This window comes from Antedon bifida, chromosome 8, assembly GCF_963402885.1.
Source record: "Antedon bifida chromosome 8, ecAntBifi1.1, whole genome shotgun sequence".
Lineage (NCBI taxonomy): Eukaryota > Metazoa > Echinodermata > Crinoidea > Comatulida > Antedonidae > Antedon > Antedon bifida.
Window position 1 is genome coordinate 7,149,684 of NC_136233.1, and position 60,948 is coordinate 7,210,631.

Genomic DNA, 60,948 nt, shown 5'->3' on the forward strand with positions numbered 1-60,948 from the left:
GCTATAATATTGCCATTTATGCACATATATTGTGTTAACATCATCTTATAAAGCCATAGTAACTAGTTATTTCAAAAAATAAAAGTTTCGAAATTTGGCCTTTTTTCGAAAATTTCCCTGCGTGGGACCATAGGAATTTTTTTGAAGAATGGCAAAATTTTCCACTTTTTAAAATTCAATAATTATGCTATAATATTGCCATTTATGCAAATATATTGTGCTAACATCATCTTATAGAGCCATAGTTACTAGTTATGTTAAAAAATAAAGGGGTCGAAATTTTGCCATTTTTCGAAAATTTTCCTACAGGGGACCATAGGAATTTTTTTGAAAAATGGCAAAAATTTACACTTTTTAAAATTCGAAAATTATGCTATAATATTGCCATTTATGCAAATATATTGTGCTAACATCATCTTATAGAAACATAGAAACTAGTTATGTGAACAAAATAAAAGGGTCGAAAAATGGCAACATTTTCCACTTTTTTTTAAATTAAATAATTATGCTATAATATTGCCATTTATACAGATATTTTTGCTAACATCATCTTTTAGAGCCATAGTAACGAATTATGTCAAAAAATAAAAGGGTTGAAATTTGGCCATTTTTCGAATATTTTCCTGCAGGGGACCATAGGAATTATTTTGAAAAAAGGCAAAAATTTCCAATTTCTAAAATTCGAAAATGATGCTATAATATTGCCATTTATGCAAAGATATTGTGCTAACATCATCTTATAGAGCCATAGTTACTAGTTATGTCAAAAAATAAAAGGGTCGAAATTTGGCAATTTTTCGAAAATTTCCCTACGGGGGACTATATGATTTTTTTCGAAAAATGGCAAAATTTCCAATTTCTAAAATTCGAAAATTAGGCTATTGCCATTTATGCAAATATATTGTGCTAACATCATCTTATAGAGCCATAGTTAGTAGTTAGTCAAAAGATAAAAGGGTAGAAATTTGGCCATTTATCGAAAATTTTCCTCCGGGGAACCACAGGAATATTTTCGAAAAATAACCTAAATTATTATTAATTAGGCTATAATATTGCCATCATCATCTTATAGAGCCATACTAACGAGTTATTTCAAAAAATAAAAGGGTCGAAATTTGGCCATTTTTCGAAAATTTCCTTGCTGAGGACCATAGATACTTTTTCGAAAAATGTCAAAAATTTCCACTTTTTAAAATTCAATAATTATGCTATAATATTGCCATTTATGCACATATAATTTGTTAACATCATCTTATAGAGCCATCGTAACTAGTTATGTCAAAAAATAAAAGGGTCGAAATTTGGCCATTTATCGAAAATTTTCCTGCGGGGGACCATAGGAATTTTTTTTCGAAAAATGGCCAAAATTTACACTTTCTAAAATTCCAATATTATGTTATAATATTGCCATTTATTTTGACATAACTAGTTACTATGTCTCTATAAGACAATATATGTGCATAAATGGCAATATTATAGCATAATTATTGAATTGTAAAAAGTGGAAATTTTTGACATTTTTCGAAAAAGTATCTATGATCCTCAGCAAGGAAATTTTCGAAAAATGGCCAAATTTCGACCCTTTTATTTTTTGAAATAACTCGTTACTATGGCTCTATAAGATGATGATGGCAATATTATAGCCTAATTAATTATAATTTAGGTTATTTTTGCCATTCCTCGAAAAAATTCCTATGGTTCCACGCAGCGAAATTTTTAGAAAAAAGACCAAATTTCGATACTTTTATTTTTTGACATAACTAGTAACTATGGCTCTATAAGATGATGTTAGCACAAAATATTTGCATAAATGGCAATATTATAGCATAATTTTCGAATTTTGAAAAGTGGAAATTTTTGCCATTTATCGAAAAAATTCCTATGGTCCCCCGAAGGAAAATTTTCCTGCGGGGGACCATAGGAATTTTTTCGAAAAATGGACAAAAATTTCCAATTTTTAAAATTAAAAAAAAAAGAGTATAAATTTGGCCTTTTTTCGAAAATTTTCCTCCGGGGGGGCCACAGGAATTTTTTCCAAAAATACCCAAAATGTTCACCTTTTAAAATTCAATAATTAGGCTATAATATTGCCATTTATGCACATATATTGTGTTAACATCATCTTATAGAGCCATAGAAATAAGTTATGTCAAAAAATAAAAGTTTCGAAATTTGGCCTTTTTTCGAAAATTTCCATGCGTGGGACCATAGGAATTTTTTCGAAGAATGGCAAAATTTTCCACCTTTTAAAATTCAATAATTATGCTATATTATTGCCATTTATGCACATATATTGTGTTAACATCATCTTATAGAGCCATCGTAACTAGTTATGTCAAAAAATAAAAGGTTCGAAATTTGGCCACTTATCGAAAATTTCCCTGCGGGGGACCATAGGAATTTTTTCGAAAAATACCCAAAATGTCCACCTTTTAAAATTCAATAATTAGGCTATAATATTGCCATTTATGCACATATATTGTGTTAACATCATCTTATAAAGCCATAGTAACTAGTTATTTCAAAAAATAAAAGTTTCGAAATTTGGCCTTTTTTCGAAAATTTCCCTGCGTGGGACCATAGGAATTTTTTTGAAGAATGGCAAAATTTTCCACTTTTTAAAATTCAATAATTATGCTATAATATTGCCATTTATGCACATATATTGTGTTAACATCATCTTATAGAGCCATCGTAACTAGTTATGTCAAAAAATAAAAGGGTCGAAATTTGGCCACTTATCGCAAATTTATCTGCGGGGGACCATAGGAATTTTTCTCCGAAAAATGGCAAAAATTTCCACTTTCTAAAGTTCCAATATTATGTATAATAATAATTATGCTATAATATTGCCATTTATGCACATATATTGTGCTAACATCATCTTATAGAGCAATAGCAACTAGTTATGTCAAAAAACAAAAGGGTTGAAAAATGGCAAAATTTTCCACTTTTTAAAATTCAATAATTATGCTATAATAGTGCCATTTATGCACATATATTGTGTTGACATCATCTTGTAGAGCCATCGTAACTAGTTATGTCAAAAATAAAATGGTCGAAATTTAGCCATTTTTCGAAAATTTTCCTACGGGGGACCACAGGAATTTTAAAAAAAAATAACCAAAATGTCCACCATTTAAAATTCAATAATTAGACTATAATATTGCCATTTATGCACATATATTGTGTTAACATCATCTTATAGAGCCATAGTAACGAGTTATGTCTAAAAATAAAAGGGTCGAAATTAGGCAATTTTTCGAAAATTTCCCTGCGGGTGACCATAGGAACGTTTACGAAAATGGCAAAAATTTCCAATTTTTAAAATTCAATAACTATGCTAATATATTGCCATTTATGCACATATATTCTGCTAACACCATCTTATAGAGACATAGCAACTAGTTATGTCAAAAAAATGAAAAGGTCGAAAAATGGCAATATTTTCCGCTTTTTAAAATTAAATAATTATGCTAAATTATTGCCATTTATACAGATATATTTTGCTAACATCATCTTATAGAGTCATAGTAACGAATTATGTCAAAAAATAAAAGGGTTGAAATTCTGAAATGCTATAATATTGCCATTTATGCAAATATATTGTGCTAACATCATCTTATAGAGCCATAGTTACTAGTTATGTTAAAAAATAAAGGGGTCGAAATTTGGCCATTTTTCGAAAATTTTCCTACAGGGGACCATAGGAATTTTTTTGAAAAATGGCAAAAATTTACACTTTTTAAAATTCGAAAATTATGCTATAATATTGCCATTTATGCAAATATATTGTGCTAACATCATCTTATAGAAACATAGAAACTAGTTATGTGAACAAAATAAAAGGGTCGAAAAATTGCAACATTTTCCACTTTTTTTTAAATTAAATAATTATGCTATAATATTGCCATTTATACAGATATATTTTGCTAACATCATCTTTTAGAGCCATAGTAACGAATTATGTCAAAAAATAAAAGGGTTGAAATTTGGCCATTTTTCGAATATTTTCCTGCAGGGGACCATAGGAATTATTTTGAAAAAAGGCAAAAATTTCCAATTTCTAAAATTCGAAAATGATGCTATAATATTGCCATTTATGCAAAGATATTGTGCTAACATCATCTTATAGAGCCATAGTTACTAGTTATGTCAAAAAATAAAAGGGTCGAAATTTGGCAATTTTTCGAAAATTTTCCTGCGGGGGACCATAGGAATAATTTTTTTTTAAAATGGCAAAAATTTCCACTTTTTAAAATTCGAAAATTATGCTATAATATTGCAATGTATGCAAATATATTGTGCTAAAATCATCTTATAGAGAAATAGAAATTAGTTATGTCAAAAAAAAAAAGGTCGAAAAATGGCAACATTTTCCACTTTTTAAAATTAAATAATTATGCTATAATATTGCCATTTATACAGATATATTTTGCTAACATCAACTTATAGAGCCATAGTAACGAATTAAATCGAAAAGTAAAAGGGTTGAAATTTGCCATTTTTCGAAAATTTTCCTGTGGGGGACCATAGGAATTTTTTCGAAAAATTGACAAAATTTCCAATTTCTAAAATTCGAAAATTATGCTATAATATTGCCATTTATGCAAATATATTGTGCTAACATCATCTTATAGAGCCATAGTTACTAGTTATGTCAAAAAATAAAAGGGTAGAAATTTGGCTATTTTTTGAAAATTTTCCTCCGGGGGACCACAGGAATTTTTTCGAAAAATAACCAAAATGTCCACCTTTTAAAATTTAATAATTATGCTATAATTTTGAAATTTATGCAAATATATTGTTCTAACATCAACTTATAAAGCCATAGTTACTTGTTATGTCAACAAATAAAAGTGTCGAAATTTGTACATTTTTCGAAATTTTCCCTGCGGGGAACCATAGGAATTTTTTTGAAGAATGGCAAAATTTTCCACTTTTTAAAATTCAATAATTATGCTATAATATTGCCATTTATGCACATATATTGTGTTAACATCATCTTATAGAGCCATCGTAACTAGTTATGTCAAAAAATAAAAGGGTCGAAAAATGGCAAAATTTTCCACTTTTTAAAATTCAATAATTATGCTATAATAGTGCCATTTATGCACTTATATTGTGTTGACATCATCTTATAGAGCCATCGTAACTAGTTATGTCAAAAATAAAATGGTCGAAATTTGGCCATTTTTCGAAAATTTTCCCACGGGGGACCACAGGAATTTTTAAAAAAAATAACCAAAATGTCCACCATTTAAAATTCAATAATTAGACTATAATATTGCCATTTATGCACATATATTGTGTTAACATCATCTTATAGAGCCATAGTAACGAGTTATGTCTAAAAATAAAAGGGTCGAAATTTGGCAATTTTTCGAAAATTTCCCTGCGGGTGACCATAGGAACGTTTACGAAAATGGCAAAAATTTCCAATTTTTAAAATTCAATAACTATGCTAAAATATTGCCATTTATGCACATATATTCTGCTAACAGCATCTTATAGAGACATAGCAACTAGTTATGTCAAAAAAATGAAAAGGTCGAAAAATGGCAATATTTTCCGCTTTTTAAAATTAAATAATTATGCTAAATTACTTCCATTTATACAGATATATTTTGCTAACATCATCTTATAGAGTCATAGTAACGAATTATGTCAAAAAATAAAAGGGTTGAAATTCTGAAATGCTATAATATTGCCATTTATGCAAATATATTGTGCTAACATCATCTTATAGAGCCATAGTTACTAGTTATGTCAAAAAATAAAAGGGTCGAAATTTGGCCATTTTTCGAAAATTTTCCTGCGGGGGACCATAGGAATTATTTTGAAAAATGGCAAAAATTTCCACTTTTTAAAATTCGAAAATTATGCTATAATATTGCAATTTATGCAAATATATTGTGCTAAAATCATCTTATAGAGACATAGCAATTAGTTATGTCAAAAAAAAAAAAGGTCGAAAAATGGCAACATTTTCCACTTTTTAAAATTAAATAATTATGCTATAATATTGCCATTTATACAGATATATTTTGCTAACATCAACTTATAGAGCCATAGTAACGAATTAAATCAAAAAGTAAAAGGGTTGAAATTTGCCATTTTTCGAAAATTTTCCTGCGGGGGACCATAGGAATTTTTTCGAAAAATGGACAAAATTTCCAATTCATAAAATTCGAAAATTATGCTATAATATTGCCATTTATGCAAATATATTGTGCTAACATCATCTTATAGAGCCATAGTTACTAGTTATGTCAAAAAATAACAAGGTAGAAATTTGGCTATTTTTTTGAAAATTTTCCTCCGGGGGACCACAGGAATTTTTTCGAAAAATAACCAAAATGTCCACCTTTTAAAATTCAATAATTATGCTATAATTTTGAAATTTATGCAAATATATGTGACCCGATCTCGCAAAACCCTCTATTTGTCGGCAATTCAAAATTCACGTAATCAGTCAAAATACGTCCAAATCGACTACCCTGGCAGATTACATGTTTTTGCATTTTCGAAATATTTCACTATTTAAGAATACGTCTACCTGATTTAAACTCCCGAAATTTAATTAAAATTATGAAAAAAGAGAGTTTTAAAAACATGTATTTTCCTCAAGCCTAACAATTTATTCACGATCTACGCTAAAATTTTGCGTAAATTCAGTTGAATGTTGCCGAGTTTGACGACATTTTTATCGCCAGTTCGCTGCACAATGTTGAAAGGTCACACATCAAAATAAAGCTCATCCATTTGACATTCCAAATATGGAAGTTTTAGGGCGGAGTTTAAAGAAGGAACCAATGAAAACGTTGATTTACTATGACATAATTTCAGAAAATTCGGTTCTTCGAAGTTTCTGGAACAGCGAACTGCGTGTGTTGCTATGGCGCATCATCGCAATAACAAACGTTATTGGTCAACGCGCTAGATGTTATATGCTCTACACGCGGAAATAAAAAGTTGTTTACATTTTTGTGAGGTTATTTTCATTTTACACACACACAGCATGTCGTATTAATTGGAATAAAAACGATTTTAATATTCAAAGTGTTCGGCGTGTTCTGCAATAGCTGTAGCCTGTATTTGTTTATTCCATAGTAAAATAGACAAGTCAAAAACAATTCACGTCATAAATTCAATTGTATTTTCTATATTTTTTTAGGCTAGGCCTAGGCCTTAATTTTATTATGGTTGTAGGCCTACTACTACTGGGCCTAGCTTTATTGTCAATAAATAGTTTTCTTTATACATTTTATATATCCAATCGGCTCTTAATTATTTATTTAATTTATTGTCCAGTCCTTTCATCTTAAATGTTTTTTAAACTCATTGGATTCGAGTCCAAACATTACAGCGAATCTTCCACGTTATAAAAAAAACAAATGTATTAAATCGTCAATACAATGTTAGTAGCTAGCAAGCTGTGACTCTGCAAGGCGCCAAACTTGTCTAGGCTAGTTTACTACTAACGCCAGCCCCAATGTCGATGCACCGCTGCCATACACGGCCTGATGAACACCCATGGCATCAGTGACAGTAGGTGGGCGATGACGGCGAAAATCTGAATAGGCCTAGCTAGGCCTAGGCCTGCTTGGTTTTTCGCTTTTGATATCGTAAACACCTCCGAAACCAGTTAAAATAAGCTTGACGTTATAATGCTGCTTTTCAATAGTGCAAAATAGTTAATTCGAGTGACTAAATAGGTTAAAACGGTGTCTGAAATCAGTCAAATTGACTATGATGTGCACGCTGCTATTATATCGCACACACTTCCTGGTATGACGTCATTGTGTCTTAGACCAAAATACCGCGTTGCTACGGAGTGAGTTTTCAGCGCGTATCAAAAAGAATTTCATTGCAAACTTCAAACGCGATTTTCTCGTAAACTAATTGAATGATTTGTAAGTTTTTAAAATGTAATAACTTTTTAAATATTGACTCAAATTTTATGAAATAAACACCACTACAAAATGAATTTTTCCGACAAAAGTAGGGTTTTGCCAGATCGGGTCACAATTATGCTATATATTGGCATTTATGCAATATATTGTGTTAACATCATCTTATAGAGCCATAGTAACTAGTAATGTCAAAAAAATAAAAGGGTTGAAATTTGACAAATTTTGCGAAAATTTCACATTCCCATAGGAGTTTTTTAGAAAAATGTCTAAAATTTCCACTTTTTAAAATTCAAAAATTATGTTATAATATTGCCATTTATGCAAATATATTGTGCTAACATCATCTTATAGAGCCATAGCAACTACTTATGTCAAAATATAAAAGGTTTGAAATTTCGCCATTTTTGCGAAAATTTCCCTGCGGTGGACCATAGTAATTTTTTCGAAAAATAGCAAAAAGTTCCAATTTTTTAAATTCTATAATTAGGCTATAATATTGCCATTTATGCACATATATTGTGCTAACATCATCTTATTGAGCCATAGCAACTACTTATGTCAAAATATAAAAGGTTTGAAATTTTGCTATTTTTGCATTTTTTAAATTCTATAATTAGGCTATAATATTGCCATTTATGAACATATATTGTGCTAACATCATCTTATTGAGCCATAGCAACTACTTATGTCAAAATATAAAAGGTTTGAAATTTCGCCATTTTTGCGAAAATTTCCCTGCGGTGGTCCATAAGAATTTTTTCGAAAAATAGCAAAAAGTTCCAATTTTTTAAATTCTATAATTAGGCTATAATATTGCCATTTATGCACATATATTGTGCTAACATCATCTTATAGAGCCATAGTAACTAGTTATGTCAAAAAATAAAAGGGTCAAAATTTGGCCATTTTCCAAAAATTTCCCTGCGGGGGACCAAAGGAATTTTTTCGAAAAATGGCCAAAATTTCCACTTTTTAAAATTCAATAATTATGCTATAATATTGGCATTTATGCAAATATATTGTGTTAACATCATCCTATTGAGCCATAGTAACTAGTTATGTCAAAAAAAAAGGGTCGAAATTTGGCCGTTTTTGCGAAAATTTTCCTGCGTGGAACCATAGGAATTTTTTCGAAAAATGGCAAAAATTTCCACTTTTTAAAATTCAATAATTATGCTATAATATTGCCATTTATGCACATATATTGTGCTAACATCATCTTATAGAGACATAGCAAATAGTTATGTAAACAAAAATAAAAGGGTCAAAAAATGGAAACATTTTCCACTTTTTAAAATTAAATAATTATGGTATAATATTGCCATTTATACAGATATATTTTGCTAACATCATCTTATAGAACCATAGTAACGAATTTTGTCAAAAAATAAAAGGGTTGAAATTTGGCCATTTTTCGAAAATTTACCTGAAGGGGACCACATGATTTTTTTCGAAAAATGGACAAAATTCCCAATTTCTAAAATTCGAAAATTATGCTATAATATTGCCATTTATGCAAATATATTGTGCTAACATCATCTTATAGAGCCATAGTTACTAGTTATGTCAAAAAATAAAAGGGTCGAAATTTGGCCATTTTTGAAGATTTTCCTGCGGGGAACCATAGGAATTTTTTTGAAAAATGGCAAAAATTTCCACTTTTTAAATTTCGAAAGTTATGCTATAATATTGACATTTATGCAAATATATTGTGCTAACATCATCTTATAGAGACATAGCAATTAGTTATGTCAAAAAAATAAAAGGATTGAAATTTGGCCATTTTTTGAAAATTTTTTTGCGGGGGACCATAGGAATTTTTTTTTAAAATGGACAAAATTTCCAATTTCTAAAATTCTAAAATTATGCTATAATATTGCCATTTATGTACATATATTGTGTTAACATCATTTTATTGAGCCATAGTAACGAGTTATGTCAAAAAATAAAAGGGTCGAAATTTGGCCATTTTTTTTGAAAATTTCCCTGCGGGGGACTATAGGAATTCTTCGAAAAATTTAAACATTTTCCACTTTTTAAAATTCAATAATTATGCTATAATATTGCCATTTATCAACATATATTGTGTTAACATCATCTTATAGAGCCATCGTAACTAGTTATGACAAAAAAATAAAAGGGTCAAAAAATGGCCATTTTTCGAAAATTTTTCTGCGGGGGACTATAGGAATTTTTCGAAAAATGTTAAAATTTTCCACTTTTTAAAATTCAATAATTACGCTATAATATTGCCATTTATACAGATATATTTTGCTAACATCATCTTATAGAGCCATAGTAACGAATTATGTCAAAAAAATGAAACGGTTGAAATTTGGCCATTTTTCCAAAATTTTACTGCGGGGGACCATAGGAATTTTTTGGAAAAAAATGGACAAAATTTCTACCTTTTATAATTCAATAAGTAGGCTATAATATTGGCATTTATGCAAATATATTGTGTTAACATCATCTTATAGAGCCATAGTAACTAGTTATGTCAAAAAATAAAAGGGTTAAAATTTAGCCATTTTTGCGAAAATTTCCCTGCGGTGGACCATACGAATTTTTTCGAAAAATTGCAAAATTTTCCAATTTTTTTAATTCTATAATTAGGCTATAGTATTGCCATTTATGCACATATGTTGTGCTAACATCATCATATAGAGCTATAGCAACTACTTATGTCAAAATAAAAAAGGGTCGAAATTGGTAAAAGTTTTCCACTTTTTAAAATTAAATAATTATGCTATAATATTGCCATTTATGGACATATATGTGACCCGATCTCGCAAAACCCTCTCTTTGTCGGCAATTCAAAATTCACGTAATCAGTCAAAATACGTCCAAATCGACTACCCTGGCAGATTACATGTTTTTGCATTTTCGAAATATTTCACTATTTAAGAATACGTCTACCTGATTTAAACTCCCGAAATTTAATTAAAATTATGAAAAAAGAGAGTTTTAAAAACATGTATTTTCCTCAAGCCTAACAATTTATTCACGATCTACGCTAAAATTTTGCGTAAATTCAGTTGAAAGTTGCAGAGTTTGACGACATTTTGATCGCCAGTTCGCTGCACAATGTTGAAAGGTCACACATCAAAATAAAGCTCATCCATTTGACATTCCAAATATGGAAGTTTTAGGGCGGAGTTTGAAGAAGGAACCAATGAAAACTTTGATTTACTATGACATAATTTCAGAAAATTCGGTTCTTCGAAGTTTCTGGAACAGCGAACTGCGTGTGTTGCTATGGCGCATCATCGCAATAACAAACGTTATTGGTCAACGCGCTAGATGTTATACGCTCTACGCGCGGAAATAAAAAGTTGTTTACATTTTTGTGAGGTTATTTTCATTTTACACACAGCATGTCGTAAATTGGAATAAAAACGATTTTAATATTCAAAGTGTTCTGCTATAGCTGTAGCCTGTATTTGTTTATTCCATAGTAAAATAGACAAGTCAAAAACAATTCACGTCATAAATTCAATTGTATTTTCTATATTTTTTTGGGCTATAGGCCTTAATTTTATTATGGTTGTAGGCCTACTACTACTGGCTGGGCCTAGCTTTATTGTCAATAAATAATTTTCTTTATACATTTTATATATCCAATCGGCTCTTAATTATTTATTTAATTTATTGTCCAGTCCTTTCATCTTAATTAAATGTTTTTTAAACTCATTGGATTCAAGTCCAAACATTACAGCGAATCTTCCAAGTTATAAAACAAACAAATGTATTAAATCGTCAATACAATGTAAGTAGCTAGCAAGCTGTGACTCTGCAAGGCGCCAAACTTGTCTGGGATAGTTTACTACTAACGCCAGCCCCAATGTCGATGCACCGCTGCCATACACGGCCTGATGAACACCCATCAGTAGGGTACAGGCGATGACGGCGAAAATCTGAAAAGGCCTAGCTAGGCCTGCTTGGTTTTTCGCTGTTGATATCGTAAACACCTCCGAAACCAGTTAAAATAAGCTTGACGTTATAATGCTGTTTTTCAATAGTGCAAAATAGTTAATTCGAGTGACTAAATAGGTTAAAACGGCGTCTGAAATCAGTCAAATTGACTATGATGTGCACGCTGCTATTATATCGCACACACTTCCTGGTATGACGTCATTGTGCCTTAGACCAAAATACCGCATTGCTACGTAGTGAGTTTTCAGCGCGTATCAAAAAGAATTTCATTGCAAACTTCAAACGCGATTTTCTCGTAAACTAATTGAATGATTTGTAAGTTTTTAAAATGTAATAACTTTTTAAATATTTACTCAATTTTTATGAAATAAACACCACTACAAAGCTTATGATCAAATAATTCAAATATATAAAAAAATACAAAATGAATATTTCCGACAAAAGTAGGGTTTTGCCAGATCGGGTCACATATTGTTCTAACATCAACTTATAAAGCCATAGTTACTAGTTATGTCAACAAATAAAAGTGTCGAAATTTGTACATTTTTCGAAATTTTTCCTGCGGAGGACCATACGAATTTTTTCGAAAAATGGCAAAATTTTTCACTTTTTAAAATTCAGTAATTATACTATAATATTGCCATTTATGAACATATATTGTGTTAACATCATCTTATAGAGCCATAGTAACGAGTTATGTCAAAAAATAAAAGGGTCGAAAATGCCCAAAATATTCCACTTTTTAAAATTAAATAATTATGCTATAATATTGCGCTAGTAACTAGTTATCTCAAAAAATAAAAAGGGTTGAAATTTGGCCATTTTTCGAAAATATCCCTGTGGGGGACCATAGGAATTTTTTCGAAAAATGGCAAAAATGTTTACTTTTTAAAAAATTCGAAAATTATGCTATAATATTGCCATTTATGCAAATATATTGTGCTAACATCATCTTATAGAGTCATAGTAACTAGTTATGTCAAAAAATAAAAGGGTCGAAATTTGGCCATTTTCCGAAAATTTTCTTCCGTGGAATTCAGGAACTTTTTTCGAAAAATATCCAAAATTTACACTTTTTTTAAATTCGAAAATTATGCTATAATATTGCCATTTATGCATATATATTGTGCCAACATCATCTTATAGAGCCATAGTAACTAGTCATCTCAAAAAATAAAAAGGGTTGAAATTTGGTCATTTTTCGAAAATTTTCCTGTGGGGGACCATAGGAATTTTTTTTGGAAAATTGCCAAAATGTCCACTTTCTATGATTCGAAAATTATGCTATAATTTTGCCATTTATGAAAATTTTCCTCCGGGGGACCACAGAAATTTTTTCGAAAAAATAACCTAAATTTCCACCGTTTGAAATTCAATAATTATGTTATAATATTGCCATTTATGCACATATATTGTGTTAACATCATCTTATAGAGCCATCGTAACTAGTTATTTCAAAAAATAAAAGTTTAGAAATTTGGCCTTTTTTCGAAAATTTCCCTGCGTGGGACCATAGGAATTTTTTTCCGAAAAATGGCAAAAATTTCCACTTTCTAAAGTTCCAATATTATGTATAATAATAATTATGCTATAATATTGCCATTTATGCACATATATTGTGCTAACATAATCTTATAGAGCAATAGCAACTAGTTATGTCAAAAAACAAAAGGGTTGAAAAATGGCAAAATTTTCCACTTTTTAAAATTCAATAATTATGCTATAATAGTGCCATTTACGCACATATATTGTGTTGACATCATCTTATAGAGCCATCGTAACTAGTTATGTCAAAAATAAAATGGTCGAAATTTGGCCATTTTTCGAAAATTTTCCTACGGGGGACCACAGGAATTTAAAAAAAAAAAACCAAAATGTCCACCATTTAAAATTCAATAATTAGATTATAATATTGCCATTTATGCACATATATTGTGTTCACATCATCTTATAGAGCCATAGTAACGAGTTATGTCTAAAAATAAAAGGGTCAAAATTTGGCAATTTTTCGAAAATTTCCCTGCGGGTGACCATAGGAACGTTTACGAAAATGGCAAAAATTTCCAATTTTTAAAATTCAATAACTATGCTAAAATATTGCCATTTATGCACATATATTCTGCTAACACCATCTTATAGAGACATAGCAACTAGTTATGTCAACAAAATGAAAAGGTCGAAAAATGGCAATATTTTCCGCTTTTTAAAATTAAATAATTATGCTAAATTATTGCCATTTATACAGATATATTTTGCTAACATCATCTTATAGAGTCATAGTAACGAATTATGTCAAAAAATAAAAGGGTTGAAATTCTGAAATGCTATAATATTGCCATTTATGCAAATATATTGTGCTAACATCATCTTATAGAGCCATAGTTACTAGTTATGTTAAAAAATAAAGGGGTCGAAATTTGGCCATTTTTCGAAAATTTTCCTACAGTGGACTATAGGAATTTTTTTGAAAAATGGCAAAAATTTACACTTTTCAAAATTCGAAAATTATGCTATAATATTGCCATTTATGCAAATATATTGTGCTAACATCATCTTATAGAAACATAGAAACTAGTTATGTGAACAAAATAAAAGGGTCGAAAAATGGCAACATTTTCCACTTTTTTTTAAATTAAATAATTATGCTATAATATTGCCATTTATACAGATATATTTTGCTAACATCATCTTTTAGAGCCATAGTAACGAATTATGTCAAAAAACAAAAGGGTTGAAATTTGGCCATTTTTCGAATATTTTCCTGCAGGGGACCATAGGAATTATTTTCAAAAAAGGCAAAAATTTCCAATTTCTAAAATTCGAAAATGATGCTATAATATTGCCATTTATGCAAAGATATTGTGCTAACATCATCTTATAGAGCCATAGTTACTAGTTATGTCAAAAAATAAAAGGGTCGAAATTTGGCAATTTTTCGAAAATTTTCCTGCGGGGGACCATAGGAATTATTTTGAAAAATGGCAAAAATTTCCACTTTTTAAAATTCGAAAATTATGCTATAATAATGCAATGTATGCAAATATATTGTGCTAAAATCATCTTATAGAGACATAGCAATTAGTTATTTCAAAAAAAAAAAAGTCGAAAAATGGCAACATTTTCCACTTTTTAAAATTAAATAATTATGCTATAATATTGCCATTTATACAGATATATTTTGCTAACATCAACTTATAGAGCCATAGTAACGAATTAAATCAAAAAGTAAAAGGGTTAAAATTTGCCATTTTTCGAAAATTTTCCTGCGGGAGACCATAGGAATTTTTTTTCGAAAAATGGACAAAATTTCCAATTTCTAAAATTCGAAAATTATGCTATAATATTGCCATTTATGCAAATATATTGTGCTAACATCATCTTATAGAGCCATAGTTACTAGTTATGTCAAAAAATAAAAGGGTAGAAATTTGGCTATTTTTTGAAAATTTTCCTCCGGGGGACCACAGGAATTTTTTCGAAAAATAACCAAAATGTCCACCTTTTAAAATTCAATGATTATGCTATAATTTTGAAATTTATGCAAATATATTGTTCTAACATCAACTTATAAAGCCATAGTTACTAGTTATGTCAACAAATAAAAGTGTCGAAATTTGGCCATTTTTCGAAAATTTTCCTGCGGGTGACCATAGGAACGTTCACGAAAATGGCAAAAATTTCCAATTTTTAAAATTCAATAACTATGCTAAAATATTGCCATTTATGCAAATATATTGTGCTAACACCATCTTATAGAAACATAGAAACTAGTTATGTGAACAAAATAAAAGGGTCGAAAAATGGCAACATTTTCCACTTTTTTTAAAATTAAATAATTATGCTATAATATTGCCATTTATACAGATATATTTTGCTAACATCATCTTTTAGAGCCATAGTAACGAATTATGTCAAAAAATAAAAGTGTTGAAATTTGGCCATTTTTCGAATATTTTCCTGCAGGGGACCATAGGAATTATTTTGAAAAAAGGCAAAAATTTCCAATTTCTAAAATTCGAAAATGATGCTATAATATTGCCATTTATGCAAAGATATTGTGCTAACATAATCTTATAGAGCCATAGTTACTAGTTATGTCAAAAAATAAAAGGGTAGAAATTTGGCTATTTTTTGAAAATTTTCCTCCGGGGGACCACAGGAATTTTTTCGAAAAATAACCTAAATGTCCACCTTTTAAAATTCAATAATTATGCAATAATTTTGAAATTTATGCAAATATATTGTTCTAACATCAACTTATAAAGCCATAGTTACTAGTTATGTCAACAAATAAAAGTGTCGAAATTTGTACATTTTTCGAAATTTTCCCTGCGGGGAACCATAGGAATTTTTTCGAAAAATGGCAAATTTTCCACTTTTTAAAATTCAATAATTATACTATAATATTGCCATTTATGCACATATGTTGTGTTAACATCATCTTATAGAGCCATCGTAACTAGTTATGTCAAAAAATAAAAGGGTCGAAATTTGGCCACTTATCGAAAATTTTCCTCCGGGGGACCACAGAAATTTGTTCGAAAAAATAACCAAAATTTCCACCGTTTGAAATTCAATAATTATGTTATAATATTGCCATTTATGCACATATATTGTGTTAACATCATCTTATAGAGCCATCGTAACTAGTTATGTCAAAAAAATAAAATGGTCGAAAAATGGCAACATTTTCCACTTTTAAAAAATAAATAATTATGCTAAAATATTGCCATTTATACAAATATATTTTGCTAACATCATCTTATAGAGCCATAGTAACGAATTATGTCAAAAAATAAAAGGGTTGAAATTTGGCCATTTTTCGAAAATTTTCCTGCGGAGGACCATAGGAATGTTTTCGAAAAATGGCAAAATTTTCCACTTTTTAAAATTCAGTAATTATACTATAATATTGCCATTTATGAACATATATTGTGTTAACATCATCTTATAGAGCCATAGTAACGAGTTATGTCAAAAAATAAAAGGGTCGAAAATGCCCAAAATATTCCACTTTTTAAAATTAAATAATTATGCTATAATATTGCGCTAGTAACTAGTTATCTCAAAAAATAAAAAGGGTTGAAATTTGGCCATTTTTCGAAAATATCCCTGTAGGGGACCATAGGAATTTTTTCGAAAAATGGCAAAAATGTTTACTTTTTAAAAAATTCGAAAATTATGCTATAATATTGCCATTTATGCAAATATATTGTGCTAACATCATCTTATAGAGTCATAGTAACTAGTTATGTCAAAAAATAAAAGGGTCGAAATTTGGCCATTTTCCGAAAATTTTCTTCCGGGGAATTCAGGAACTTTTTTCGAAAAATATACAAAATTTACACTTTTTTTAAATTCGAAAATTATGCTATAATATTGCCATTTATGCATATATATTGTGCCAACATCATCTTATAGAGCCATAGTAACTAGTTATCTCAAAAAATAAAAAGGGTTGAAATTTGGTCATTTTTCGAACATTTTCCTGTGGGGGACCATAGGAATTTTTTCGAAAAATGGCAAACATTTCTACTTTTTAAAAAATTCGAAAATTATGCTATAATATTGCCATTTATGCAAATAGATTGTGCTAACATCATCTTATAGTATAGTAACTAGTTATGTAAACAAGGCCAACATCTATAAGTCGCGTGCTCTCAGAAAAGAATGAACTTTCAAAAAGTAATGTACTTTAAAACTTGTCTGTACATCAAAACAGTTCAAAAAGCACAGAAAAGCGTTAAAATGCATAGTGATACCGGACCGACGACAGACCGACAGACCGACCGACGGACCGACACAGTGAACTATTGAGTCGCGTACACGATACTAAAAAATAAAAGGGTCGAAATTTGGCCATTTTCCGAAAATTTCCCTGCGGGGGACCATAGGAAGTTTTTTCAAAAAATAGACAAAGCTTCCACTTTTTAAAATTCGAAAATTATGCTATAATATTGCCATTTATGCAAATATATTGTGTTAACATCATCTTATAGAGCCATCGTAACTAGTTATGTCAAAAAATAAAAGGGTCGAAAAATGGAAAAATTTGTTACCTTCTAAAATTAAATAATTATGCTATAATATTGCCATTTATGCACATATATTGTGTTAACAACATTTTATAGAGCCATCGTAACGAGTTACGTTAAAAAATAAAAGGGTTGAAATTTGGCCATTTTTGCGAAAATTTCCCTGGGGTGGGGAACCATAGGAATTTTTTCGAAAAATGACTAAAATTTCCACTTTTTAAAATTCAAAAATTATGCTATAATATTGCCATTTATGCACATATATTGTGCTGACATCATCTTATACAGCCATAGCAACTACTTATGTCAAAATATAAAAGGTTTGAAATTTCGCCATTTTTGCGAAAATTACCCTGTGGGGGACCATAGGAATTTTTTCGAAAAATGACAAAAATTTCCAATTTTTAAAATTCTTTAATTAGGCTATAATATTGCCATTTATGCACATATATTGTGCTAACATCATCTTATAGAGCCATAGTAACTAGTTATATCAAAAAAATAAAAGGGTCGAAATTTGGCCATTTTTCGAAAATTTGCGGGGGACCAAACGAATTTTTTCGAAAAATGGCCAAAATGTCCACTTTTTAAAATTCAATATTTATGCTATAATATTGGCATTTATGCAAATATATTGTGTTAACATCATCCTATTGAGCCATAGTAACTAGTTATGTAAAAAAAATAAAGGGTCGAAATTTGGACATTTTTCGAAAATTTTCCTACGGGGGACCACAGGAATTTTTTCAAAAAATAACCAAAATTTCCAACTTTAAAAATTCAATAATTAGGCTATAATATTGCCATTTATGCACATATATTGTGTTAACATCATCTTATAGAGCCATAGTAACGAGTTACGTCAAAATATAAAAGGTTTGAAATTGCGCCATTTTTGCGAAAATTTTCCTGCGTGTAACCATAGGAGTTTTTTCGAAAAATGGCAAAAAATTCCACTTATTAAAATTCAATAATTATGCTATAATATTGCCATTTATGCACATATATTGTGCTAACATCATCTTATAGAACCATAGTAACGAATTTTGTCAAAAAATAAAATGGTTGAAATTTGGCCATTTTTCGAAAATTTTCCTGAAGGGGACCACAGGATTTTTTTCGAAAAATGGACAAAATTCCCAATTTCTAAATTTCGAAAATTATGCTATATTATTGCCATTTATGCAAATATATTGTGCTAACCTCATCTTATAGAGCCATAGTTACTAGTTATGTTAAAAAATAAAAGTGTCGAAATTTGGCCATTTTTGAAGATTTTCCTGCGGGGAACCATAGGAATTTTTTTGAAAAATGGCAAAAATTTCCACTTTTTAAATTTCGAAAGTTATGCTATAATATTGACATTTATGCAAATATATTGTGCTAACATCATCTTATAGAGACATAGCAATTAGTTATGTAAAAAAAATAAAAGGGTCGAAAAATGGCAACATAATCCACTTTTTAAAATTAAATAATTATACTATAATATTGCCATTTACACAGATATATTTTGCTAACATCATCTTATAGAGTCATAGTAACGAATTATGTCAAAAAATAAAAGGATTGAAATTTGGCCATTTTTTGAAAATTTTTTTGCGGGGGACCATAGGAATTTTTTTTTTAAATGGACAAAATTTCCAATTTCTAAAATTCGAAAATTATGCTATAATATTGCCATTTATGCACATATATTGTGTTAACATCATCTTATTGAGCCATAATAACGAGTTATGTCAAAAAATAAAAGGTCGAAATTTGGCCATTTTTCGGAAATTTCCCTGCGGGGGACTATAGGAATTTTTCGAAAAATGATAAAATTTTCCACTTTTTAAAATTCAATAATTATGCTATAATATTGCAATTTATCAACATATATTGTGTTAACATCATCTTATAGAGCCATAGTTACTAGTTATGTCAAAAAATAAAAGGGTCGAAATTTGGCAATTTTTCGAAAATTTTCCTCCGGGAACCACAGGAATATTTTCGAAAAATAACCAAAATTTCCACCGTTTAAAATTCAATAATTAGGCTATAATATTGCCATTTATGCACATATATTGTGTTAACATCATCTTATAGAGCCATAGTAACGAGTTATGTCAAAAAATAAAAGGGTTGAAATTTGGCTATTTTTGCGAAAAATTCCCTGGGGTGGGGGATCATAGGAATTTTTTCGAAAAATGACTAAAATTTCCACTTTTTAAAATTCAAAAATTATTCTATAATATTGCCATTTATGCACATATATTGTGCTAACATCATCTTATAGAGCCATAGCAACTACTTATGTCAAAATATAAAAGGTTTGAAATTTCGCCATTTTTGCGAAAATTTCCCTGCGGTGGACCATAAGAATTTTTTCGAAAAATAGCAAAAAGTTCCAATTTTTTAAATTCTTTAATTAGGCTATAATATTTCCATTTATGCACATATATTGTGCTAACATCATCTTATAGAGCCATAGTAACTAGTTATGTCAAAAAATAAAAGGGTCGAAATTTGGCCAATCTTCGAAAATTTCCCTGCTGGGAACCAAAGGAATTTTTTCGAAAAATTGCCAAAATTTCCACTTTTTAAAATTCAATAATATTATTGTGTTAACATCATCTTATAGAACCATCGTAACTAGTTATGTAAACAAATAAAAGGGTCGAAATTTTGCCAATTTTCGAAAATTTCCCTCTGGGGGACCATAGGAATTTTTTCGAAAAATGGCCAAATTTCCAATTTTTAAAATTCTATAATTATGCTATAATATTGACATTTATGCACATATATTGTGTTAACATCATCTTATAGAGTCATAGTAACTACTTATGTCAAAATATAAAAGGTTTGAAATTACGCCATTTTTGCGAAAATTTCCTTGCGGGGGACCATAGAAATTTTTTCGAAAAATTGCCAAAATTTCCACTTTTTAAAATTCAATAATTATGCTATAATATTGGCATTTATGCAAATATATTGTGTTAACATCATCTTATAGAGCCATAGTAACTAGTAATGTAAAAAAATAAAAGGGTTGAAATTTTGCCATTTTTCGAAAATTTACCTGCGGGGGACCAAAGAAATTTTTTCGAAAAATGGCAAAAATTTCCACTTTTTCAAATTCAATAATTATGCTATAATATTGGCATTTATGCAAATATATTGTGTTAACATCATCTTATAGAGCCATAGTAACTAGTAATGTCAAAAAATAAAATGGTTGAAATTTGGCCATTTTTGCAAAAATTTCCCTGCGGGGGACCAAAGGAATTTTTTCGAAAAATGACTAAAATTTCCACTTTTTAAAATTCAAAAATTATGCTATAATATTGCCATTTATGCACATATATTGTGATAACATCATCTTATAGAGCCATAGTAACTAGTTATGTCAAAAAATAAAAGGGTCGAAATTTGGCCATTTTTCGAAAATTTCGCTGCGGGGAACCAAAGGAATTTTTTCAAAAATGGCCAAAATTTCAACTTTTTTAATTAAAAAAATTATGCTATAATATTGGCATTTATGCAAATATATTGTGTTGACATCATCTTATATAGCCATAGTAACTAGTAATGTCCACGCTGGGTGAGGGTCAACAAGTCAGTGTTAGAACACCCACTTATTCATCACCATCCACTAAGCTCACAGTTATGTCTACTAATTTGCAAGTTGTCAGGGAAATCATCGCTGACGTCAGCCTACCGGCAGAAATTGAGGACGTCATCTTATGTTCTTGGCGACAGAGCACAAGGAAGCAGTATGACGTACACATCAGAAAGTGGCGTCAATTTTGTTTTCAAAGGGAAATTGATTTCTTGCACCCCGTTGTAGGAGATGTCCTAAAGTTTTTACATAACCTTTTTAAAGAAGAAGGTCTTTCTTACTCCTCGCTTAACACGGCTAGGTCAGCGTTAGCATGTTGCTTCACTGACTATCAGGGCAGGGAGGACCGACCCCTTACACATCATGTACTAGTGACCAAGTATATGAAAGGGGTTTTTAATTGCCGGCCTCCGGCTCCAAGGTACGCAGTTACCTGGGACGCTAACATTGTTCTAGATTACTTAGCTCTAATGCAGCCATTAGATAAGTTGTCACTTAGGGATTTATCGTATAAACTAGTCATGTTGATGGCTCTAACGTCAGGGCAGAGATGCAATATGCTGGCGGGACTAGACACTAAGAGTATGATAAAGTCGGAAAACAGCTTTGATTTTTCAATTACTGTACTTGCTAAACAGGACCGGCCCAATAAACTTTTTTCATCCTTAAGATTTAAGAAATATTCAAAACAGGAATTGTGTGTGTTTAATACCCTCGAATCATATTTGGACCGTACACAGCCACTGAGAAGCGAGTCAAAACTGTTGATCTCGTATGTTAGACCATTTAAATCCGTTGGGGTTAGCACCATTGGCAGATGGCTTAAAACACTACTGGGCCTAGCAGGAATTGATACAGTTATGTTTACTGCGCATAGTACAAGGGCAGCTAGTGCTTCTAAAGCCAGTAGGTCCATCCCGGTGGATGAAATTTTAAAACACATAGGTTGGGCCTCTGCTACTACGTTTAACAGGTATTATAATAAGCCAATTGATAATAGTAACAAAAATGCATATGATGTTGCAGTATTACAATAGAGCAATAAAAATAACGTTGGCATGGCAACAAGTATTCTGTGTTGGATAATTTGTCCTTGTGTTCACTCTGCTTTAAAGTCTCATGGGAACCCGGAAGTTGCGTCACTGTTGATATGGTAGAATTGAAAATTAAACGAGGCTTACCTGTAAGGTGAAGTTTGATGTAAATTCTACCATATCAGCAGTGGCACTTCTGGGTTAACATGCCCTTCCCTATTAGCTACCCGCCCTTATCGGTTTTGTTTTTCTTACCACGTCGGATCGTGCACACAAGGATTTGAAGTTTGATCTTAGCGGACACTGGTCGTGCCTCTCATGTTAACCCAGAAGTGCCACTGCTGATATGGTAGAATTTACATCAAACTTCACCTTACAGGTAAGCCTCGTTTAATTTTCAATTATTAGTTACCATTACCAATATTAATAATTAGGTTATATGCATGATATGCATATAACCTCTTGATTCTGTCAGGATCTTTATTTATTTATTTATTTATTTATTCTTTCCTTAGCACTATTTTGTCCGTGAATTATCTTGGCATCAGTTTCATCTAGCTAAGTCAATTTTTCAGAGTATATTCCTTATGGCCAGGAATCGATGTGGTCATGTTTTCACGGTGCGCAATCATAAATTACGCGGTCTACGCGCGATTTAATGAAATCACGTTTGTAATCATATCTTCACAAGCATGAATCACTTTTAAACAAAATTTGGTACTCATAAATTTCAGGTCATATTTCATCATATGGCAATATAATTACGTGCGTAGCGCATATAACGCATGCGTACGCGCGCTTAAAAGTTTTAAAATTGTCAAAATTTATTTTCGATGAAATTAGAGTACGTTTCAGGCAATTTTAAGCGTTTAAAAAATTGCCATGAGTGCGCAGAATTTTGCACGCGCACTGCGCGTTAAACGTTAATGCGCACTCTTTTTGCCCGATTTCTGTTTTACAATCTTTCTTTAATAATATCATCATATTTGATTCACTTTTCAACTCGAAATTGCGTTATACAAGCACGTCAAAAGTGACAGGCTACGCACGTATAAGTTAACAAAATAGTGAAAATATGCTAAATTTTAAAATTAATATATATCGTCAGAATGCTGGGGAACACCTATTTTTTATTTCATTTTCTTGAAGTGTATGTATCATATGTATGATTTATTATCAAATTAAGAGAACAAAAGTTGATTAAGTCATCATTAATTGCATATTGAATTAAAAAAAATTAATTTCGACAATCAAACAAATTTTGACATTTTCTTAGGCCGAAATAACAAACTTAACATTAACTTTCTTTCTTAAGAATTTCATATATTAAAGTTAAAAGTATATAGTTTGACAGTGCATCATTTTTTTTAATTTTTAAAGATGTCATCATAGTAATAAATTATAATTCATTGCGGTATGTAATAATCTATCTGCACCAAAGTGGCTACTGAATAGTAAATACACGGAGGAATCATTCTACATGTTTTAGTAAGTTGCGTATGGCTCGGTGGTCTGTGCTCGTGTCTATAGCATTCAAGGTACCGAGATCGAGCCTCACTTTGGGTAACGAAACGAAATAAGATTTTTTTTTATTATTTGTATTGTTTGTATTTTTATTTCTTAGTGTATAGATTATACACATGATTTATAATGAAATCTAGATAAAAAGAAACTTATGTCAAGATTCAAGATTCAAGAAATTTTATTTGTCCATAAAAATGGAAATTCACTTTGCTTGGTAGATTAAAACAACAATATTGCAAACAATTTAAAACGTGCAGTATTATAACAGATTAAAAAACTTATGTCTTTATTATTATGTAACAAATGTGGTTTATGACATTATACGCAGAGGGATCTTTGATCGGATTGCGATACCGGCTATTGTATTTGCGTTAGTAAGATCCTAGCATATATTATAAATAATTAAAGATTCTGAGAAAATCAATCAATCAATATATCTTTTACAAATCAATTATCTTTATTTTAATCAATGCATATAACCTATAATTCGTCATAGTGACGAATTAAATCTAGTTAATATTCATTTTATCGATAACAGGATTATGGTTTCTGTATCAAGTTATAAACTCCAAGTGCATAAGAAAGAAGTACAATTAAAAAAACGGGAAATATTGTGTTTATGAGATGAGCCTTGTTGTTTGGGGTATCATGTATAATAATGATATGCAGAAATAAGAAAAGACGTAAAAAAAAGAAATATACGATTAATTATTATAATTAATCATTAAAACTAGATGTTAGATTAGTAAAATTTGTTTTGTATTAAGACACATTGATTAGTATTTATCGGCTGTTTAATAATTAATTAATATTTACTATATTCATAAAAACATTGCGCGGCTGATACTTGACTAGATACTAAACTAGTTTAATGGCCATTTAGTTCTGTGTTTATTTATGGCTATTTGGAGGCCTCCTTTTGTTTGGTGCGCATACAAAAGTGGGCCCGATCATCCGTTTAACACCCATACGCGAATCCTGGGCGAATATCTACTAGGCCTATTCTAGGCCTACCTAGCTAGGCTTAGGCTAGGGCCTAGCCTAAGAAAGATAAGCTAAATAGGCCTAGCTAGGCCCCTAGGCTAGTTATTTAATTTTGGCCCTAATTAATAGCGATATATACAGTACTATGCGGCGACTATAATAGGCTAGGCCTAACCTTTTAGCTTAGCTGACTAGGCCTATGCAACTAGTTTTTAAAATTGGTACCAACTCACCTCACGCCCAGCCAGGCGGCAAAGGCCGCATCACTTAGACCTAGGCTAGGCCTTCTAGGCCTAGAATAGAAGACACCGACAACAAATTAAAAGACATGCCTCTAGGACCTAGAATTATTTATAAATTTGGTGAAACAGAATTTAACCATTTAATTATTTTGTTTTATATAAATTGTAGCCTTAAGGATTGACAGAAAATAAACTTAGATAGGGGTCAATCGGTTGATTTTACTTCCCTCTTTTTAGTGTAAAATGGCCTTAATTAAGGGTAATATAATAAATTCCCCTTAGCACAGCGATTGTGGTATGAAAACGTTAAGGGGAAAGACAAAAAGGGTTATATCTGCCATTTTACCTACAAAATAAAAAAAAAGTTTGTATCGTAATTGGAATCATTAACATATAGACCTATGTTGAAACGCAAAAAAGAATATATTTAGCCGATATTTTGGTTTAAAACGGTTGGAATACCATCTTTCCCACTACACCTGTACAAACCCATTTGCATAACAACGCCGACATACCACCAACGATGAGATATAAATTCTTTTCTAAACACGTAACGAAGAGAACTATAATTCCTTTTTTTCTGACATTCAATTGTTAGTCATTCGCGGCGGTCAACGCGCCACACTGTTGAATTTTGATGTTGTTAATCTTTTACATTATATTATCCTAAATTAACCTGACTCTCTAAATATCTCTCTTTCAAAATAAAAGAAAAGCATTTTATATTTATTTTAAAAAAAAGAAATCCGTAGAGATTCGAACCCCCAGCCAGTAGAGCTGAGAGAATTCAATCCAAACGATAGTTACTAGAGCACTACCCGTTATGCCACAATGTACACGAGTAATAAAAGGTGACAATAGTATAGTCTTATACGGGCTTCATATTACGTCATTCTAATCGTTACGTCATAAATTTGCATATTCATGACGTAATTTTGAGGAAACGAATCTAGTTTTAACCTTGCTATTAACCAGAGGGCCGGGTAGCTCAGTTGGTAGAGCGTCGTGGAACACGATTATCGTGGGTTCAAACCCCATGCCGGTCGGTGGAAAAGAGTTAAAGCTATGCGAGCTTCTGTGTTTGGGGTTCACAGATTTAAACGTCCCCCTTTCCACCACACATTATGAGGCAATAACATCAAAGCATCTGATGTGTGGTACCCCCAAGGCTGTGAGAGAGCCTTACCGTGCTAGAGGCAAGGGAGCACACCATCATTTTTTTTGGCTTCCCGCCTCTTTCCGATCTCGTAAATTTTATGTTTGGCGCCCTCAATTTTAAGAACACCTAAGTTATGTCAGAAAATTAGGAACAAATAAATAGAAATGTGTAAAGATGCCGATGCCTAGCCTGGCTAGTGTTTTCTCTCTATTTATTTAAATACATACCCAGCAAACACATAACGTTATGACAACATTCGCGAACGTTATAGTTTGGTTTCCGATAATAACGTTACAAAAGCACATTGTCACAACGTCATTAAAACGTTACATAATGTGAATAAAATTACGTTAATACAAAAACGTTTTCACAACGTTTTATTTACGTAATTGAGAAACGTTTGATTATTGTTGTATAGTAACGTAACATATTAACGTTTTGATAACGTTTACATGTGACAATTATATTACGTTCAGACCTAACGTTTGAAAAATACGTTATAAAAACGTAAAATACAAACTATAAAATAACGTTAATTTAAGATGTAATAATAATGTTATAAAAACGTATTATAATAACGTAGTTTTTATGTTATTCATTTACATAACATTCTGACGTCTTGACAACGTACCAATATAACATTTATACAACGTTCAAGACAAACGTTCAGAAATACGTTATACAAACGTAAAATACAAACTATAAACTAACGTTAATTTAAGATGTAATTATAAAAACGTATTATAATAACGTAGTTTATATGTTATTCATTAACGTAACATTTTGACGTCTTGATAACGTACCAATATAACATTTATACAACGTTCAAGACAAACGTTCAGAAATACTTTATACAAACGTAAAATACAAACTATAAACTAACGTTAATTTAAGATGTAATAATAATGTTATAAAAACGTATTATAATAACGTAGTTTATATGTTATTCATTAACGTAATATTTTGACGTCTTGATAACGTACCAATATAACATATCAGTTACTGTACTTCGACGTAGGCTAGGCCTAGTAGTGGTGTAGAAAAAAAAGGCTCATCATTGAAATTGTCAAATAAGTATGTTTTCAGGTAGGAAAACAATCTTTTTTATTTGTAATCTACTAATTTATAAGCTTAGAGCTTGACTATGTTACCCTTATCAATAGCTAGCCTCTAGTCTAGTAGGCCACACATGCATAGCTAGGCTATAGGACTAGGTAGTAGGCTAGGCAGGCTGCCAAACTGCTGATGAACTGAATTCACTCACTAGGCCTAGGCCTAGTAAAAGCATTTAGTATCATGCCTGTCAAGGGCAAACATTTGCCTTGCCAAGGATAACTACAGTACTGTACTTATTGTGGTTATAAAATGGTATGTATTAGGCCTTAGTTCAATTCTTTCTTTATTTATCCAAAAGTATACATAAATATATAACATTATAATATATAATTAGTTGGCCTAGCTAGCTTTTTGCTAGGCTGTCTACAGTAGCTGCTAATGCTATTATTAGTATTAATAGTATACAAACACATGCTAGCCTAGGACGGCTATTTGTTTAAACTCACTCGCTTTCTTTATTTCAGATTGTAGGCCTAGCTAAGGCCCTTAGCTTAGGCCTATGCCTAGCTAGAGTACAAAATAATGAAGTACATGTATAATCTTTTCTATGTGAATCAAACGAGAAAAATCTAATGGATGATCAATATTTTTATATACAAAAGGTTGGTATTTATAGTTCTTAACTTTAATATTGAATAAATATTAATACAGTGTTCCAATATTATTTACATAAATTGAATTGATTGCATATTTTACGTGTAAGTGTGAAATGATGTTCTGAATTGAATTTTTGTTTATGTACAGTATGATTTTTGAACAATGTGTTAAAGATATAATTGAACTGAACAATTTTTGTTTTAATGTTTTGTTGAATATGCCGTCACTATAGAGTTGTTCACTTTGACCAAAAATTAGATTTTAAAAAATGCATTTGTACCTGAAAAATTTAAACAAACAATTGGTTTTTGGTTAAATATACTGTTTATTTTGTATTTTTGTTAAGTGAAATCTTTATTGTTTTTGTTTATTTTCTACGGCAAGTGAATATCTTTGTTAAAATTGAAAAATGGCAAGGTATTCAAAGTATGATTGTATTAATCTTCATTGTTCATGTTTTTTGGGGACAATAAATCTTTCAATTAATTTTTTACTGTATTATTTTTGTTTAAAACTACAGTAACTTGATTGAATTTGTTTCAGGTTTGGAAAAATGATATTATACACTTTTGGAAAGCATAGGACAATGTCAACACAGGAATCGAGGCAACTGTTTATTGACTAATCGGAACAATGCAATTACAGTATTGTGTTATTGCCATTTCATTTGGACTTCTGCAACATTAGCACAAGGCACCTGTGACGTGTGTTGTATTTATTGTGTTTTACTGTAATCAGCCAATATTTATAGTTAATCAATCATGTTAGTTGGCAAACATATTACAAACTGGTTATTAGTACCTGAGAACTGTCAGTGAGGATGTACATTATTTGATTGTTGCTTGGATTTTGCCTGATGATTTGATAACACCTGATTAAATGTTATTTTATGTTTTTATAGAAATTAAAGATTAGTAAGATATACAGTATTTATAAAATGTCTCTATTGATGGATTTTGGGACATAACAGTATACTTTACTACCAACTACTTTAAAACCGTTGATTCAAATTGGATATAGTAATTCAACAAATCAATTACCATTGAAAATATGCCAGATTTCAGCTGTTACTATAAGCTGTTCTTCTATTAACTAAACCATTGCTATGTTAAATTATTGTTGATAATTTCTATGTTGAATCAATGGTAAAAATGTGTTTACACTGAATCAACGTTGATCTGTATACGTTGATTAAACGTTATTTTTTCTACCTTGAATTTGGTTGATTACTCTACAATGGATCAACGTTGATATTTTTTTTAATTTAAACTTTAATTCAACAGTTTGTCAGCGTTATTTCAACGTTTGCGGATAATGTTGAATTAACTTTAATATTTCAACATTGAATCAACGTTGATAATTTCAACGTTAAATCTATGTTGAAATTTACGTTGATGCAAATTTTCATTTCAACTTAATTATTACGTTGTTTCAACGTTAATAATTTCAACATTGAATCAACATTGATAATTTCAACGTAGACATTTTGACGTTGTTTCAACGTTGATAATCTATGTTGAATCAACGTTGACATTTTTGTTGAGGCAAACTTCATTTTCAACCATTTTTTCAACGTTATTTCAACGTTACTTATTTTAACGTTGTTTCAACGTTGATAATTTCTATGTTGATTCAACGTTGACATTTACGTTGAGGCAAACTTTCATTTTCAACCATTTTTTCAATGTTATTTCAACGTTACCTATTTTAACGTTGTTTCAACGTTGATAATTTCTATGTTGATTCAACGTTGACATTTACGTTGAGGCAAACTTTCATTTTCAACCATTTTTTCAACGTTATTTCAACGTTTGCAGATAACGTTGTTTCAACGTTGATAATTTCTATGTTGATTCAACGTTGACATTTAAGTTGAGGCAAACTTTCATTTTCAACCATTTTTTCAACGTTATTTCAACGTTACTTATTTTAACGTTGTTTCAACGTTGATAATTTCTATGTTGATTCAACGTTGACATTTACGTTGAGGCAAACTTTCATTTTCAACCAGTTTTTCAACGTTATTTCAATGTTACCTATTTTAACGTTGTTTCAACGTTGATAATTTCTATGTTGATTCAACGTTGACATTTACGTTGAGGCAAACTTTTATTTTCAACCACTTTTTCAACGTTATTTCAACGTTTGCAGATAACGTTGAATTAACGTTAATTCAACCAATTTTTGCCCACTGGGGTATTACTGTAACTATGAATGTAAATAGTAAAATTTACTGTAAAAGAACTCTCCGCAATAGAGCCAAAAGAAGGGCTAATGAGATTGTAGGGCAAATTGGTAGGCCTAATGTGAATTTTGATACGGATAATGTAATTAGGCCTATTAATCCACGTTATTATAATGATGAACACGTTGACGACGGAAGTGTCAATATTACTCCGTCTCTACCTCCTTCTGATAATAGCCAAACTGACAATGTCACTACTAGTACTACTAGTCATGATGACCAGAGTGTTAGTAGTCTTAATAAAGCAAGTAGTAGTAGTGTTACTTCCAGTTGTAGCCTAACTAAAAATAGTCCCAAACGTTGTAGTAATATCAGCAGAATTGACATTAGTAGCAGCAGTAGTAGCAGCAGTAGTATAAATGATATTGATCGCAGTAGTAGTAGTACTAGTTCTACTATTATTAATACTACCACTACTACCAGTGGTGGGGGTAGTAGTAGTTTTAGCCTATCTAATCCTCCTTACTTTTCAAGTAGTCCGGGAAATACTTCCTCTAGTTCTCTGTCCGATGATGAGGAAGACAACATTAATCCTTCAACTACGATAAGAAATGAACTCTGTAGATGGGCTATTGAGAGCCAAACACCATCATGTCATGTTACTTCACTTCTTAGTATTCTTAAAACTTGTGTACCAAATCTTCCAAAAGTTGCACGAACATTAAAACATATCCCTTACTTCATACCAACTAGAGGACATTGCAGGAGGGACATACCATCATTTCGGAATTGCCAAAAATGTAATTTCTATTCTTTCTGTCGATGACAAGTTTTGTGGTATCACTAGTTTACGTCTACAAATCTTCGTTGATGGTTTACCATTTTTTAAAAGTAGTAATGTCCAATTTTGGCCAATACTTGGCCGACTGGAATTGTATGAAAGTACTGGCCCCTTCATAATTGGGTTGTATGTTGGAACTTCTAAGCCAACAGATGCAAATGCATACCTAGATGAATTCGTTAGGGAAATGTTGAAAATTGAAACTGAAGGGATTACTGTACATGACACAACATTTAATGTTACGATTTTAAACGTAATTTGTGACACCCCTGCCAGGTCATTTGTAAAGTGTACAAAAGCTCACAATGGTTACTATGGCTGTGATAAATGTGGCCAAAGTGGGGAGTATAAAAATCACAGAATGACATTTCCTGAAATGAATGCGGAAATTAGAACTGATGACATGTTCGATAAAAAGGTAACTGAGGATCATCACCATAAAGAAAGCTGCCTTCAAAAAATCAAAATAGGTATGGTTTCACAGTTCCCGTTAGATTATATGCACTTGGTTTGTTTAGGTATAATGAAACGACTTTTACATACTTGGATGAAAGGTCCCTTGCAAACTAGATTAGGAAGGCGCATAGTTGATAATATATCTGATTCAATTGTCTCATTTATTCCATATATGCCACGCGAATTAGCTCGAAAGGGCCGTTCGCTGTCAGAGGTGGATAGATGGAAAGCTACAGAGTTTCGAACTTTTCTTCTGTATTCTTCATTGATATCATTAAAGGATAATTTGTCTCAGGATATGTACTATCATTTTTTATTGTTCCATGTAGGAATAAGAATATTATGTAGTCCTTCAATGTGCATGAAGTACTGTAGCTATGCAGAACAAATTATTCGCTCTTTCGTACAACATTGCAAAGTGTTGTATGGGTCAGATATGCTGATATATAATGTTCACGCTTTAATCCACTTAGCAAATGATGTAAGAAAATTTGGGCCATTGGATAATTTTTCATCATTCCCATATGAAAACTATCTTAAAAAAATTAAGAGAATGATAAAGAAACCACAGTTTCCTATTCAGCAAGTAATTCGCAGATTATCAGAGGAAGCAGAAATTAATAGGCCATTTCCAACGCAAAAACAGGTAAACCCATTTAAAAAGCAACATTTTTCAGGTCCTCTTCCACTTAATTTCCCCAGATGTTTACAATTCACAGAAATACACACTCAAGATGAGTACACGCTATCAATCAAACAAGGTGATAATACCATTCTTGTTGGTGACGACTATTTTCAGGTCAAAAATATCCTTGTTGTTGATTCAGTTCCAACATTACTATGTGTAAAATTTAGAGAGCCGTCATCTTTTTTTCAATATCCTTTAGATTCACGGAAATTAAACATAGCATATGTTAAACGTTTAAAGCGCCACTTTTACCAGTTTTCAATTTCAGATATAAGAGCCAAGATCATATTACTACCGTACAAGGCTGGCTTTGTAACTGTTCCATTAATCCACACAGAACATAGCAATTTAGGATTATGATCATGATTTTCTTTATGAATTTGAGTCTCGGTTGGTAGGTCTACATTATTTTAAGGTGGACCTCTAAATAAATATGTTCGCATCTTGATGTATTTTTTAATACAAACAGGATGTTAATATTTCTTTGAACTAAACTAAAAATGCATAATAAAGGCTTTCTACTCCAAATTTGTAAATTCATTGTAAGTGTTCATTTTTTACTTAGTTTTCATTTTATATTTCATTTTATTACTCGATATAATTGTTGTTCACCTCTTGTGAGATAATTCTATTGTATGAATATGTTCTACGTATTCAATTAGCATTATATTACTAATTTTCACAGAACATGGTGTTAAATTTGTATACATAATACAGAGAGGTTATTTAAACATTATGGAGAGTTCTTTTCATGGTGTAGGCTATTATTTATCTTCATAGTTATTGTGTCTAAAAAAAAAACTAAATTAGTCAAACATTATTGCTGATACTGTATGTATGACAGAACTTATGAATTGCTCTTTGTGGATTTGATGAATGCAGATGTATGCAGTAGTTGTTTTTAACAATTCAGAAGAAGTGGAAGCCGTCCCACTTTCTTGGGTTAGTGCAAGAAAAGATAAATGCTGGTGGCCTAATTACCGGTCCATCCAAAAAGTAAAACGTGCAATAGAAATACAGGAGAAACCAACAGAACTGTGGCAGGAGTTTGAAATACGGGTCCTAGAAGAGACAGGTATATTTTAATGTTCTTATTAGGCCCATACTTAAAATATTGGTAAAGTGTTTAAATCGGATCGTACTGGTCACCATAATTAGACGAAAATAATCATCATATTAGTAATTAGTATAGTAATTAGTAGTATATGTCTTCTTTTGTGTAGCTACATATGAGAGGGCAAGGCAAAAACTGAAGAAAGCTACAGAAACGTCAGACTTAGAAACCACAGACAGTGAGGTTGAAATGCCCAGAAAGAGAAGGTATAAGACTAAGTACTTCATATTACGAACTATTGTACCCTTTCAGCAGCATTTTTCATTATTTGAAGGTTTTGATTGTTCATGTTATGTTAGATCTTATAATCAGCACGTCGTAACATCAGTACGAGCTTTTCCTTTAGTTAAATCAATTCATGTTTAGTTTGTGGATGAACTTCTGTTAATACTGTATGTAATGCTTTCTATGGATATTAAGGCCGAAATAAAGTTAAATGATTTACAGTAATGAATGAATAAGCACGTCAGCATGCAAGGTCCATAACAATTTGAGATCCCATACTTAATTTTTATGATACAGTATTTCTAATTATTTAATTCATTTATATATTTGTTTAGTTTACCTGCCAGATTTTTTGAGAGCGATAAAGCTACAAGAACAAGCACGCCAGCCAAACAAAACTTGGGCCTACCTCCCGGCTTACCTGCTCTTCCTAAAGTTTGAGCCTGACAATGACAGCATTTCTACCACCCCACCACTCGATGAAAGCATGGATTCGTACGGTATGTTATGTTTCTAGTACAGGGGAGGAGGGAATAGACAAATAGGCATATAGATACTGATAGATACAATAATAGGATCAAGGTTATATTGCACGTTATAATGTTACGTTTCATTTCTTTTTATAGCAAGTACGTCTTCACTTGAAACAAAAAGTAATGGTAAGAAATATTCAATTTTTCATCTATAATATTTCCATTTTATCTCAATATGTCACACTTAGCTGTGGCTTGGTGGTTATGATGCTTGTCTACCAATCTAAGGGTCCTGGGTTCAGGTCCTGTCATATGTCAGGGTTTTTTTCTCATGACAATTTACAACTCCACTCCCAAAGACTTAATAATAAGTTCTTGTTTATGTAGAGCATCTTGTGTATATGTTTGTGCAATTTGCCTAAAATCAGAATAAATTTAAAAAAAATTAAATATAACGGAGGGAGACTTTTAGAATACTGTATAACTACAGCAAGCAAGTCATTATAGTGTTCATAGATGTAACTGTTGGTGTTTTGTTTTTGTCTGCTTCAATGTAACATTACTAATTATTACAACATTTGTTTAAACATAAATAATTTAAGTATTAAGAACGTTATTTCATATCAATAGATCATGAGATGTTTACGCTACTTGAAGAAATCAAGGGCCAGGTGCGGCAAAATTCCTTGTTGTTACAAGCAATTTTAAAAAGAGGTACCATGTCGGAGAAAGCCAGTGACACTAATGATGTTTTTGATTTGCCGGCGGCTTCAATGGATGACATCCAGAATATTGAAGAAAGCCTTAAAGAAAAGGCAAATCAAAAGGCCCTAGTAGGTTTAATATTTTACTTAAAATAATAATAACAACGTTCTCAATTAATTAATCATTCTGCTTTACATAGGATGTATTCAAATATTTCAATTAATGTTAAACCAAATTGATTAATGTATTGTTTGAAGGTTTGCATGGCGAAATCAAATTTGCGTTTTGTGCTTTGATCATCCTCATGAGTGAGAATGGGCCTCCTGAGGAAGATTAAAGCACATTGATCGAAACGTCGAGAAACTCAACAGTTCTTTTCAGAACTAATTTACGTGGTGTGCCGCAAACTTTAATCAACAATATTGACTAATGTTTTTCATCTACGTTATGTTGAAAATGTCTTGTTTTAACAATTTCTTTATTTTTATATTTTAGATTTTGCGATTATACAGTCTTGGTGGCCACAATGAAACAGATGTCCTCAATAGGATAATGGGTCATCTGCTTTCAAACACACTTGCCTCAGAATTTAATTGGATGGGAAGAGGGGATAAGAAGGGGTTTAGAGGACTAAAGCTTTCAAAAATTGTAAAAGGTAAATACTCTAATAAACAGCACCCGCCATTCCAAGATATACACTGGTCCCAACATTGCTTCGGTGATTTGACGAGAACTGGTGTTTCAAAGTGTGTATATGAATTACCGTCTGACTGATTTTGGACGGAGATGCACACATAAAATTGGATGTCTCTTCCTCGTTTTCAAAATAATATTTTAAAAATCTTATTTAGTATTATTAAAATAATTATTTCAAATGCATAATTGCTTGTTTTATCTTGCTAATAGGGAAGCAAGAGGCTTTTGATTATATATTTTTAACATGAGATAAAGTATTCTGTTGATACACAATGTTTGTACACTTTGCAGTTTCAGCTAGAAGATCATGGACCGGAATGACGGAGGCCACATGTGAAAATAAAATAAAATCTTGGCTGAAATACAGCAAGGACAGAGCTGGGGGAAGAAAACTTAGGGAACAAAAGAAGAAAGGTCAGTTCAATAGTTAAATTTAGTATTTAAAGATGTTTGTACTTTACTTGTAAATCAGGTATCAAGTCATTTTAAACCACCATCATGACGGCAACAACAATAATCCATGCTGGTGGTTATTTATTACGACTACTAATTTTCAAACTAGAATTTATTTCGTCCCTTTAACGAATTATAAGTGATGTCATTTTTATAATTTTACTGACATTTATTTTAAAACAAATCATGCACTTACGTTAAAATACCATCGCAAAATGTTGATACTGTATAATTATGGCATCTTATGACCTGATGCATTTACGCTTATAGTGCTGAGTTATAATTATCTACAGCATATGTACATCTTTATACAATGTAGCATAGGTGAAATTACGGGACCCACATTATGTTCTATTTTTTTTGGTATGATGGCGTTATCAAAGTAAACATGAAGATGATGAATTGAGCAAAGAGATAAAAGATTTGGAATAAAATTAATTGGGCACGTAAAAGGGCGGCGGTGCGCGCTTTTTGAAATTTGTACAACTTTTACTAAAAACTAACATTGTGTTAAATAAATTGCAATGCGATAAGCTTTCTACTTTAGCTTATGGTTTGTAATCACTATGTGTGTATTTAGTAAACGTATATAATTTACAGTTAATTGACAATAACTTGCTTTTCTTTTCTCTTTGTAGCAGCTGCAGCAGCAGCAAACACCGACGAAGCCGAAGATACCATAGATGATGATGATGAACTTTTGATTTGAATTGTTGGTTATCCGTATACTAGATGCTGTGACGGCATCATATTGCCAGTAGATTTTGTAAAATAGGATTTGTTTTTTCTTTGGTACTATTATTCATATTTAAAAGAGCGCATCTCGATTATCGATACCCCATTTCTCCCAGCTTTAAATATTTTCTTATTCAATAAATCATTCCTCGCATGAGTAGTAAACTTTTTAATTTTGATGACCTCATTATGTCTCAACATTTGAACAACATGGGTTAATTAATTTAATCTATATAGTAAATTGTAATCTATTGCCCCTCAGGATGAAAAGTGGCCCTCAATCTTAAATGTATGCTCAAATTAACTTCCGAATTGATGAAATGTTAAAAACTTGATTAAAATGTAATCAAACGTTGCAATTAATTATACATTTTTACATTCTTAAGAGACGAGTTCAAATCTATATACAGTAGTTTATTTGATTTTTAATTGTCTAGTTTTTAAATGTTTTACTTAAATTGTTTATCATTAAATAATTATACCTTTAATAAAAACAATTTCCAATCCAATATTTGCAGAGTACCGGCATTATTTAATTGTTAAGTTTCATTCATATTCATTCGATGGTACAATCTATTTACTACGGTGAATCGATGTAAATTAACACAGCTACTCCAACACGTTGTGCTCACGCATAACCGACGAATACAAAATACGATGAACCGACGTAATCTATGACTTTAAGCCGACGTTGACCCAACACATTGGGCGAACTAATGCCCAACGAAGAACAATTACGTTGAACCAACGTCATCAAAAGTTGTTAGACCAATGTAATATAAATGACGTTAAGCCGACATCAACCCAACACGTTGAGCCAACCTAGACACGACAAATAAAAAAATACGTTGAACCAACGTCATCAAAAGTTATTAGACCAACGTAATGTATATGACGTTAAGCCGACGTCAACAAACACATGTCGGGCCAACATCGTTAAAAGATGTTAAGCCAACCATAAATGACGACGTTTGTCCGACGTTGCCCGAACACGTTGTTGCAATGTCTGTCCAACGCGTTGGGCCCACTAAGGGCCGATGTAAAAAATAACGTTGGGCCTACGTCGGTAAAAGTAACGTCGGGCCAACGTCATCAAAAGTTGTTAAGCCAACGTAATGTATATGACGTTAAGCCGACGTCAACAAACACATGTCGGGCCAACATCGTTAAAAGATGTTAAGCCAACCATAAATAACGACGTTTGTCCGACGTCGCCCCAACACGTTGTTCCGATGTCTGTCCAACGCGTTGGGCCCACTAAGGGCCGACGGAAAATATTACGTCGGGCCTATGTCGCGGTATAAGATGTCGAGCCAACCATAAACGACGACGTTTGGCCGACGTCGCCCCAACACGTTGTTCCAATGTCTGTTCAACGCGTTGGGCCCACTAAGGGCCGATGGAAAAAATTACGTCGGGCCTACGTTGGTAACAGTAACGTCGGGCCTACGTCGGTAAAAGATGTCAAGCCAACCATAAACGACGACGTCGCCCCAACACGTTGTTCCGATGTCTGTACAACGCGTTGGGCCCACTAAGGGCCGATGGAAAAAATTACGTCGGGCCTACGTCGGGCCTACGTCGCCTAAAGTTGTTGGCCCAACGTAACTGTTGACCTTACGCCAACGTCGGTACAACGTGTGATTGCTAGCTGGGTAGGCCTTCTAGGCCTAGAATAGAAGACACCGACAACAAATTAAAAGACATACCTCTAGGACCTAGAATTATTTATAAATTTGGTGAAACAGAATTTAACCATTTAATTATTTTGTTTTATATAAATTGTAGCCTTAAGGATTGACAGAAAATAAACTTAGATAGGGGTCAATCGGTTGATTTTACTTCCCTCTTTTTAGTGTAAAATGGCCTTAATTAAGGGTAATATAATAAATTCCCCTTAGCGACACAGCGATTGTGGTATGAAAACGTTAAGGGGAAAGACAAAAAGGGTTATATCTGCCATTTTACCTACAAAATAAAAAAAAAGTTTGTATCGTAATTGGAATCATTAACATATAGGCCTATGTTGAAACGCAAAAAAGAATATATTTAGCCGATATTTTGGTTTAAAACGGTTGGAATACCATCTTTCCCACTACACCTGTACAAACCCATTTGCATAACAACGCCGACATACCACCAACGATGAGATATAAATTCTTTTCTAAACACGTAACGAAGAGAACTATAATTCCTTTTTTTCTGACATTCAATTGTTAGTCATTCGCGGCGGTCAACGCGCCACACTGTTGAATTTTGATGTTGTTAATCTTTTACATTATATTATCCTAAATTAACCTGACTCTCTAAATATCTCTCTTTCAAAATAAAAGAAAAGCATTTTATATTTATTTTAAAAAAAAGAAATCCGTAGAGATTCGAACCCCAGCCAGTAGAGCTGAGAGAATTCAATCCAAACGATAGTTACTAGAGCACTACCCGTTATGCCACAATGTACACGAGTAATAAAAGGTGACAATAGTATAGTCTTATACGGGCTTCATATTACGTCATTCTAATCGTTACGTCATAAATTTGCATATTCATGACGTAATTTTGAGGAAACGAATCTAGTTTTAACCTTGCTATTAACCAGAGGGCCGGGTAGCTCAGTTGGTAGAGCGTCGTGGAACACGATTATCGTGGGTTCAAACCCCATGCCGGTCGGTGGAAAAGAGTTAAAGCTATGCGAGCTTCTGTGTTTGGGGTTCACAGATTTAAACGTCCCCCTTTCCACCACACATTATGAGGCAATAACATCAAAGCATCTGATGTGTGGTACCCCCAAGGCTGTGAGAGAGCCTTACCGTGCTAGAGGCAAGGGAGCACACCATCATTTTTTTTGGCTTCCCGCCTCTTTCCGATCTCGTAAATTTTATGTTTGGCGCCCTCAATTTTAAGAACACCTAAGTTATGTCAGAAAATTAGGAACAAATAAATAGAAATGTGTAAAGATGCCGATGCCTAGCCTGGCTAGTGTTTTCTCTCTATTTATTTAAATACATATGCATTATTGTAATAAATAATTTCACAATTTCTGTGTGAATTATTACCTTTGAACAAACGAACATTATTCCAAACCATGTACTACATTTTACTATGTTTGATCATGAATAAATGAAATGAATTAAGTGAATAATTGATCATGAGAAATCAAAACAACTGATACAATGAATTAAATGATGAACAACAGCAGCCATCCAACCAACCCATTGATTGCTACTCCTATACAAATATTGATCAGTTGGTATGCCGTGCGTTATTATGCAAATGAGTTGGTGCAGGTGTAGTGGGGAAGATGGTATTGTTATTCATTGCGGTCAACACGCCACACTGTTGAATGTTGATATTGTTGATTATTCAAATCTTGTAAGAAAAACTATTTCTCCGGGCGGGAACCTAGCAGATCCCCTCATTTAGTTTGAAAGAAATCTCGAAAAGAAATCCATCTGGAAAAGATCTACACACATGTTCTAGCTATTCCAAATCCATTATAAAAATAATACCATTTATAATGCAAATGGCGAATGTAAAAAAAAACAGACGTTAAGGCGAAATCGCAAAATTATATTTGTTGACAAATGTTATGGACATTTTAATTCACGTTCATTCCCCTGATATAGTATAGTTTAAACTACACACTGTTCTAGCTATTCCAAATCCAGTATGAATTATAATACCATTTATAATGCGATGTAGGCCTAGGCCTAAATGGCGAATGTTAAAAAAACAGACGTTAAGGCGAAATAGTAAAATTATATTTGTTGACAAATTTTATTGAAATTTTAATTCACGACTGCTTTAATCTCACTCTTCCCTGATATAGTGTAGTCAAAACTACTATCACACATGTTCTAGCTATTCTAAATCCACTAAAAAATAATAATACCATTTATAATTTGCAATGTAAATGGCGAATGTTAAAAAAACAGACGTTAAGGCGAAATAGTAAAAAGAGCTGTCCCCAATTAAACGAGGGGTTCTACTATAATATAAATGTAGGCCTACACTATAATAGCTTATGAGAAGAAAAATTTACTACACAAATGTTATAAGGTAAAAGAAAAATACTAGTATCAAGTTTTAAAAAAATAATAACTTAGGCGCACTTTTAGTAAAAAAAATGTTGTAAATGTATAGTAGAACCATAGGCATCATATTTTGAAAAATAAAAAATGTCCAAATCATCTAAAATTCTAGTAAATTACCCAATTTTTATACTAAAGATAAATAAATACATATAGAATTATTGTACCAAATTTGAACAAAATTGAAGTTGGTTAAGTATTTTTCCACGATGGTTTTTGAATGATGTTTTTACAGTTTTATTTTATCCAAATAATACTAAATTTCTATCACTAATAAAAATCTAACTTTTCGATATACTGTATTACAATTTTGGAATTAAATACTCTTTTATGAGTGGAACACACTTACGCTATAAAATATTAAAATGTAATGTAACTATTAGTCATTAATTAGATATTACTTAACTTTTTTTCCCCGTTATTTGAAACCTACGCGAAATAATAAGAGAGGACGCTGTTTTACTGGTAATAGATATGGTTATTAAATATGTGTTGTATTCTTCCGCTCGAGTATTCTTTAACCCCACAGACTACATCGCCCAGATAAATAGCGAGATCCTAAATATTTTTGTATTCTTATATACTATATAGGAAAGATGATTTCATTTTGCTAAAGGAACCTTTAGAAATACAATAGCTTTATTTATTTGCAGTTTATTCAACAAGAAACGGAAACTAAATATCTAAATAAATAAAGTATAGACATAATGAATTAAATTAATACGAGAAAATGTATTATCAATGGGCAAAATGTGTAGCATTGATGCCATAAAAAATAAATTGACGAGTATCGGTAAATATGTAGGCTTAGCTCGTGGTTCAGTGTAGCGAAGGAAATTCACTTTAGCTGCGTATCCTTATTACCACAACGCGAGAGAAATTGGCCTAACGGGTAGGCCTAGGACTTGTAGTGTGGGGGGCCTAGAAAGTCAAGCAGAGTGCCTCGGCCAACCTACGTTCCCTAGTAGGTAGAATGTTAATTTAGACCAGGCCATTTTTAAATAGGGTTTGTATAGCGGAAATAGTTCTGGTGGTTCTACTTATATTTATTTGTATTAAATGATTTACCAAATCCTATACTTATACTACCTTAACAGAAAAATTAGTAATAAACTAATAATTACTTCTACGGGAAAATATTTTATATCGACGGGGCAAAAAATATCTGCATTCTTAAACAATAAGTTGACGAGTCTCAAAAAGTGTGGGCCTAGGCCTAGGCCTATTTAAGTGTTTTTTTGCACGAACCTCCTGCGGGGAAGTTTGATTTCGGCCTATCCGTTGTATTGTATTGTATAGCAATACACTTTTTATACTTAGCTAGGCCTAGGCCCCTAGCTAGTAGTTTTTTTATTGGAATGTGGAAGGATGTCTTCGTATCAAATTAGCTTTGGATACAAATTGTTTTTTTAAGGTAAAGTGGTTGCAACAATAGAATAGGCCTAGCTAGGCCTAGGCCTAATCATAATAATAGGCCTAGGCCTAGTATTAGCTCTAGGCCTACTAGGCCTATAGTCTATTATAGCTCTAGGCCTAGTTAGGCTAGCTAGGCCTATATGACAGATCTGTTTTCTTCTTCTTTCTTTTATGGGAATGGGTTAGGCCTAAGTAAGGCCTAGCTATAGGCTAGTATTATTACTATAAAGGCTATATCGTTAGTCTAGTATCAAGCTAGCCTAGGCCGAAGACCCTATATTCAATTAGGCCTAGCTTAGATATCAATTGGTTTTTCTGTTGACAGCTTTCATTCTAAAAACTAGGAAATGTAATTTTGGTTTAAGGTTTATTTTTTTTAGGCCCAGCAGGCTAGCCTACATGCTGGGACCTATCATCCTAGTATTGGCCTAGCCTATATACCAATACCTAATAAATACAGTACAATCTATCCGCATGTCCTATATTAAACACCAAACCAAAGACTATTCAGGGTTATATGTAACAAATACGATGTAAATAGGCCTATATGCTTTTTATAAATCAACTTCAGTTCCAAAAAGTCAATATTTATATAGTTAAAAACAAGGAATATTTAAATAACGCTAACTGTTACGCCGTACACATCTTTTGATCGATTCAATAAGCAATATTTTATAATTCGAGATCTGTGCTGACTTGTCTGTGTTCTTGGGTGATTCTTCAGACAAGACATAAAGTTGTTGGTCACTGTCTGTACGACCTAATAATTAATAATTAATTAATAAATTAGTAGAATTGTTATTGTTTCTTCAGAAGAAAAAAATCTCAAAATGACCAACAGAAGACGACTGGATATGTGTTTTGAAGCATCTCATAAATTATTAGAAGACAAGACCCAGATGGACATTTACTGTATTCTATTTGAAGGAAAAGGTAATCTTATAATAGGCTTACTAATATTTTATGCAGTGTAGTGAAATTCAGGCATCACTGCATCAGTGGAAAATTCAGAATGTTAACACCAGACCATGATTTACTGGCTAATTGTTAAAAAGTGATATATTGTGATATATGCAGTAGTTATTTGAAAAAAACCATAAATCATTAATTAAAAATACTGTTGCAGCCAATGGCGCAATTGCAGATAATTCTTCTTTTTATAAAAAAAAGTGCAAAAAAGAATTATAAGGCTTCCATTTCAGCAGGGCTTGATTTTTGTTTTTGTTGTGACTAGCCCACTGGGCAAGATAACTTAACTTAATTATATTAAGCCTATAGTTTAAGTAAATGCTAAATTAAATTATAAATAAACAACTATAAAATAAAATTATTTTTAATTTACACTAAAATATGTTTTAATGTTAATAATAAATTAAGTACAAAGTACTGTAAAATATTTCATCCCAATTGTTAATTAACTTAATCAACGGGTAAGTATAATGTTCCCTTAGGTTGCTTTCTTGGATATTGGAGAAGTTACTGTAGAAGGTCCAGCGGTTGTATACATTTCATAATGGCTTCAGTCCTGCTATCGGGATGTTTGGTACTTCAGGACTAACAATTCAGGATAATGTAATTCACCACACAGTTGGAGCAGGTAAGCAATGCCAAAATACTTCTCTTTCCCTTATATAGTAACTTACATTTTAGATTAATCTGCTGTTCTGTCTTTCCTGGTACATATCAAGACCGCTACAATGCTGAGGATATATCGTGGCCAGCAGGTATTGAAATTGAGAGCTCCAGAGATGTCATCCTACAAGACAACACTGTGGTAGGCTCTGAGATGGTGCTGTACCATGTCAGTGGGGAGATTGTGACGTTGAAAGTCAATGGAGCAACAACGAAGGCCATACTTCTTTGCACGGTGTTCATGACGAGGGATGGTCAGAGAGACTGCACACAGATTGCCAATTTCTTCATCTGGAAGAATTGGGATTATGGAGTCTTTTTCCAAATTTCGAGTTCCGTTGTAAATGACTGATCTTGTTCTTGCTGACAACAACATCGGGGTGATGCCATTTGTCATTGAGCCATCTTCTCTTAGTCATGAAGGTGTTGATAAGTATGTGTGAGAATGGACGTTTATAATTGGTACAAGCCTGTTCTTTGATTGCGATGAGTTACAGGTAGGTTCAGTAAGATTTAACATTAAATAGCATGTTACAAACCGAATACTGTATATATTATGTAATTATGATGAATTAGATTAGATAATGTATAAATGTAAAAATCATAATGAATGAAACAATGTTAATGACGATGAAATAAAAGTGGGAAACCAAAAAAAAAAAAAAAAAGATATTTTAAACAGTTTCAATAAATATGAACATTTTTATTATTCATTTTAAAAGATGTTTTTTTTTTTTTTCTGTATTTCAATTTTTATTATATTTTCATTTTGGGGAACTCTATTTTGCATTCACTCGAAAGGAAATTTGTCAAAGGACTTTCTTACTCTTCTACCTCCTCCTTTTTCTTAACGTGTACTGATAATGCCATTCCATTGTGTAATCAGTTACGTAATTTATAAATTCTGATTAAAATATTACATTTTTCCATTAACATTTTCATGTAAATATTTCAGAATCAACCGGAGAATGCAGGTCAAAGTGCAAAACAGCGTGCACCTCGTCCAGAGAACGGAAATGCTGGATTCGTGTGGGCAAATTTCATGTAATGGTGCTCAATTTTTTCAATTTCATGGTATACATAATTACCCAGCTATTGCTGGAAGCACAAGATTGCAAGGTATGTAAAAGCATGACATAATCTGGTCCTTACTTGGACAAACCTAGTCCTTACTTCGACAAACCAACAACTGCCATTGTTTGAGTTCTATTGCAGGAAACGCATACTCATACTGTTTACACATGAAGCTGAATGCTTATAGGTACAAAGAAGGTAACAGTCAGAGACAAGAACAGGGTTTACATACATATACCTAATTTAGGGTAAGTACTAATAGTATTTATCCTATATATCTACGGACCACTTGCATTTATCCAAGTTACGTTATTGTAAATCATTGTGTATCTTTACTTGCTAATTGCATTATTTTCATCAACCTAGTACACTTACTGTACCTACAATACTTTTCATTTAATCTTAACACTACAGTAAAGTTAAAAAGACCCCCTTCCCTACGTTTTTTAGATCTAATTTAAGGTCACAAACTACAATTAATGTAAAAATAAATATTATATGGTAACTTTTTTGTCTTTAAATGGTTTAAAATGTGAAAAATAAGTTGATTCTAGTAATTTTAGCGGCCCGCTATAAATCCCAAAATGCATTGCGTGCGGATTGATATTTTTGTTTTTCTTCTGTAATTCACCCACTTTTTGATTGATCGTGAGGCCAAAACAAATGGAAGACTCATAAATTTTCACCGAAAATACCAGGTTTTCCCCATTTTGTATCAACGGAGTCTGGCAAATATAGAAAGACAATTAATGCAGCAACTATACAACGTCAGGCTAGGTATATAACTAGCATACGATATTCGTACGTTACCGATGTTTACCGGCTAGGCCTACAAAACTCAGCCTAGCTAGGCTAGACCTAAAGACTGCCCATTTAAATTCAGCATTGTTTATTCCAACTCATCCACGCTAGAAGGTATCAACTCAACAGAGTTTTCTGTCATTGAGGGTGTTTTCCACATATCAATCGCAGATCAACACTAAAAGTTGTTGAGAAATTTGATGTTCAGTTTAATCTAATTGAAGATTTTACAATGGATATTGCAGAACATCTGGATTCCATAGGTTGGTGATTTTTTAATTAATTATAAGTCATTTTCAAATTGTCAATGCAGTTTTTCTCTCTAATTAACCATCCATCTTCTATTTAATACTGCATTATAATTCTAAAATCACCATCAATTGTAGACTAGTGTATCCAATCTAAGAGCAACTTCTTTTTGAAGACTACAGTCCATTTCAAATTTTCAATGCAGGTCTCCCTCTATTTAACCCACTACCTTCTATTAATACTTCCCCCTACCCCAATTTTAAAAGCATCTTCAATTGTAGACTATCGTATCCACTCTAAGAGCAACAAACGTTACTGTTACCATGAATAGGTATAATAAGTTCAATTTATCCACGGAGGCCCAGATCAATACAGGGTTGCTCTTCCCAGCTTCTCGAACTTCACTAAATTCTTATTGGATGCTACACACACAGATCCTCTCAATTTAAGATGCAGGCGAGCATGTTCATACATGCATACATACTGTACATTAATTAAACAAATATCCAGTCAAATGTGTGTACAACAGGGTCATTGTTTAGAAATTGAGCAACGCATTGCTTTTTCAACCTTTGACATCCATTGACAGTTTTCATTTGAGCACCCACAGCGCCTTAAACTTCTCACTAAAGCTTTTCTGGTAGCTACTTAAAATCTATCCGTTTTAAAAGCAGGTATTTTGAGTCTCTAAGATGAGGAGTGCCATAATCTGTCTTCATATACAAAATGAAGTTTGTAATTGTTAAATATACAGTATATGTTGACATAGTGTGGACACCTTCTTCATCTAGACTCCGATATCCAAGCTCAAAGAGCTCTATGCGAGGAAACAAACAATGAGAAAAGTTAAGAGACTAAGGGGACGACCCAAAATCACATCAAAATTATAGAAAATGAAAAAACAAAAATAAACAAGTCTATGCACACTTTGGACAATAATCGCTCTGATTGGGGAAGTCTTGTTAAGTGCGCTATGTCGCAAGATGTTCAGCGTTCGTGATAGTGATATGTTTGCGGTACAGAACGATCACAGCATGTTGATTGAAATGTGGAGAAAAACGCAACCGTTCTTTTCATATTGATTTCATCATGCAACAATATGTCAAATAATTTGACCATACACCTACCGTGTATACGTTTATGTAGTGTATGTAAGTTTTTTTTTAATATTGTGAGTTATATTAAATATTTGTGTTTCTTTGTAGAGCACAATTTTCTAAAATAGAGAAAATGGCACTGCCTGAGAAGGTACCTTAAGTTAAAATGTCAGACTATGCGAATGAATCTAAGGAAGAAGAGTGCTAGCAGTGGATCTAATCAACTATTGTAAGTATTAAGCCTAAGAAATAAATATTTAGAATATTTATTCTTTGTGTTGAAGTATACAGTGCCAGTAACTACTGTTTATGTGTACACTAAACTGTTTGCAGTCCAAACTTCTAGCATTCTCTTTATTTGCCTTCTTTCCTTCTTTGGAAACTTAAGATTATATAATCGTTGGGAAAACTAACATTATCAGCTCTATCACTCATTATTTCTGGTCATTAATGGTGATGATTTTTATATTTTTAATTAATAAACAATTTATTGAATCATGGCGATGATTGTTATTAGATTGAGAGAAAATAATTATAAATAGACCACCATGGTTCCTTAGGCAGGATGCTTTACTCTCATTGCCTTATTCTTCGGATGAGATGTAAAGCCGTTGGTCCTGTGTACTTAACAGTGCACATTAAAGAACGTGGATTGTCTCCCGGTGTGCTGATCTGGTAGGCGCTGCACTGCTGGCTGTCGAGGGTCCGTGGAGGGCCTAATCCGAATTTCCTCAGTTTCCAGTAAAGCTTGAGGACCAGAATAATACATTATAATAACACAGGTTGTGTTAAAATACTTCTATAAAGGAACATTCTTACATTGGAAAGTGTTAGTTCTGTAATTGTAACTTTTTTTTCCCTGAGGTTTTTGTCTGGCACTTATTCATTCGATAGTGACACTTATTTATTTGTTTCAGATTTTTATGAGCCACATTATTCAGTTGCTTTCTTGGATATTGGAGAAGTTACTGTAGAAAGTCCATCGTTTGTACGTGAATATACATTTCATAATGGCTTCAGTCCTGCTATCGGGATGCAATTCAGGATAATGTAATTCACCACACAGTTGGAGCAGGTAAGCAATACCAAAATACTTCTCTTTTCCTTATATAGTAACTTACATTTTAGATTTTAGACAACAACATCGGGGTGATGCCATTTGTCATTGGGCCATCTTCTCTTAGTCATGAAGCTGTTGATAAGTATGTGTGAGAATGTAGTCATCGTTTATAATTGGTACAAGCCTGTTCTTTGATTGCGATGAGTTACAGGTAGGTTCAGTAAGAATATAAACATTTGTAGCATGTTACAAACCGAATACTGTAATTAAGCAATTATGATGAATTAGATTAGATAATGTATAAATGTAAAAATCATAATGAATGGAACAATGTTAATGACGATGAAATAAAAGTGGGAAACCCAAAAAAGACACAAAAAAAAGATATAAACATTTTCAATAAATATGAACATTTTTATTATTCATTTTAAAAGATTTTATTTCTGTTTTTCAAATGTTATTATTTTGTCAGTTTGAGGAACTATATTTTGCATTCTGTCAAATAAAATCAATGTATAGATATTATATATGCATACTTGACTTTCATAAGGAAATTTGTCAAAGGACTTTCTTACTCTTCTACTTAACGTGTACTGATAATGCCATTCCATTGTGTAATCAGTCACGTAATTTATAAATTCTGATTAAAATATTACATTTTCCCATTAACATTTTCATGTAAATATTTCAGAATCAACCGGAGAATGCAGGTCAAAGTGCAAAACAGTGTGCACCTTGTGGTCCAGACAATGGAAATGCTGGATACGTGAGGGCAAATTTCATGTCTGGTGATAATGGTGCTCCATTTTTTCCATTTCATGGTATACATAATTACCCAGCTATTGCTGGAAGCACAAGATTGCAAGGTATGTAAAAGCATGACATAATCTGGTCCTTACTTGTACAAACCTAGTCCTTACTTATGACAAACCAGTTGAGTTCTATTGCAGGAAACGCATACTCATACTGTTTACACATGAAGCTGAATGCTTATTTGGATAACATAAAATTGCCATTGTATCCAAGTTATCACCACTGTAATGTTGAGGTTGTCCCTTAGTACTGTTTTATCATAAAATATGTCTTTAATATCGGAATACATTTTTGGTGAAACTTACCAAATGAATATATTTCAACATACTTATTCATTTACAAATAAAGGTATTTTGCTCTTTCTTATCAATAGATGTCACATTCGCTCATTTTGATACTGCGTGTAAGAAAGATCATTACGCTACTATGACCAATCCATCAAATGATGATGGTATCCACCCAATGTCCGCTGTAGGTACTGTACAAAGAAGGTAACAGTCAGAGACAAGAACAGGGTTTACATACATATACCTAATTTAGGGTAAGTACTAATAGTATTTATCCTATATATCTACGGACCACTTGCATTTATCCAAGTTACGTAAATGTAAATCATTGTGTATCCTTACTTGCTAGTTGCATTATTTTCATCAACCTAGTACACTTACCTACAATACTTTTTGTAATGTACCGATTTACAATACAAATAAGTGAGAGAGAGACAAGTTCTGTTATAGTTGAAAGCTAGCACTGAAGTGTTTATTGTTTATTCTTTATTCTACATCTACTATATATAATAACAATATCGGTAATGGGTAATTAATCTGTCAAGGTTTAGTGGTCTCAGCAGAGGGGTCTACTTTAGCCATTAGTGACCATTAAGTAGCCAGGGTTATATAGAAGTGGGTTAACATAATATATATGGTAACAGGTGAAGGAAGTATAAATAATTGGTAGCAAGTAATATTAATCAAGTTCAATACATTACATTCCCTCCCTTCTATTATAAACAATTCTAAGCTATTTATTTATAATTGAATCAAAGCAGCACTGTACTAAGTTATGGTTTAATAACACTTTAAATGTATATGGTATAATGCACTGTATAAAGTAAAATATAAGATCAACATTTTAAATTGTCCAGTAATAATGTCCATAAAAGTTTCTATATTTCAGTTATTAAAAATGTCCATATCTTTTCGGGCGGTTTTCTATCGCGAGTAAGGTATACTCTTCGCTGAGCAGTAATAGACTGTGCTTCGACAGTCGATTGTGATGTTTCCACTGTTCAGATTTGGATTAATGAGCATTGGAGGTAATTGTGGAGGATCATCTTTGTTTGTAAGCTGTTTATCCTGAGTTTGAACAGGCCTATAACGCTTCCTGATATGGTCGGCATGACGACGACAAACTCGTCCATCTTCTAGTTTTATCTTGAATGAGATGCGACCGGATTTTAATATTATTGTTCCGGGTAACCATTTCAGATTTTGTCCTCTAAAGTTCTTTATATACACCTACTCTCCTTCTACAAAAGTGCGTTCTTTGCATGACGATCATGGGCTAATTTCTGTTTTTCAAGTTGAGTGATAACACGATCTGCTTGATAAGGGTGTAAAAGATCAAAATGCGTTTTCAATTTTCGGCCATTCAGTAATTCTGCTGGTGTTTTGCCAGTTGTGCTATGAGGTGTATTTCTATATTTAAATAGGAATCTTGAATTGTTTTTTTTTAAAACTTTATTTGGTAATCAAGGTTAAAAAACAATAAAATATAATACATAGAAAATAGAAAAACAATTGCACGGAAAAAACAGGCCTTGATTACAAGGAATGCCAAGAAAAGTTAAAAACTTATTTCCACTTGGGTCCTAAAAACAAGAAACTGATAACAAGAACATACAAATTACAACATAAGAATCTTGCGACTTTTGTTTCGATATATCCATCTTTCATACGTTTCATTGTTTCTTTAAATGTGCGTACAGCACGTTCCGCAAGACCATTCGATGATGGGTGATATGGGGCTGTTAAAGAATGTCTTATTCCATTTCGCTTTACGAATGTATGAAATTCATCACTGGTGAAACATGTTCCATTGTCGGATACTATTTTATCTGGCAATTCATGCGATGCAAATATAAGCCTGAGCTTATCCACTGTGGTATTTGTCGTTGAGGAATTTACCGGAATTACCTCAAGCCATTTTGAGTATGCATCGTATTAAAAACATTTTTCCAATAAATGGTCCAGCATAGTCGATATGTAATCGTGACCATGGTCTATTTGGCCAATTCCATGGGTGCAATGGTGCTTAAGGTGGTAAAGTTTGATTGGATTGGCATGTATCGCACTGCTTTGATATGTCTTTGTCCATATTAGGCCACCATAACGAATCCCGAGCAAAACTTTTCATTCTGACAATTCCAGTATGACCATCATGTAGTGCTTGTAGCAACTGTTTTCTACCAGGCTGTGGAACAACAATTCTATTTCCCCACAAAATACATCCATCTTGTGTAGAGAGTTCTGTTTGTCAGATCCATCCAATATGGTTGCAAGTTTTCAATTTTTGGATTAGTATTGGGCCAACCCTTTTCAATGTAGTAAAGAACTCGAGAAAGTGTTGGATCTTTAACCGTCCAACCTTTAATATCTGCTGTGGAAACTGGAGATTGGTTCATTGGCTCCATCAATAGAACAGTTTCGGCAGGTTGTGGAATTGATTCTGGTTTTCCTGGCAATGGTAATCTGCTTAAGGCATCCGCATTGGCATGGGACTTTGTCAGTTTGAATCTTAATGTATATTTGTATGTACCTAATTTCAGTGCCCAACGTTGGATTCTAGCTGATGCTTGGCTAGGCACAAGTCTGTCCTCATTAATAAGACCCAGCAATGGCTTATGGTCTGTTACCAATGTGAAATGTCTACCATAAATGTAAGACTGAAATCGCGTTACTCCGAAAACGCATGCCAAACCTTCTTTCTCAATTTGCGAATACTTTTTTTCCGCTTCTGCAAGTGTTCTAGATGCAAATGCGATTGGTCTTTCTGTACCGTCACTTTGTCGATGTGCTAACACAGCCCCAATTCCATATTGAGATGCATCACACGATAATATTATTTCCTTTTTTGGATCATAATGTGCAAGTACTCTGCAGGAAAGTAGCAATTCCTTTGATTTATCAAAAGTAGATTGTTCTAAATTTGTCCAGTTCCAAGCTTTATCCTTACGAAGTAAGGCATATAACAGAGCAATTGAGTGTGTTGGATAAGTTTGGTAAAAACTTCATAATAAGATAATAATCCCAAATAAGCTCTCAGTTCTGTCAAGTTTTGAGACGCTGGAGCATCTTTAATTGCTCTCACTTTGGCGTTTGTGGGATGCAATCCCTCTTTGTCGATCAGGTGTCCCAAATAACCAACAGATTTAACCATAAAAACACACTTACTCTTTTTTAGACGAAGTCCAGCATCTGCCAGTCGCTTTAGGACGGTTTCAAGAGTTTCGAAATGCTCAAAGTCATTCTTTCCTGTAATTAATATATCGTCCAGGTATACTGTAACACCTTTAATTCCTTGTAATAGTCCTTCCATGACACGCTGGAAAATCGCTGGTGCTGAAGAGACTCCAAACGGCAACCGTGTATATTGTAAAGTCCCATTTGAGTGTTGATTACAACATATTTTCGAGAATCTTTATCCAAGAGTAATTGTTGGTACGCTTGTGACATATGTCCAATTTAGTAAATTTTTCTTCGGGGCAAAGGATACTGATCAACTTTGGCTGCTTTATTTACAGTAATTTTGTAGTCACCACAGATCCTAATGGTAGATTTATCTGCCTTAAGTACCGGAACTATTGGTGCAGCCCAGTCTGAAAACTGTATAGGTTCAATAATGCCTTCTCGTTGTAAGCGATCAAGTTCGTCATCTACTTTCTGTCGCAAAGCATACGGAACATTTCTGGCTTTGCAAAATTTTGGCATTGTCTCTTTATCAACATACATTTTTGCTTCAGTACCCTTAAGGGTACCTAGTTCATCTTTAAATATTTCTTGGTATTTACCAAGCAGTGAACTTAAATCTAATTGGTTTATTACCTTGATTTGTTGCCAGTCCAACTTTATAAACTGAAGCCAGTCTCGACCAATTAGGGTAGGTCCATCTGTTCGCACAATCGTTAACGGTAATATTGTAGTAGTACTCTGGTATGTAACTTCAGCATTAATTTTACCCAAAACATCCATTATTTGTCCAGTGTACGTACGTAGCTTAACTGACGATGGTTCAAGTTTTCTTTCAGGCCATAATTGCCTAAATTTCGTCTGCGACATTATTGATACCGAGGCTCCTGTGTCAATTTCCATTTCAGTATCCAAACCATCTAACAGTATCTTAACTTTCATAGGTGGAGGACTAGACGTGGTCTTTATTCCAAATAATTCTTCATACATTTCTGTAGCTATGTTGCTTGGTTCATCGCTTGGCTCATCTGCCACAACATTTTTAACTGTTTGGGGCTTCCCCTTCTTTTTGCTAAGAGAAACAGATTGAATGTGTCCTACCTTGTTACAATAATGGCAAGTTGTTTGCTTAAAATAACATTTGTCTGGCAAATGGTTATTCTTTCCACAGCGAAAACATGGTTTCGACTTCTTATTTGTATTTGATGTAAATTTTGACTTCTTTTTGTAAGCAATTTTGTTTACATTTTCAACTGCATCTGCAGAGGTTGGCTGCGCCAGATCTCTTACATTTCTTGTTGCAGTTTCGATGCTAGTTGCAATTTCAACAGCTTTTTACAGTGTCAGTGCTTTTTCTGCCAAAAGACCAAATTCCGTGATTACGGACGCCAAAAACTAGACGATCTCGTAACATTGTATTGAGCGAGGCTCCAAAGTTACAGAATTCTGCCATCGATAGAAGCGACGCCATAAATTCAGGCACTGTTTCATTATCACGTCGAAAGCGTGAGTTGAATTTGTATCGCTGTACAATTTCACTAGGCACTGGACTGTGATGCCCATTCATAGCTGTTACCAGCTCATCGAATGTTTTATCCTTGGGTTTTTCTGGTGTAACCAAATTTCGTAAAAGCTTATAAGATGATGGGCCAATAACTGTTAACAGTGTTGCTTGTTTCTTCTCCTCTGTAGTAATTTCTTTTGCTTTGAAATACAAGTTACTTACTTACTTATTTGTTTTCATAGCTATCCCCAATATTGGGGACATTTCGCCATCATTGACATTATGTTGACATAGCACAACTTTTCTTAATTTTATGAGAGACGTTAATTTTGATGAGAAGGTCATGGAACACTAATTAATTTTAAAAACAACTAAAAACCTGGGACCTGTAACCCTGACGGGTACTCTCCCTCCGGGTCAAAGGGATCCCGAAACTCATCGGTGGGCAGGGGCGCTCATCTCCCTGTTCAGGACTATTCCTGATGATTACCCAACCTATTTACATTTAAAATTAAAATTAAACATCAAGACATAACTTAATCAACTTAATGACTACTGGACATAGTAGTTATTGTCTTCTATAAAAGATGCTGGAAGCACTTCCTTATATAGTCTTCTCGGTCTAGTTGACTAGCGTTTATAGTTCTCTGAAGTATACTTGGGCTCGGTCTTCCTATCAATTTACTTTTTTGGTCATAAAATGTAAGAACTTCGCAGGGATCATAGTTCTGTCTCCGAATACAGTGTGAAATCCAGTTAGATTGCTGTTGTTGGTAGAATATCGTGTTGGTTATTGCGTAGAGCCTCTGGTTATTGACAACGTACCGCCAATCAGTTTCCTGTTGTTCTTCTTCTTCCTCAGACTCTAGTCTAAAGTCTAAACGCTCAACAAACTGTGACCAATCTTCCCTTCCTTCAATAAATTCTTCAATTTTGCCAATAAGGGCCATTCTCGTCGCCACTGTAGTGTAATGTACCGATTTACAATACAAATAAGTGAGAGAGAGACAAGTTCTGTTATAGTTGAAAGCTAGCACTGAAGTGTTTATTCTTTATTCTACATTTACTATATATTATAATAACAATATCGGTAATGGGTAATTAATCTGTCAAGGTGGAATGTTTAGTGGTCTAAGCAGAGGGTCTACTTTAGCCATTAGTGACCATAAAGTAGCCAGGGTTATATATGGTAACAGGTGAAGGAAGTTTAAATAATTGGTAGCAAGTAATATTAATCAAGTTCAATACATTACACTTTTCATTTAATCTTAACAGTAAAGTTAATCCTTCTGATTGCGTGGAGATGGATTGTGATGCATTTAAGAAAGCAATGATCAGAAATGAAGATGGTGGAATTCTAGGAGGATCACGGCCTGGTTATGTTATTCCTGATTCTCCATATGAGTGGGATAGAGATCCGAGACGTGGACTTAAAATTCCTTATGATGAAAAATGTCCACATAAAGGTTGGTTGTCTGTTTTATGTTGAATTTTAGCTTTTGTAAACTGTGATTCTTCCCTAAATCTTTCCTCCTATTAAAGTTGCACTCTTGAAACAAGACCAGTCCATTCACCGAGACTGGGCACGCAATTTTATTGTGGCATCCCTTTTTTGAGGAGTAGGAGAATCACTGTGTTGTAGCTGTGATCTTTTATATAATCTGCTCTTTTCATTAAGGTATCATTGGTACAGAAGACTGCATATGGCATGAATCTTGGCAGGCTTTTGAATGCTATGACTATGATTACGCTATGTTGATTATTGAAAGTCTTGATCCTGACACAGAATTACGACGTCTTCACCAATCGTCATTGGGTCTAACGGTTATGTTGATTTGATCAATGGACCACAAGATCACGGCTGGTGTCATGGGTACACATGTCAAGAGCGCATCAGCACATTTATGTCTATCGTTGCAATTGGAGAGACTTATGAGATGTATATGAGAGTTCAACGAATCCTCAAACGTTATGACTTCATTTCCTGAACACAGCTCCAGATCAGAAAATAGTTGTCGGCATCTGGTATGCCAATCCTCAACGCTTAGATGTGTACCATCAAGGTCACTATGTCATGTCAAATAACGGGCAGCTGGATGGAGATATGTTCATATACAATACAATACAAATCTTTCTTTATTCTGGAATAGCTCTTTCAATACACAAGTACTGGTCTCCCAAGAGGTCCATGCTGGAACATTTAGAGTTTTTGTTGATTGACTTCTTGTATTTTTTGTGTGAAAAGTGTCCATAAATTTGAATAGATTTGTTAAATAAGATGGTGCTAAACCCTGTAGGCATTTAAATAGCATAATTGATAAATCATTTTCCCATCTGTCATGGACACTCTTCCATTTTAGTGAGGACATCAATTCTGTTATAGGGGTGTACATATCAGCATAAAGAATGATTCTAGCTACTCTATTTTGAAGTACTTGAAGACGATTAACAAGTTCTAAGTTACAATTTGACCAAACATTACTACAGTAATCAAAACAAGGTAATACTATTGCATTAGCAAGTAGTCTTAAAGCAAAATTTGGAATATAATATCTTAATCTACGAATAATACCGATACGTTGTGATACTCTAGAAGCTACTTGTGAATCAAATGTAAGTCCAAGATATTTAAAATTGTCAACTCTTTCGACATCATTGCCATTAATAGAAAGAGAAATATGGGTTCCAGAAGATCCAAACGATCAGTTCATGCCAACTCCTGACTCCAGCATTTATGGCGAGAACTATTTTGATCGCGATTGGCAGACTCTTTGGATACTTATACGTGGTAGTGACCCAATTGAAATCATCACTACACCGGTTATAATGGTTGACTTTGGTGTGGCTCCTGTTGATGTTGATGACTTCTATGAAGAAGATCTTGTTAACAATCTTGCCAGTTTGGTATATATAATAAGTAAATAGCTTTCTTTAACCATATTAAAGTATCACATAATCTATCCAGATTTCTTCTTTTTTCAGTTTCATATGTTTAGAAATGAGTTGAATTTTATTTAATTACCTATTCTTTTAATATCTAAACAATAATTAATATTTTTTCCTTACAGGCAATTCAACCCTTGAACATGATGAGTTAGTTAACCTTCAAGCAGAAATTGTTAATGCAGCACAAACCGGTACTTTGTACGAGAGTCTTGAAGTTGAGGTTATTAGCAATGACCGATCCTTCTCCCCCAGCTGAAGACCCAACAAGGGGTGTGAGAGCAACAAATACAACAGGAGGTCCAAGTACAGGCAATGAAACGTAAGTCACATTTTAAGAAGTAATGAGTTGAAGTAGAGTTTTCTGTAGAGTTACTGTAGTGCATGGCTTGTATCGTCTTGTCCAAAGTCTTAAATTGTATTCTCATGTGTGGCGTGCAACAAACATAACCATAATGCCTATATCATTACAAACCAACATAACTAATTGGTTCACAGGTATTCTGAGAAGCAAGCTGAAGAAGAGGCATCTAGTGACCAAGGAGTAGAAATCATCTATCAATTCCAAAGCACAATGAGTATACGTTTACGGCTGATGCTATGGAGAACCATCCATTTGAGGTTCAGCCTTGCATCTCTATATTGGATACCAGTGTAGGTTTTAACACAATTCTTTCTAAACTCCAATATACTGTAGGCTATCAAGCTTTGGTAATACACCATAGGTTTGATACAAATATTCTACGAAAAAAAGGAATTATTCAATGATTTTTTGATTTTTTCAGGCTGAAATTGTGCAAAATCTGGGACATTCTTCACATCCATGGAAAATGCCCAGGAGTATCTGATGCAGAGCTCGTCAGCAACAACACTGTAGATATAATCCATGGCTGGGCCAACTTCACTGATCTTGCCATTAATCTGTCGGGAAGTGGTTACTTCTTTGAATTCAGCATTGTTTATTCCAACTCATCCACGCTAGAAGGTATCAACTCAACAGAGTTTTCTGTCATTGAGGGTGTTTTCCACATATCAATCGCAGATCAACAGTAAAAGTTTTGGAGAAATTTAATGTTCAGTTTAATCTTATTGAAGATTTTACAACGGATATTGCAGAACATCTGGATTCCAAGGTTGGTGATTTTTTAATTAATTATAAGTCATTTTCAAATTGTCAATGCAGTTCTCTCTCTAATTAACCATCCATCTTCTATTTAATACTGCATTATAATTCAAAAATCACCATCAATTGTAGACTAGTGACGTATCCAATCTAAGAGCAACTTCTTTTTGAAGACTACAGTCCATTTCAAATTTTTAATGCAGGTCTCCCTCTATTTAACCCACTACCTTCTATTAATACTTCCCCCTACCCCAATTTTAAAAGCATCTTCAATTGTAGACTATCGTATCCACTCTAAGAGCAACTTATGTTGAAGACTAGCCAAAAGTACCTACAAGTCACTCCCATAAAAATCCAATTACAGACTACTTTCAAATTTGATTTCATCGGCTGTATAAATCACCTCAAATTAAAGACAACCTCCAGAACAATTGGATAAATATTGGTCAAACATTGGTCAAACAAGGATAAATATAATATTCTAGGCTTTTCCTTAGGCTTTTTGTCTGGCACTTACTTGTTTTGGGTTCAGGCAGTCTTTAATTTCAGTATTTTGCAACTTAATAACAAGTTGTGTTAAAATACTTCTATAAGGGAACATATTAAGTGGATTGTTTTTAATAACAGATAATGATCACAAATCACAGGAGATCAGGAAAGTGCTAGATATGCACAAGCATGTGATGCGGTATATGCCCAAAATAAAAAGCAGGCAGCAGAGACTTCGAGGCCACAAGAACAGCCAATAGCCAAGGACATATCAACCTTGAAGAATTATAATGCAATTGCTGTAGTTGCGGGTGAAAACGTTTTAAACACGGCACATCTTTTAAAAAAAAAAATAGGCATTGTTGCTGGTACAATGCAAACTTCACTCTCACAAAGCATACACCTTAAAAACCAGAATCTCGCCAAAACCTAGATTATCTCAAAATATTTCCTGCCCTTTATATAGTCCGTACAGCTTATTACCCACACAGTACATATCTTTTACTTACCTGTTCTGCCAGTAGGTAATTGAAAAATCAGCAAATTTTGTCAAATTAACAAGTGGCAACACTTGTACAGGTAAGAAGAATAAGAAAACTTAATTTTTTTTAATTAATTATTTTATTGTGTTTTTCTATAGGAGATAAGTAAGCTTTAATATAGTTTATAAACAAAGTATGTAAAATGAGAATACTTCTTTTGCTAATAGAAGAGACAATTCCAGAGTGCCATAAAATCAAGACCATATATTTGTTGGTTCTAAACATGGAAAAAAATTGTATGGTAGATCTTAAGTTCTTCAATGCAATCAGTGCAATCAAAGTACTTAATGTACAGATAGATATTAGGAATATATTAAATTGTTAACTTTTCATTTATTATTGATCAGCAGATGAAACTTTTAAAGAAGAAGAAAACATCACAGGTAAGCTTATAAAACATTAGTAATAAAAATCTATACCAGCTGGTGCTAAGGTGAGGTGAAATTAAGATTGACTCTTTCTATGAAGTTCTTTTTTAGTGTTAAAATTAATTAATCCATGTCCCATTTTCCATTCCAATCTGTCCCTGTGTCATAAGAAATGTTTAAGAGTTGTGCAACTGTAGATGCCGGAAATGGCACTTATCAGACACAAATTAGATTCATTCACATTACATTCTTAACATTTTATTGTTGTTTATCAGCAGATGATGCTGATAGTTATGGACAACTAGAAATCTACTACAATATTAGCAGCAAAACATTTAAAAACACAAATGTACAATGTATCAAGAACGAAAATGTATAAAATATTAATGTTATAAATTGTTTTTGTTTACTACTATAGGAGATGACCTATACAACCATGACGATCTCACAGGTAAGTTTATATTTAAAAAGGTTCGTTCTTCACATGCCAAAGAGCATTCAATTGGTTAAAGAGCAGTGCATATATATGATTAGACTGGGTTCCAGCCCGTAAATAGTAAAGATAAATAATTTGGCACATATGGTATGATAACCTACGTCATTCTTATCGGATGTTTGCGGGCATGCAAATCGATTTCTTCACATATTTCCCCAGTGCGTAAATCTGAGTATTATATTATACGTATAAAACGCCATATGTGCCAAAATTTACGGGGTGGAACCCAGTCTAATATAGGATGGATGTCTGAGGTTGTCATATGTACCTGTAGGCCTATACTTCTGTATTTAAGCATTTTAATTGGAATATTGTTGAACATTAAAGGGAAAGAGATCAATATAGTGTTATTTTTTAACAAGTACAGTACTACAGTAGTTATAAAATATGGGCCGGTTGTTGGTCGCAAATATTCAATTTCTCGATTCCAAGTGGATAGCTGTTATGTGACATCAAAATAGGACAAATTTAGGACAAATACATCTGTAAGAGATGATAGAATAATTGCATTTTTGTTTTTCTCATTTTGCAGGCAAGAAAGAGGTAGCGAAATTGTTGACATCAAATCCTGGATTCTCAATTCAAAATTGGATAATTATAAGGATGAAAGTTAAGAATGAAAAAATGATGCTGATGAGTTTTTGATTTTAAAAGGTTTGAAAATAGATATAACATAACGTATGTTAACGTTCTGATTGATATACTTGTTTTTAATAGTGTTACCATATCAATTTGTCAGGCTGTTGCACCTAAGGGCGCGTTTATACAACACGCTATTACACGCATATTCAACACGCCTACGAGAAGTGTGTTCTATAACAGCGAAGAGATTCCGTGTAATGAGATTTTAATTGCAAAAAAGGCTACTTGGCTGAATCCTAACATTTTGTGGATTCCCGGTTGCTGCTGTTATTATAAATAATAGTGTAATTTGATATTTGGGCTACAATAGTCTATAGATTATAGCATGGATTAATTAGTTTAAACTAATTGATACATGGTTATATACTACAAGTTGATCAATTTGGAAATGTTTGCAATATTAAAAGTGTAATTTGATATTTGGGCTAC

At 32.6% G+C, this 60,948-nt stretch overlaps 3 protein-coding genes and 1 long non-coding RNA gene across 7 annotated transcripts; 3 read left to right on the forward strand and 1 right to left on the reverse strand.

The window, feature by feature from the left end:
- The first annotated feature begins 21,457 nt into the window (after positions 1–21,457).
- On the forward strand, positions 21,458–22,765 carry LOC144850515 (uncharacterized). The gene has a single exon (XM_078707798.1). The coding sequence runs from the start codon at positions 21,458–21,460 to the stop codon at positions 22,523–22,525; it is 1,068 nt and encodes a 355-aa protein (XP_078563924.1). The 3' UTR covers positions 22,526–22,765.
- Positions 22,766–27,465: 4,700 nt separating this feature from the next.
- Positions 27,466–28,892, forward strand: LOC144850564 (uncharacterized). Its single transcript, XR_013614088.1, has 3 exons — positions 27,466–27,517; positions 28,012–28,149; positions 28,688–28,892. It is a non-coding gene; the product is annotated as an uncharacterized LOC144850564 (long non-coding RNA).
- Positions 28,893–30,607: 1,715 nt separating this feature from the next.
- LOC144850631 (uncharacterized) lies at positions 30,608–36,742 on the forward strand. Of its 4 annotated transcripts, none has more exons than XM_078707967.1 (4): positions 30,608–30,982; positions 35,327–35,486; positions 35,819–35,941; positions 36,619–36,742. In XM_078707967.1, exons 1-4 carry the CDS (start codon positions 30,941–30,943, stop codon positions 36,687–36,689), a joined length of 396 nt encoding a protein of 131 aa, XP_078564093.1. In that variant the 5' UTR covers positions 30,608–30,940; the 3' UTR covers positions 36,690–36,742. The 4 variants fall into 4 exon arrangements, with proteins under 4 accessions (XP_078564093.1, XP_078564091.1, XP_078564094.1 ...); XM_078707965.1 differs by having other exon boundaries at positions 30,608–30,820; XM_078707968.1 differs by having other exon boundaries at positions 30,608–30,763.
- Positions 36,743–51,433: 14,691 nt separating this feature from the next.
- On the reverse strand, positions 51,434–54,866 carry LOC144850516 (uncharacterized). Its single transcript, XM_078707799.1, has 5 exons — positions 54,602–54,866; positions 53,780–54,116; positions 53,049–53,484; positions 52,746–52,886; positions 51,434–52,174 (listed from the first exon to the last, which is right to left on the reverse strand). Exons 1-5 carry the CDS (start codon positions 54,864–54,866, stop codon positions 51,434–51,436), a joined length of 1,920 nt encoding a protein of 639 aa, XP_078563925.1.
- Positions 54,867–60,948: the final 6,082 nt, after the last annotated feature.

What these genes read in the sequence shown, in the direction of transcription:
- LOC144850515 (XM_078707798.1), top strand. Translation starts at nt 21,458, where the DNA reads ATGTCCACGCTGGGTGAGGGTCAACAAGTCAGTGTTAGAACACCCACT.
- LOC144850631 (XM_078707965.1), top strand. Translation starts at nt 30,749, where the DNA reads ATGATATTGATCGCAGTAGTAGTAGTACTAGTTCTACTATTATTAATA. An exon ending in CACTACTACCAGTGGTGGGG is followed by an intron (nt 30,821 to 35,326) that starts GTAGTAGTAGTT and finishes TTTATATTTTAG; the next exon opens with ATTTTGCGATTATACAGTCT. An exon ending in TAGGGAACAAAAGAAGAAAG is followed by an intron (nt 35,942 to 36,618) that starts GTCAGTTCAATA and finishes TTCTCTTTGTAG; the next exon opens with CAGCTGCAGCAGCAGCAAAC.
- LOC144850516 (XM_078707799.1), bottom strand. Translation starts at nt 54,866, where the DNA reads ATGGCCCTTATTGGCAAAATTGAAGAATTTATTGAAGGAAGGGAAGAT. An exon ending in TACATTTTATGACCAAAAAA is followed by an intron (nt 54,117 to 54,601) that starts GTAAATTGATAG and finishes TGTATTTCAAAG; the next exon opens with CAAAAGAAATTACTACAGAG. An exon ending in GTCCGTAATCACGGAATTTG is followed by an intron (nt 53,485 to 53,779) that starts GTCTTTTGGCAG and finishes TGTTTCTCTTAG; the next exon opens with CAAAAAGAAGGGGAAGCCCC.